General features: G+C 41.8%; 4 protein-coding genes across 4 annotated transcripts; 1 reads left to right on the forward strand and 3 right to left on the reverse strand.

Annotated features, from left to right (window-relative positions):
* Positions 1 to 210: 210 nt before the first annotated feature.
* Positions 211 to 1985, reverse strand: LOC142956331 (C-C motif chemokine 20-like). Its single transcript, XM_076097868.1, has 4 exons — positions 1892 to 1985; positions 1646 to 1766; positions 860 to 937; positions 211 to 722 (listed from the first exon to the last, which is right to left on the reverse strand). Exons 1-4 carry the CDS (start codon positions 1968 to 1970, stop codon positions 650 to 652), a joined length of 351 nt encoding a protein of 116 aa, XP_075953983.1. The 5' UTR covers positions 1971 to 1985; the 3' UTR covers positions 211 to 649.
* Positions 1986 to 9356: 7371 nt separating this feature from the next.
* LOC142956559 (ephrin type-A receptor 4-A-like) lies at positions 9357 to 33106 on the forward strand. The gene is made up of 19 exons (XM_076098205.1): positions 9357 to 9513; positions 10202 to 10269; positions 12554 to 12751; positions 13046 to 13156; positions 13570 to 13924; positions 22319 to 22474; positions 23185 to 23718; positions 25228 to 25352; positions 25497 to 25656; positions 25762 to 25873; positions 26685 to 26743; positions 26979 to 27092; positions 27180 to 27365; positions 27460 to 27521; positions 27702 to 27911; positions 28922 to 29098; positions 31179 to 31366; positions 31555 to 31740; positions 32089 to 33106. The coding sequence occupies exons 1-19, from the start codon at positions 9357 to 9359 to the stop codon at positions 32204 to 32206; spliced, it is 3276 nt and encodes a 1091-aa protein (XP_075954320.1). The 3' UTR covers positions 32207 to 33106.
* Positions 33107 to 41801: 8695 nt separating this feature from the next.
* On the reverse strand, positions 41802 to 54519 carry LOC142956756 (phosphatidylinositol 4-phosphate 5-kinase type-1 gamma-like). The gene is made up of 18 exons (XM_076098491.1): positions 54251 to 54519; positions 51454 to 51482; positions 51178 to 51267; positions 50889 to 51019; positions 50672 to 50789; positions 49240 to 49392; positions 48385 to 48684; positions 47912 to 48120; positions 47738 to 47821; positions 46580 to 46628; positions 46314 to 46398; positions 45976 to 46149; positions 45093 to 45249; positions 44901 to 44969; positions 44254 to 44812; positions 43444 to 43518; positions 42644 to 42730; positions 41802 to 42495 (listed from the first exon to the last, which is right to left on the reverse strand). The coding sequence occupies exons 1-18, from the start codon at positions 54342 to 54344 to the stop codon at positions 42493 to 42495; spliced, it is 2466 nt and encodes an 821-aa protein (XP_075954606.1). The 5' UTR covers positions 54345 to 54519; the 3' UTR covers positions 41802 to 42492.
* An 826-nt stretch (positions 54520 to 55345) lies between these two features.
* On the reverse strand, positions 55346 to 59343 carry LOC142956284 (phospholipid hydroperoxide glutathione peroxidase-like). Its single transcript, XM_076097802.1, has 7 exons — positions 59196 to 59343; positions 58235 to 58329; positions 57907 to 58051; positions 57660 to 57811; positions 56357 to 56381; positions 56167 to 56226; positions 55346 to 55906 (listed from the first exon to the last, which is right to left on the reverse strand). Exons 1-7 carry the CDS (start codon positions 59259 to 59261, stop codon positions 55874 to 55876), a joined length of 576 nt encoding a protein of 191 aa, XP_075953917.1. The 5' UTR covers positions 59262 to 59343; the 3' UTR covers positions 55346 to 55873.
* Between the last annotated feature and the right edge of the window lie 12746 nt (positions 59344 to 72089).

Raw genomic sequence — 72089 nt, forward strand, 5'->3', positions numbered from 1 at the left:
GCAGGCTACTCTGTCCAGCAAATATACCTTTTAATGGTGTTAAAGGACGTCTGTCATCCAGAGTCAGGTTATTAAATGCTACTTGATGGTTGAAAGCACTTTTGCTAAAATACTGTTCTTTTGCTAAAAAAAATAACAGTATATTAGCCGTAAAGTTACATGTGGGTGTTGTAGTTTAGTGAAATAAATGTGGGCAACAATGTTGGAGTATTATGAAATAAATGTATTTGTTTGTGGGAATAGCATGTTTTATAGCAGGCAATGACACAGCAAAGTCACAGAAGCATCATTTAAAAACAGCAATGTTAACATTTGCTAAGAGGCTAAGCACATAATCTACATCCATAGTCTCAAAGCTCTTCTTCTCAGGTTCCCCTTGGTTCATGATTACATGCACACTGCATATGTTTAGGCAAGTAAAAGTCATTAGCATTTTATTTTTTTTTTCTCAGAAATAATATTCCCAACATGACTGGATTATACAAGGTTCAATTTCTCTAAAACTTTCTCTCAAATAAGCATTTCTATAACAAATTATTTAATTCCAAAAGCCAAAACCTGATTTCTGCTAATAGAAGCTGTGGATAATAGAACATAGGTGCTGTTCGGGAAGGTTTCTATGGTACTGAAGAAAGATCCACGTCCGTCATTAAAGGACTTTTTTCACATCGGATGTTTCACCTGCAGCAGAGCCGGTCTTGGACATCTTCTTCAGTTTTGAACTGCGTAGAAATAAGAGCTCTTTACTCACAATGCTCCCAAAACAAAGGAAAGCCCCGGTTCACACACAAAGCTTGTCCTGATTTCAAGGTCCAAACTGAAACTAGTTGGTATTTAGAAGTGAGTAGGAGTCTCATACCTGAGTAGTTCCAGAATTCTCCTCACCCACTCATCTTTGCGTGTCGCACATATCTCATTCTTCTTAACAGTGTAGAAACTACAACAGTGAGAAACAACGTCAGACATAGAGAGCAGTACACTATGTTGTAATTCAGTGTATAGTATAGATATTATTTTTCATAATGGTGCACATTTGATAACTGAGTTCCAGTTCTGATTTGTTTTGAGAAAAGTTTTCTACAAAATGTTTTTTGGGTTTGTTAAATCCATCGGTATTAGATTTAGTCTTACAGTGACACAGTGCAGCTTTCCAGGATTAAAATTAAATTCAGTCATTGCTTTTTTTTCTTTCTTTACAATTATATCGGTATACAAAACTATTGAGGTTTGATACCGAGCTCTGTTGTGTAATTGGATTTTTTTCAATCTTAAAAGCCTAGACAGCTTGCATGCAAATCATTTATGAACATGATTTATGGAGATGTGGAGCAGATCAAACAGCTGCCTTTTTAGAGTCATGAAATCCACAGTAATTAGTTTTGACAGTAAAATATTGTGGTCGACTAGATCAATGGCTTATTTTCATGGCAATGAATTTTGCAGAAACAACATTAGTAATGCTTTCCAAAAAAAAACAATTACCAGTGTCTTTTGAATATTTGGGAATTAATCCAATCAATCCAATGAGTTGGTCTTCACCAACCCTCTCATAAAGGTTTGACGATGATATTCAAATGTCATTGTCAAACCCATTCAGATTGAGCCAGGCTTGGCGTTGTCATGGTTTAACAGGAGACAGTCTTACATGATCGCCTCGATGTGGCAGTTTTCCTCGGTGGTCTGTTCTCTGTAGCCCTTTATGCGCTGGAAGGGTACCGGCTTCCTATTGTATCTTGTACAACAGGCTTTGCCCGTACGGGACCCCACTGCGCACACACACATAAACACACGTCACATTATTAACTGATCAGTTAAGCATCGAGTCTCAATGTAATATCTACTGTATTTCAATCTGATTGACAAGCAGTGAAATGTGGCGAAATAAACTTACAGGCAGCTGGAGCTGGACCGAGCAAGGCCAGTACGAAGCAGAGGAGAACGGCTGTCACGATCACGCCTCTGGGAGCCATGCTGACGATGCAGAGAACCAGTGGAGAACTTACTGAGTACACAACCTCTGTACATATATATATACTTATAGTAGCACTCGTGTTTTTGTCACCTGTGCCTGCTAAATTGAGGACAGGAAGCCCACTATTGCATCATCGCAACCAAAGTGGCACACGTTGCACTTTGATCATACAAATTAAACCTCTACTACCATTATGCAACGCCCAGATTTGTTTATGTGGGCGCTATTGCACCGATGCATTAGATTCATGCAATTTCCCAGGGCTTCTATCTATATGTATGCGTTTTTTGGGGTTCATAATCGTGCTGTGAAGTTCTTCATATACGACACAGCAGATTCTTATCATCACACTTTCTTCCCTTCATTTAGTTTTCCGCAAAGCTACAGCATACTGCTGCATATTTAGCTCTCAGTGCATACGCCTGCATAATTGCGCTTAAATGGAATTTGCTACACAAAATATTGCCCTCGTCTTGCTTCATATAGTTTCCAGCGTTGACAAAAATGACTGTAGTATCCATTGTCATAATTTGACATTGTGGCTTAAAGCTGGAGCCAGGGTGTTTTACATAATTAGCAATCTTAAGATTGTTTTGTGGTGAGAACTGATGGAGAATGAGAGGCTTGTCAACCCCCCCCCCCCCCCCCCCCTTCGTTAGCTTGACCTATTTAGTGTGCAGAAAGCTGACAACTCCAAATCCATCTCTGCTGACCTAGATAGGCACAGCATCTTCACGTTGTAAACACTATAGCGTGCTGTACATCACAAAATCAACATCTACAAGCTTTAAATGACTGGTTGTAAAAAAAATCAACACCTCCTGCACAGCAAAATACCGTGAACGCTTCACGAATGCTGCACAGTCACCATGAGTTTACAGTACGGGATTGGGTCTGGGTATTTTGCCAGCCAATACATAAACACTCAAATTAAACTGTGGCAAGAATATTTTCTTTGTACGCTATTCAGACGACTGAAGGGAACATCTTCTTTTTTTTGTTTCTTGCCCTTTTCACAAGGAATTCAAGAGTGTGACGGCCGGCAACAGATTCGGGCCACTGCAGCTGGTGGGGATTCAGTGTGTCTTGCTCAAGGGCACTTCAGAAAAGCGGATGCTGGAAACCATGCTGCCAGTTGAGTACAAGTCTCACCCACATGTAGCTATGATTAATAAGTGTGTATATTTGTTTATTCTCTCCTGTGCCCACAGACATTAAGTATAATGACTCAACAGCAGAGTAACTTTTCTCCCTTAGAATCAATGAGTCTAATGAGAATCCATAAGAATCAATTAGACAGTCACAAAATGAGCTGTGTTGACAATTTACTTTGTGTATAACAATGTTGATGAAGCATGTCCTTCAATGGAAATAACCGTGATAAGGGAACACGTATTATTGTCTCTGTGCCGATAGAATTGTCGGATTCGATTTATTAATTCTATACAGTCACACTTCAGTATTGCTTTTGTCTGTTACAGGCATCTCGTCTGATCTCGTAAGCCCATTTAAGTGCTCTGAGCTTTCTAATTTCGTGACAGTTTCAGAGATCATGACTCATTATGTTCTCGTGATAACTTGTGCCCTCCTTGAAGCCTCCTCTGTCCTCCCACTTGCCAGTGAGGCCCACACATCTCAATTTAGCACATCACACACACACATACTCACGCCACGTTTGATGGTGTCCAGCAGCAGTTTGTGCTATACCGTCATCCATTGGGGGGCAGTGTTGTTTAGGTCAAGCGTGACATGACAAATGGATGTGAAGTGAATGTCACACACAACCTGAATATCTGTCATAACATCAGCAGGGGACTGCTAGTTATATGTGAAATGCAAGTCAGGCTTATTCTTTCCTAAACCGTAGAATACGTTCCAGCGCTGCTGCGCACTGATGTCATTCAGCAGCAGAGAAACAAACCAATACTATGCTGTCACAGTGCAGGACAATGTTTTCACAAGTTCAGTTGCAGTTTTTACATCGTGGCTTCTAATCCGTGCTCCTTCCGTGTGTTTGCGATCCGTTGCGACTGCTGATAAAGGAAAAGGTAACATGATAAACCGGACAATCGTCTGGTTTGACAGCTTAATCCTTGATAATCCTCCGTAAAACACGGCCTCTTATCGTCATCTTGAGTTTCCTCACTGAAAGACTTTTGATCAAACTATTAATCATTTTAAATAAGACAATCACAGGAAAGTAATTGGGAATAATTTGATGATAATCTGTTAGTGGTTCAAGCGTTTGTATTAAACATAATGCCAATAATTCAGTTTTAGCTTCTTTAATGTGAAGATTTCACTGCTTTCCTCTGTTTCACTCTCAGACTTCTGTGTAAACAATCAAAACAAACTATTTGCAAATGTCTCCTTGGGAAATAACTGGCTGACCAATGATGAACACAATGATTAGTTGCAGCCTTAAATCCTCAGTCTAAAAATAATTCATACCTAAAAAAGGCAGAGCACGTGTTACTAAAGTTACTAAATTTATTTATTTTCTGCAGACTTTCAATTAACAAAGATTTTGAAAAGAAGCAGTAAACCCTCACATCTGAGAAGCCATATCCAATGTTTTATTATCTTAACTTCGTAAATGACGGCGTAACACGCTGTAAACACACAACATTGATCATTATTAGCTTGATTGGCTAACATGTTAGCAAACTGTTGCCTATTAAACATCCTCATTAGCATTCATTCAAAGACCTCCGTAGAGCTGAGGGGGACTGACGAGTTCAGAGAGAAGTCGGTGTGTAACAACGAGCGACTCCTTTCAGATCAGCCATTATTTGACCTATAGGATAAAAACAATATTGAGTAGCGCAGCTTCAACAGTTACTGTCTTATCAAAATGGTCATTGGTTTATGTTCTGTTTACTTGTTTCCTCACTGCTTCACAAGAAACACTTTGCAACCACTTTTCATGCTTTGTCTCATCAAGCTGCCACTTGATGATCAAAGGCCAAAAAGCATTCTAATAGCCTTTTCTTATTACGCTGTGATTTTGGTTGATTTTAATTGCAACATTTTGACCAGTGCCTTTGCTTGAGGGTGGGTGCGAGACGGACTTTTTCTCCTCCTGGGCCCCTCTCCCTCTCTTTTTGGACTGGTGGACGGTGGGCAAGAAAAGAGGGAAGGGGAGGGAGGAGGAGGGAGGGTGAGGGTGAAGAGAGGGGGGTCACCATTGAGTTGTCCACCCACACAAGGCCCCCTCTGGTCACCTGCGTGGGTTTGGGCCAAAAGAAAGGCGAGGATGCGCGCACACACACACACACACACACACACACACACACACACACACACACACACAAAAAGAACAAAAACAACAGCTTTCTAACCCCAAATGTCAAATGTGGCAAAGGAGCTTGGAATAAAAGTGTTTTAAATTAGCGAGAAACTTCCTCAAAACAACAGAGAGGGGCATTGTCAGTATCCTTAAAAGCCCTTCACAACAGAGGAGAGTTTAGGCAGCGGGAAGATGAAAACACTCTTTAAGCACTTGGCTGTTGCATGATCTTCAAAAACATGCCGAGTTTATCATAATTAGCATTGTTCCAGAATGCCAAACCCGCGAGGCACGGAAAAACAATGCACACTTCAATATTTTATTGAGGAGCTATGTTGAATTACTTGATGTATAATTATGTGAGCCTGGCAGATTCTGTCCTTGCCGTCTCCTCCTACATCCCATCTGCCCTGTGTGTCCAGAGTGTGGGTGACTGAAGTAGCTGCGGGGGGGGGGGGGGGGGAGGAAGATGAGGAATTATTGTGGAAAATTATAAGAACACTTGTGATGTAACAGTCTGAATTGCACTTCTACTGTTCAAGCCGACACTGTAACATCCACGGCCTCCAAAAGAATGAGTAGTAGAAGACGAAAAAGAGGGGGAAATATAGACTTAAAGGACCTCTGTGACATTAGGAAGCGCTCAGAGGTATTTTAGTCTGGCAGAGCCAACTCTTGGCCAGGCGGACTCCGGAGAATACTGTGAGCCAGAAGAGATGAGAAGAACAGAGGGGAAGAGTGTATAGTGGTAGGAAGAGGAGTATTTTTAAGGGTGGTCTGTTATCTTCGGAGGCAAGGGGCGTGCGGTATCACAACCGGGTCACATCGCCGAGGGGGGAAATAGCACGGGCTTTCCGCCGAGACGGCAGATAAGGAGGAACAGAACAATGAGATCTCTCTCTCTCTGGCTCTCCAACACGCGCTCGCACGTCCACGAAGGCACACACTCAGAATCTGGTAACCACATCCACAGGAAGGACTCGCTGCAGCTTCGCTCTCGCACGTCCTCTCACAGATGCTTTAAAACCCTCAGACACGTTCAAAGATCACGTCTGAAGGGGGGGCGACCTGAGAGTGTGTTATTGCTCCGGTGACTGACAGACAAAACCAACATTATCATAGAATCTCTTCACTCTAAACTGTTTAACTGTCTTTCTTGTGCCTCTCTCTCTCTCTCTCTCTCTCTCTCTCTCTCTCTCTCTCTCTCTCTCTCTCTCTCTTTCAATCTCTCTCTCTCTCTCTCTCTCTCTCTCTCTCTCTCTCTTTCAATCTCTCCCGTAAAGGATCCCTCTGAAGATGAATACGCCAGCAGAACAGATGGATGGAGAGAACATCTCATCACTCTGACACCATGTTTATGCAATCACACACAAACACACACAAACACAAACAAACTCCATGTGCACACACACACACACACACACACACGTATACAAGCAGAAACAAGATGCTGATGGAGATTTCTTCAATCATCAAAGTGAGCGAATGATGCACGACACACACACGTTTGGTGTTTTGGTGTTTTTGATGAAACCTTCTGTTCGCTTCTTCCTTTGTTGATACCGAACACACGCATGCATAAACACAGACGCACGTCCCCTCGCACACACACATGAATTGAGTAATTCGAGCAGACTAGCAGCTGTTATGGAGCAAACCGAGTACCAACGGAACGCCTCTGACATGCTAATGACCCGACGAGTTCAACCGCACACACACTCACACCTCACAGATTTAGAAAATCTGACAATTATCTGTCATATAACCCAGAGAATATCAGCCAAGTGGAATGAATATGAAATGCTTTTAGCTCCCAGTACGATGTAAGCACTCTGTGTAGGACTGCAAGCCAAATGAAAACCTAACTCACTCCAGGAATATCTTCGTGAGGCTTTGAGGGAAGATCCTTTTTCAACACCCAACCGCCTGCCCCCCCCCCCCCTCCCTCCTCTACACCACCACCCACCCGCCCAATCAAATCCTCACTGGCGATGCGCTGCTCCTCATCTCTCTTCTCTGCTCCTTTTGTTCATCTCTCTCATCCACCCACACACAGTCCCTTTGGCTTTTCTCTTTACACTCTCGCACACATGCAAGCATTTACATTTGTCTTCTTCGTATGTACTTCACTTTATTTATTTCTGCCCTTTCCGTTCTCTTCATCACTATTAGACACTTTTTGTGGATAAATGCAGGTTCACATGTGCAAATATTTAGACTATATTTAGTGCTTTACAATACAGATGTGTGGGCAGCAGCCATCTGGGGCCCCAATTGGAACAAAAAGCGTGCGTGTGGATGTGTGATTGTGTGGGTTAGGGCTAAGGGCCAAACTTAAAGTAGGGGTTCGAGGCTGGGGCCCGTTGTGGAAACCCCCTTCAGAGAGCTGGGAATCTCAGGGGAGAGTGGGAAAAACATCCCGACGGTCATCAATCAAAACTTTGGTGACACAAATGACCAGAAACAAGAGACCGTTCTCCATCCATGTCACTGTGTCACCACCGCCCCACAGTCATGTCCCACCCACCTACGCCGCTGCCCCATAGGCTCTTGCCGTGCACCGCGCGATGTGATTCGTCCGTCAGTCCCCGAGCGAAATCGTGATCCCGTCTTGGCTAATTGGGTCTTTGTGATTGCGCAGTCTGTCGTGGCGCTGGGGGAGAATGAAACGTGAAAACCGCATTATGGTGGATGGGGTAAGAGTGGCAGGTCGAAGCGGGGAGATCGTTTTTTTTTGGCGTCTCAAAGCGCCAGATGCTCTTCCTGGGCCCATTATTACGCTTTACTGGAGATCGAGATGCTTTCGGCGTAGCAACTGTGAAGACACAAAGCGAGATGGAGACCGGCCTAGACGGAGACTCACACAAGCACATACATGCAAATGCAGGCACACACCCTTACACATGCACTCACATATAGTTCTCTGCTCAAAGCACTCTACTTGAAACACTTGCTATTCAGTGCTCTGTGTTGGTCGATTTCGACAAAGGTTATCAGAACTTAACTTTGCACACGCTGAACAAGGACAAAACAAAGAGAAGCACATCTCTGTTCCTCCTTTTGTGGTAGAATATACACACAACAGTAGAAATTAAGGAATGTACTTCTTCAAGCTGTGCCTCTGTCGATGGTAATTGTTCACCAGAGTCTTTGAGAGAGGGAGAGTGTAGGAGGACGGGTCGTGAGCTGGCTCTTGTTGCCACCACGCTTCTACACGAGGCCATAGTCCTGTGCCTTTTTGTTTATAACTGTCTTATTATTAAAGAATGATGCTGCTCTTTTTCTTCTTCATTGTATCCTGTTGGTGGGGGAATGATTGAAGCTGATATTTGCCCTAAAATATCCAAAAGCCTACTAGGACAGATCCCTGATCATCCATTGGGTTTCTCCTCTTTCCCCTAAGAAATCACCAACAGGTGGCGCTGCAGTCACACTCTTCATGCTCCTCGGGACAAAGAGCTTCCAACAAACCCCAGTTGTTATCAAGGCAACCAAATCAGTTGAGTTCTTTATCAGGAAATTGTGACACATTCATGTTTTGGTATTCATATGACTTTTTTTTGTGATGATGTGACCTTCCTGGCTGATGTGACCTTGCTGGCTGGCACCTTTCAGGGTTATCACTGCAACACCGACCGTGCAAAGGAGTTAACTGTATCCTCTGTTTACCTTAGATTAGTGTATTCAAAGTGGGGTCCTAACCGGCCCCTATACCTGCTGTTGTTCAGGAGATCACGAAGTGTCTCCCTGGAAAATTACGCAAACATGTCAGCATTATTTCATTTAAAGTGAATACAGTCAGCTAAGCAGAAATATGTGCTGTTACTCGGGCTCCCCTGTTTAAATACATAGAGCTACAGATAAGTCTACCAAATCATTTCAACAATTTCTAAAAATCCATTTCAGTGTGTCCTTGTCTTTTTATATGTTTTATTTGCGTAGACATTGGAGCACATTACTGTATGCCAGTTGGCTCATGTCACTTGAATTACCATTATGGGAAGCATCTGAGTGTAAGAGACCGCCCCAGTATCCGCTGCTGCATCCAACTCGCTTTCACACTTGGGTTCATTCACACACACTTTTCCCACCGGGATGGAGCCGCTTCAGCTCGCGCGCAGAGCCAACGGGCAACACACACGCTGTCACTCGGCACACATGGCTGCAAATGTATGGCGAACATTTTCCACGTTCATCTGGATATTACCACTAGTTTCAAGTTCGAGGACGAGGAATTATCCACCCAACGAAGGTGAGTGAGGAGGCAATCGTCTGAGCGCGTGTGTGACACATTCGGGTTGTCAGCTCTCCGCACGCGGGAGGAGACACCGCTGCGTGCGCGTCCTGGAATGGTTGTAGGAGCAGGGCGAATATATGCATGAAACTCGGAACGGACGAAAAGTTGGATTAGGGGACATTTTATTATTTTCTCCTGGTTTCTCGCGGACTTTTGCCTCCAAGTAGTTCAGCTGCATGTCATGTCTTCCCAGTATGGTCACGAACATCTTTCGTTCCTTGGATATTTTCGCATGATGTGGTCTAGTGTACAGATAAGTGTGAAACATTTAGGCCTTTATTCATTTATTCAACAGTTGAACCTTGAAACTCACACCTGGTCTGTATGCATAAATAAGATTTGAAACCATTACATCAATATTAGAATTTGAAATGATATTGATTTATCTGATATAATGTAATAAACACGGTAGTTGGAATTAAAATAGTTTAAAACATAGCAAATCAAGAGAAGTATAGACCACATGATAATATTTGCCCCGAGCTTCCTCCTTAGTACTTTATTTAGCGATGGTCGTGTGGTGTAAGTCTCCCAATTGCAAAACAAATTGAACTTATTTCTCACTGCTGGAGAATTTTGTTTTACTGCAGTGATGGAGGCTGTTTGCCCTGAAACCACTTGCATGTGTGCATGTGCATTTTAGTGACCCTGCTGGATACCAGGACAGTGCCAGGAGAGCTGAAATGGGCCGCCAGTCCTTCCGAGGGAGGGGTGAGTGGGAGCTTTTTTACAGATACACTGTTTTCAACCACACTCACTCTATCTCACTCGCACACACTTGGTCTGGAAACTAAATAATCATCCCACAGATTTTGAAATGTGCTGTTCACCAAGCCTAAGTGCTAATATGAGACTGCTGGCGTCGTGTTTGGCACACGAAAAGGCATAAACCAGCTTGGTGGTGGGTGTCATTTTTTAGGGATTTTTACTACCATGCAGTTGCCAGGATGAATCCTGCAGATATCTATTTTTTATTGCATCCTCTCATCTTTTTGTACTTTTTGTTATTGGTACATTGTGATCTGCCATCTATGTCCTTCCTCTTCCTCTCTCACTCCCTTTTGCTCAGTGTCTCTCTCACTTCTTTGTTGGTTTAAGAGTTATTGGTGAACTTGACACTTGTTTCTTCAGTCACCATGCTCTCATTCTCTCACATGCCGCTTGATTGACGGGGTCCTGGTCTGCACGCACTGAGCTTTTGATTACAGAACCCCCCCACCACCACCACCTTCCGCATCCCTCAGCTACACGCACACACAAAACACCATCTCTGTATGGTTGGGGCAAAGCTTTTTTTTTTCCTCTGACAGCTGTGATTTTTGTCTGCTGACAAAAGAACCTAGACAAGGAGGCATCATACCCCACGATAGTTTTTTTTTTTCCACAGCTCTCATCCTAATACACACATACATTGCAAAGACACATATAAACACTCAACAGCACACAAAGATATGACCACGTCTACACAGTCTTATAGTCATATACTGTAGGAGTGCACAGTTCCAGACTAAAGAACCGGACCGATGCTAGAATTGTGAGGGTGATAACGATGCCGATAATGTGAGAATAATACAAATCTGATATTGATATCATAAACCAATGTTCAAACATTGAACTCAATTGTCCAAAATGACAAAATGCTCAACAGTAAACCTCACTGGAAATGAAAAAATCTAAAGAAACAAATACAACAAAAAAAACGTAAATAATGAACTTGATTTATTATTCAAAGTTTAGGACAAATGGATACATTTTTTTTACTGCACTGCAGTTTCTGCCAACATATACACCAATATTAATTCATTAGTATATTTGTAATAAGCCAATATCGACCAATAAGATCAGCCCTGATGACATATCGATCAGGCTCAATTAGTCACACTCAAACACAGACCCCCTCCTCCCAACACACACACACACACACACATTCTGTCTTTCTCTGACTCGCCCTCTCTTTTTCTCTCTTTCGACACGGCACGTTTAGTGTGTATACAGCTCTCACCAGAGCAGATTATTATTCAGTGGCAATAAAAAGCCAATTTGGAGTTGAGAGGCTAAGCGGTCATTTGAAGGGTCACAGTACAAGGCAAATAGTCGGCTGTATTGAGATGGATGGTGCAGTGAAGGTTGAGCATGCTTCTCTTGTATGGAAATGTGCCTTTAAAATCCTTGGAGTCGCAACAAATCTGAACCACTGTCCACTGCAGAATGTTGATGCAAGAAGGAATATTTTCATATGTGCCCCAGCATCTGAAATTGATTTGAACCTGTTTTTCTGTATCTGTGAGGCCAAATATATCTTCACATGGCTAGAAAAACACGATAAGTTCTCCACAGGGAGCATGTTGTTATGGTCACTGCTTCTGTAACAGTATTTCTGTCTACTAAGGCTCAAGATTAGAGTTCAACATACATTATTCCATAGGTTTCAGTTCATGCCTGTGCAGCGTGAAAATCCCCCTTTAGAGACGTGCTGTAATAATCATTGTTAATATTTAGCCTTGTTGACTTTTTGTCAAAATTGCATCATTTGCAGCAGCCACCAGGGACTGTTTCTTTTAGCCTGCTTAGTTTTGAAAACCCTTACCTGTGTGTGTGCATTCAAGCACTTGTCAGAAACTCAACCTTTTATATACAAGCTGCCTCCACATTCACGTCCTCTTCACAACATCTGTATACAGTATCATGTATGCATGACAGCATCACTTAGCATAACTACTTGTCAGATAATCATTAAATGTGTTTATTGAATAAAAAAAGTTTTGACCTGCTCTTAAGTGCCTTTCCACACAACAATTTCACAACTTTACCAATTAATTTTCACTGTTTAATGATCCCTTTGATACAGCATCTGTTTTGATGATATTAATGGCACATGTTTTAAAGTGGTGGCCTTTAAAGTTAAGCACGAACAGTTTATCGTTAAGGAGCTTACATATGATCAAGACGCCCCTCACAAGTGTAATAATACATTTGCATGTGTGTTTGTTTGCAGTGGGAAGAAGTGAGTATAATGGATGAGAAGAACATCCCCATCAGAACATACCAGGTGTGCAATGTCTTGGAGCCCAACCAGAACAACTGGTTGAGGACTGATTGGATCCCTCGGTCCGGCGCTCAGCGGGTCTACGTTGAAGTCAAGTTCACCCTGAGAGACTGTAATAGCCTGCCAGGGGTCACCGGCACCTGCAAGGTACCACAAAACACACACGCATGATGATCATTGTATGGTTCGGGCGCAGTAGAAAATTAGATGACATCAAGGATTTTCCGTTAAATACTTTGACTCTTTAACTTGTTAACTTTTATGCTAATTAGTTAATGGACAGGCGGCTGCTAATGGGGCTTTATTATATATTACAGCTGCTGGTCATTCAAGCACAAACCCCCCTCTGACTCATTATCATATTAAGAGAAAGGATGAGCGCTGATGATGATAAATAGATGCCTCAGTCTCGCTTTTTTTTCTGTCCCTTTTGTCTTGTAGGAGACATTCAATCTCTACTACCACGAGTCTAACGAAGACAGAGAGAGCTACATCAAAGAGAGCAGCTTCATTAAGGTGGACACTGTGGCAGCAGACGAGAGCTTCACCCAGGTAACACTGAACAACTGAGTCAGGCTTCTTTATCTTCCCGCCTCCACTCACTTTAATTTGCTCTTATCTGGAAAATAAAAAACTCGGTGGCACTTAGCAGTAATTTTTTATTTGTTTTACAAGCACTTTTATCTTGGATGTCCATTCTGCCGTCCTAGAAATGCTGGCTGGGTGCTTTTGCCTCGTCCTCACAAGAATTACTTCTGATTTCGGCATTGTTGGCTTTGCAGCTTCTTTTACCTTTGCAGTCAATAGAAGTCAATCTGGATGAGAGCCAAATGCTGAAGATGTGAAGATCAGCCGCGGTTCAAATAGCAACTCCCACTTTAGATTGAACAAGCGAATTGAATTAATAAGGGCTGCCACAGTTTACTGCATTTCTGTTAACGCAGCTCCCTTCTCTTTACGTCCAGGTGGACGTTGGCGACCGCATCATGAAACTGAATACCGAGGTGCGAGACGTGAAAGTCGCGACCCGGAAGGGTTTCTACCTGGCCTTTCAGGATGTCGGCGCCTGCATCGCTTTGGTTTCCGTCAGAGTTTTCTACAAAACATGTCCGCTCACCGTTCGCAACCTGGCAACGTTTCCCGACACTGTTACCGGGGCCGATACGTCTTCGTTAGTGGAGGTCAGGGGGTCTTGTGTCAACCAATCGGACGAGAGAGAGGAGCCTAAAATGTACTGCGGTGCTGATGGAGAGTGGTTGGTTCCTATTGGTGGATGTCTCTGCAACCGGGGATATCAAGAGAAGGGCGGCACATGTAAAGGTAAGTGAAGCTGCGTGCACCAGAGCTGCTTGTCTGTTTTTGTGATGGTCTGACTGATCCATTTTGGATCTATAAGCTCTCCACTGCTCTTGTGTTGCTACTTCTAAGACCCATGTAACAATGATCAGTGCTCTAGTTAACAAGCTATCTGCTAACAATAGCAAACAATGACAGATTTGGTTTGTGTCGTAATTAAAACCTTCTTGATTATTTGATGGATTTCCAAAGATAATTTTTAGAATAGTTGTCCTCTTAAAGGGGCTATTACATGTTTGGAACACCGCAACAAATTAATCAGTGTTGGTGTTTTTTTCACCTTTTACAAAATGATAGTGAGTTGAATGAGACATTTCTTCAGGGCCGAAGTCGTTTGGAGATAGGTTGGCAAAAGACTATGTTACAGTTGGCAATCCACTTTGTTGCATTAAGAATTACACGTGTTTATTGCTAAAATTATCGACGTACTTTTTGAATGGTGAAACATTTTTCAACGGAATTGGCATTTGTATTTTTGGCAGGCGCAAACTCACGCCTTAAAGGAATAATTGTTTGGGAAATCCACTTATTTGGGTTCTTGCCGACTTAGATGAGATGACTAATATTGCTCATCATCTATTTCACTTTAAATATACGTTTGCCACTTTAATAACAGACTCAATTTAACATGCTCTTAATTTGTTTTTTTGTTATTCTACTTTTGCACTATGCTTAGTGTTATGCACCAATCACCAACCCAAATTCCTTGTATGTGCAAACGTACAAAAAAACGATTCTGATTCTGATATCTATCCATTTAATATGAAGATGGAGCCAGGAGATGGGTAACTTAGCTCGGCACAAAGACTGGAAACGGGGAAACAGCTAGTCTGGCTATGTCCCAAAATTACAAAATCTACCACCTACCAACACCTCAAAGCCCACAAAGACATGTTATATAACATGTTATATCTTATGGACACTCCACTGGTTGCCTGACAACATCACATTGAAAACAAGACTCTAGAAAGTTACTGCACCCATAAAACCACAATCATTGTTACACATTGTTATTGTATGGATTAAACAAAAAATGTGTAATGTGTTAATTAGTGAGCGTTAGGTTAAGGGTTAAGGCCGTTTCCAGTCGTTGTGCTAAGCTAACTGTCTTCTGACTGCAGCCTCTTTTCTCAGTCTTATATTAATATTATTAATGTTTTTTATCGTTCTAGCAAGAAAGCAAATAAGCGCATTTCTCAAAATGTTTTGTCAAAAAACTGGTACGAGTCTCTACTTTCAGCTTCTTTTGAAAAGTAACTCCTATTTAGCGGTTTAAATACACCGTTATGTCATACAAATACAATATCCTCAATATAATGAGTTAATCCCTTTGAATAAATCCAAGAAGTAAAGAGTTTTTAAAATAAATTTCCCTGCAAAGATAAGTGGAAGCTCTCAGGTCTCACTGTGAGGTGTGCTGACATAACAACAGCCATCTGGACTAAATTGTCATTCTATCACTTACAAATCTGGCCTGAACTTTACGGTAACTAATATGCAAGCTGTTCACACACCTCGCATCAACATACATGTGGCGTCGATGACGTGTAATGATTGAAAGTGACTTGTTGTGATAGTGAGGACAACTAAATGTGTGAGAAAGCTGGGCGAGCGGGGGACAACAGACTTTGTGGAGACACTTTTACAACATTGCTTCACTCCCCTTATTCAGTCTCATACACAACAGACACACAAGATGTTCTCTCTCACACACACGCAGATGCACAGAGACCAATAGAGACAAGGCAGAGGGACTCACTGATCTGCTGCCTCCGTTATATTTATGAAGCCTATCCCAGCAGGCTAATTGTATAACAAACAGACCCATAATTCAAAGAGAAAAGAAGAGATGCTGAGAGAGAGAAAGGCAAAAAGATGGACATAAAGAGAGCAATGCAGTCAGTGCCAGTTGGCGTTAAAGAGAGGGGGAAATAACGTGACATCTTCTCTTTGCAATAAGAAGAGCAGTAGCCAAAATTGTGTGTGACAAATGTTCTCTAAAACCTTTAGTCCCCTAGCCCCATTTGTTCTCTCTGAAAGAAGAGGAGGTTTGCGGGGTGGTCCCTGAAGGCTGAAAGATGTTCCTCCTCAACTAGATTTAGGAGAGACCCTTGACTGTTGAACCTCCAGCAGATGTGAAGTGCCATCTATCTATCTGCTGCTCTCTGCTCCGGCTCCCCACTCTCGCTGTCGCTGTCAGGTTGTTGGCCGGGCTCAGCTGCCTCAGTGGAAATCCATCAAAGTCTGGATGAATACCGAATGCTGCTCGGCGAAAAACTCTGACCCTGCAGTATTGGATAGACGACTGAACACCTCTTCCATTTTAAGTTCGAAATTCGCAGAGAGAAAGAGATGGGGGGGGGGGGCAGAGCGGGAAGGAGGGAGAAGGCATTGAGTTTTGAGAGGAGATTTGGATGATCTGCCTCTCCTCTCGTCTCTGATTCTGGGTCCTCTAGACTCACGTGCCTTCAGTCAGTAGAACAGACACAGGCACAGACAGACAGAAGCTGAGTGCATATAACCACTTACAGCTGGACAGAGACGCTTGTGATTATGGGGAGGTTCATACTGACCGATGCAGAGAAAAATAAATCATGTATATCCTCACTTTATGCACAAAATAGCTTAAAGCAACAGTTCAACATTTGGAACTCGTCATTTACTTTCATGAAAAGGATCGAAGACATCACAGCTCCATGGGTCGAGAAACAGTCCATAACCCCCCTTATAACAACAACTAGTTGTTTCTTCAATTTGTCTGAAACAAATTAGATATGATATGTTTATTAGTGAGTTATTGAGGTTCTTTTTACCTTTGAGCAAAGCCAGGCTAGCTGTCTCCCCTTGTTTCCAGTCGTTATGCTAAGCTAAGCTAACCTTCTCCTGGTTTCACATTTAACAGACAGTTATGCCAGTGGCATCATTCTTCTCATCTAATTCTCAGCAAAAGTGTACTTCCCAAAACATCAAACTATTCCTTTAATTTCATCCATGATATACCTCAAAGCATAGAAATACTCAAAAACAAGCCCAATTCAACCTGGTGTGCTTTGTAAGTTATCATACATCTTAGATTGTTATTTACAGCAAAAGTTGGCATTATTTATATAACATTTTGTCTTTATGCTAAGAGCCCTGGTGTAACAACCACAGTCTGCTTCTGTGTAGATAGTTTTACTCTCTGTCCTGTCCTTTTGCCTTTCTAATGCATTTTAGCATTCCCAAAAAGTCCTGTGGAATTGAACTGAAACAAGAGTAGGCTTAGCTAACGCTGTGAAATGTGAAAAGTTCATTTTCACTGTTGACACGGAGTAATGAGGATGGAGAGGATGAGAGGAGAAACTCTGGAGAGGAAGAAGGGATTAGAAGTTGAATGGGGCGAGAGGGGGATTGAAAGAAGGCCACTGACAGCAGAAGGCATCAATACAGGGCCGCCCCTCCCCCGCTGGGGGTTCGTCAGTAGGGGCAAAGGGGACCAGTAGAGAAACACAAGAGAAAGGGAACTCCCCCTCTATTCTAAACCCGTGGTTAAGACCGAGGTCATGACTGAGCCTGATGAAGACGTCAAAAACTCTGACTGACAGCCACACACACACACACACATACTCATACAGAGAGAGTTTAGCTACAGAGTGCAGGGTCATGACCGAGGTAGATGAAGACGTCAAAAGTTTGACAGCTGCGATCCGTCTGGGAGGATCGGAAACGAGGGAGGAGAGACGAGAGGAGAGAAACAACAGAGAGAATCTGAAATGTGAACGGGCGGAATGAAAGGGGAGCCTTCTGCTTTTTGTTTCACTGTCTCTGCACTGGCCTCCTTCTTCTGTCGTCTGACTCCGCTCACTGCCTGGGAGGGTTGGACTGTTGCTCTGTGTGTGTGTGTGTGTGTGTGTGTGTGTGTGTGTGTGTGTGTGTGTGTGTGTGTGTGTGTGTGTGTGTGTGTGTTCCCTGCATCCAGAGAGATTTCACGGTTGCGTTTCTTTCCAACGCACCTGCAGTGCCTCGTCAACAGCAGAAAGCATTTGCAACGAGAGGGATGAAAAGAGGGAGAAGAGAGCGACAGAGAGAAAGAAAGCCACACTCAGAGAGAGATGACAGAAAGAAAGAGTGAGCGGATGAGAGAAAGAGTGCGTAATCGCTGTATTCAGTCCCTCTAATTATTGCACCGCATTTCTGGACATTTCTGGTTATGTTGGATTGCTGATTTACTCTGTGTGTGTGTGTGTGTGTGTGTTTGTGCACCCGTGGATGTGTGTGGGTACTGTATCTCTGATTTTCTGCCTAACAAAGCCCTCCCTCCCATATACTCACAGTTTGGAGGGCTGCCCAGAAATGCCTGGAGTGTGGTGGGGCAAACAGAGAGGGAGGACTTCTGTGTGTGTGTCTGTGTGTGTGTGTGTGTGTGTGTGTGTGTGTGTGTGTGTGTGTGTGTGTGTGTGTGTGTTTGTGTGTACATATGTGTGTATGCAGGTGACAAAGCAGGCAAAGGAATGGCACAAGTGAATGTCTGAAGCAAACCAAACCCAGGTGGGGGGGGAATGGTTTGCATTCCACCATCACAATCAGAGTGTGTGTCTCTGTGTGCGTTCTATTGTCTCCTTCTCCCAGGTTCCCCCCAGGTTGTTCTTAATGAAGAGGGGGTTTGCCAGCTCCACCAGTCCGTCTGTAGCTCTCTGGCATCGGAAACAAGCCCCGCTCTCCCTCGCTGTCTCTCTGTCTTGCTCTCATTATCCCTCCTTTCTCTTCTCCAACTCCTCTCCCTGATCCACGGTCAGGGAGGAGGTGGGGGGGGGAGGTGCTACTGCTGGTGGCGGGGAGTGTTCTGTGTTTGATGGGGGGGGGGGGGGGTATTGTTGTAGAGCCCTTTTCACATGCTAATGCTCGCACTGTCGGCTTTGGCCAGGCACACACAAATCCATACACATTTCTCCTCAAACCTACCAGTTTATGTGAGTATTTAAATTTAGGCAAACTTAAAGCTGCGGCTTCCCCTGAGCACATTCCTGAGGTTTTAAACGCAGAGTGATTTGAGTAGCTGGTGCCCACGTTGAGATATGAGATGGATTTGATACCAAGCTGTGTCGGAATGTGAGTTTCTGGGGAGCGGGCTGTCCTCCCGATGAAGGATGAAGACATACAGTAGGGTAAAAGATAACAATCACATCTTATCTCCGGCATTTTCCCTGGGTTTTAATTAACAGGGCATGACCCCTGTGATTAATAGTGTCCCTCCTTCTCGCGTGACAGTCTATCAATCCCTCCATCCATCCATCAATCCGTCCCTCCCTCCATCCATCACGGAGACAGGTGTCACACTGGAGCGGTCGGGGGTACTTCCTCCATCTACACCCCTCTGCTGGGAAGGAACAAGGGATGATGACAGATAACACGGGGTCAAGGAGAATACACGTACACACCCACCACATACGGTGTGCCGACAAGGCTCTTAGTTGGATTTCATGTGAGCCGCATTTGCATTTTAGGTAGCAGATGAATGCATATGCAAATGCCGACAATGCTGATAGTAATCAAAGGGCACCTTCCCCTCCGCTTCCCTCCCTCCTCTTCACTCACTCTCTTTTTCTATCTCCACCTCTTTATATCTCGCGCCTTGTCAGTCTATTTCTCTCGCCGTCTGTCCCAGTCAACCTTCCCTCCATCCTTTACACTCTTGTCACTTTCTCGCACTCGCCACAAGCAGACAAAGAGCTGATTGCGGTACATTTGCTCTGCTGCTAACAGGCACAATGTGGACATGCTCATAGACATGCACACGTATCTATCCCTATCGCCTTATCTCATCGGTATGTGCGTTAGTCCAATTCCCCCCCAGTTTATTGGGCGAGCTCGGGCTCCGCACGTTCCTCGGTAGCGTAGGGTTAATGCCGGGTTAATGACACTCTCATGAGCTCTTATTCCAGGTCAGCAGCGCTCACCCCCCTCCTGCCGAAACCAGCGCTACAGAAGACACAAAAGGCCACACACAACAGGGAGAATAGAGACGTGTGAGGGTGCTGAAGGAAGTTTATGGCTTCAAATACTTCCTCCTTTCTTTCTCTTCCTCCTTCTGTCTGTCCTCTGTGTTGGAGACAAGGATAGAGGATTGGGTGGGACAGAGACAAAGGCGGTGTGCTACCCCCCCTGGCAGAGTCTTGTTTAGGTCTATAATCAACCCCTAAGTCCTTAGCAGGTCAAATACTTTTCTATGTCTTTCTCCCTGTCTAATTCCCTGCCTTTCCCATCCATGGCTTACTTACCCACGTTGATGATTAAAAAGAAAGGAATGTGCACAACAGCCGGAGAGTGATAATACTTTGTCTTATCTCACATTTGCTTATACCAGCTGACACATTATGATAAGTCATTCACCAGATGAAAGCCAGCTTTATCAGCTGTAAATGTGTTTATGAATGTACAGGTTGCGACTTTGTAGTTTCCAGCCGTGCGTGTTTCGCGTGCGGTCTCATTTGAATTGGTATCGAAATCGAGCCATAAACGCTGCTGGTGGACTTCAAAGCTTTCTCGAGATTTGGCACTTGGAGAGGAGAGGGGTACGCTGAGATGCAGCAGGAGTGAGCGAGTTATCAGAGATACAAAGACAGATAAGTAGAGGTCGAGGAGGAAGTGCGCAGGGAGCGAATGAGGGAGGTTGTGAAAAAATGTGAAAGGGAGGGCAACCGAGTGTGTGAAAGAGCAAATCTGTGGTGCTCACGCAGATGGGGCAGGATTGTCGGTGTGAGTAGATTACAGAGGAGACTTCCTCCCTCTCATCTCCTGATGAGAGTGTCATAAAGCACTCTGAGACACACACACACACACACAATCACATACACGCACACACATCATTCCCACATTCCTATCCACTCCCACTGGGATGTCTTCATCTCCCTTGGAAATGTGAAAGGGTTGGGGGGGGGGGGGAAGGAGAGAACTGGGAAAGATGGTGGGATCGAGGAAGTAGAGTGAATAGGCTGTGATGATGAAAAAGGAAGGTGTTGAAAAAATGATTGCAGTGGAAACAAATGAAGGATTTCCTACCGAATTTAAAGAGAGAGAAGTGTCTCCAACCAGCCACGCTTTGCCATCTCTTTTGCTTCACCAGTGGATGTCAAGCGGTATAATTAGGCACTCATTTATTGTATTGTTGCTCTGTCAATGCATGAATATCTTGGGATACAGAGAGAAGATGTCGCTCTCTCCTCCCCCCTCGGTCTCTCTCTCTCTCTTCCTCTGTTTCTCCTCCATATATTTAAATGTCAGTAATATTTGTGTTGGCGTTTCGGTTTTGATGTATTCAGTTCTGTGTTCAGTGTTTCTGGTTTCTGTGAGTGGGAGCTGATCAGCGAGTGTTCTTTAGGTGTTTCTTTCTTTGCTTATCAAAGATAGAAGACATCACAGTGTGCCCATCCCTTTCATGCTACAGTATATCTATCGCTCCCTCTAGATTTCGTTTTTAAAGTTGTGTTTCTATGGATCGAAATGAAGCCCATGTGTTGATTAACTTGTTGTGTGAACTGTTGAAGCTGTCAATACGGAAGACAACAGAGACTGTATCAAGGGTCAGGGGTCAGCTGACCTGCAGTCAGTGTTGACTGCTCTGCTTGCAGCACACATCAGGGCGGACTTCAATTTTGCTATGAACTGACTAATGACAGGAACGTTTTAAAGGTATCCTGTTGAGTGTTTCTCACCAAAACATGTTTGGGAAGACTATTGTTGTTGTTTATTTTGAAACCATCATTGCTTGATATTTTATCTTTATCTCTGGGTTGTGCACAATAGGGCTCCAACTAATGATTTATTTAAATTTTAATTAGTTTCTTGATTAATTGATTCACCCTTCGTTCTATAAAAAGTAGGACCAGCAAATGTCCCATGTTGACTTATTTAAAATTGCTTATTTTGTCCAACAAACATTCAGTTCACTTTCACAGACGACAAAGAAAAACATAAAATATCGACATTTTATGAGCTGCAACAGCAAAATGTGTTTGGCATTTTCACTTGAACAATGAATAAATCATCCAAATATATAAACTGCCGATAAACATGTCAGCTCAGCCTATGTGCATACGATAGCTTAGAATAAAATACATGTAAAGTACAAGTAAAACTGGGGAACTTTTCATCAAAGCACCACTAGTGGTCAACGGCCCCCGCAGGGCACCTTTAAACAAGTACCGTGTTCTGTTCAAGGTAACATGCGAGCTCATCTACCCACTGTACTTGTTTCGTGTCTTGCATAACGTTTGCATCAATGTGACCTGTTGTTATTGACATTTTCTGATGCTGGTGTACTTGGCTAAGCATTGTTATTAATACAGAGTCTTAAATCTGTCTTTGTCTGTCCCTCTGCAGCATGTTCTGTTGGTTTTTACAAGGCCAAGTCTTCAGATGCAGGATGCTCTAAGTGTCCCCCACATAGCCACTCACTCAGAGACGGGGCGACCGTCTGCGACTGCCACTCTGTATTCTACCGCGCTGACAGCGACCCTCCCTCCATGGCCTGCACCCGTAAGAACACACACACACACACACACACAAACAAATATTAGTAAGACTATACATAAGTGAAAACAAAGACAATATGTGTGAGCATTGCTTGCAAAGAAAAGCAAGAAAGCACAGTCATTGTCTCCCACAGCTCTATCTCTACCAAACAGAGGGAAACACAAACTTGTCTGAATGCCACCCCTGTTTCATGATCCCATTACTCATGACTCAGCCACCATCTACATCCTGTCTGGAAGTAAAGGCCTTGAGAAGTGAATAAATGTCCTCTCACTCTGACTTTCTCTCTCTGTCACTCTCTCCAAGTCTCTGAGTAGGTCCTGTGTTACAGACTTGGAGAACTTGGTCTGTGTGTCATAAACTTAATTATGCCTATATACAGCACATGGTTTCCTTGGCCTGGGAAAAATGAAAACATACACACGCACACACACACACACACACACACACACACTCTGTCCCTCAGACATAAGACACACAAAAAAGGAATACCACAGAAGAAAACACCAACCCATCAAAAACATCTCTGAACAGTATGGTTACAGTCTGATGCCAGATGTCTACAATCCAACTCGTGCCAACAGTTTGCAGCACACACACACACACACACACACACACACACACACACCCCTATACACCCCGTATACTCTCTCCCCATTTATGTGCAGATAGAATGTAAACTTGGTTGGTTTTGTTCATTGTGTCCTCCTCAGAGCCACCGTCAGCCCCACAGCAGCTCATCTCTGTGGTGAACGAGACCTCGGTGGTCTTGGAGTGGGCCCCCCCTCGCCGGCTGGGAGGACGAAGTGACACCAGCTACAGTCTTGAGTGTCTCATTTGTCAAACAGCGAGCCACGGTCACAGTAGTGGTAAAGCTCTCCCCAGGAATCACAGCATCTCTCAGCTTGAGGCTCAGCACAGTGGCCAGGGGATGCAGTCAGACCAGGGGATTGTGGGATCTGAAGTCCAGTCAGGGAGAGGCGTCTACCAGAGCAGACCAGTACCTGGAGACTACCCGAGACTCGGCTCAGGCTCCATCTCCAGCTCTCAGCGCTGCCTGCCCTGTAGCTCCGATGTGCTCTTCTCTCCCGACCAAACCGGCCTGAAGACCACCAGGGTGGTGGTGAGCGAGCTCAGGGCCCACACGCACTACACCTTCATCGTCCATGCACGCAACGGGGTCTCCCAGGCCAGCGGTGCAGGGGCAACCCAGAGTGTGTCTGTCACTGTCACCACCAACCAAGCTGGTGAGTGTGATAAATCTGTTCGTCAGACTGTTGCAGCATCACAAAATGTGCTTATAGATGTTGTCCGTAAGTGGGTCAGCACAATACAAACTGCTGTTCACTGCATGTTGGCCCACAGGGAAGCAAAGCCCCATGGGTAATGTTTGAAACTGTGGAAGCATGTTATGAACAACCTCTGTATGAAGCTACATACTTGCATGCTAAAACTACTATCCACCCTAAACACTGCTGAAAACAGCTATTGGTGATGTATTCTTTCATTCAAAATGATTGAAGAAATACATTTTGAAGACGTATTTCTTTAACGCTTTCCAAATATATTTTCAGTGCAGCTTGTGCTTCGGCCATGTCTTTCTTTCTGACCTAAAATACATTTTGAGATAATGAATAAATAATAAATTAAACATTTCAAATACATTTAATGAAGAAAAACGGACTAAATTAGATTTAAAAAGCAGTCCTGCATTTCAACATATTTGCTATAATTTGCATTACATTTGAATAACACCTAAAAGGCATGGCCACATTGTAATACTGTATAAAAATACCATATATAGCAAATGTACTACTTCTCTACTAATAACAGCATCAACACTAATGAACCGACAAGATGTTTTTCTTGCTTCTTCTCAACTGACAACTCTTGCTCTTACTATCACTGTCATAGTTGCCATAGTTATTACTCTGTCCTCCTACATCTAACAACAGCTGAATTAATTATAGGGCTGTTTTTAAGAGAATGTCAGAAAGCATTGTGGGAAATGTAAATCACTGACTTAAATACAAATAGGAAGAGCGTGTTGAGGGGAAAGTAGATTCGAGGGAAAAGTAAATGACAACACCCCATCGCAAAATAGTCGACCCATAACAGCATTAGCGTGAGGGTGGGGTTTTCCTGGTCAGCTCTTGACCACAGAAGTGTGTGAAAAATCGCCCAGATTTTATGGCGTGTTTCATCTAAGTTGTGATGATGTCAGCCGTTGTGTGGCGCTCCTCGCACATGCTCTCCATTAGTTTTCAGTGTGTGCTTTTTTTTTTTAAACTGTCATTGCTTTAAGTCTTTGCGATGGCATTCAGAAAACAGCACACCTGCTTAGTTCCGGGTGCCCCGGGGAAATAACTTCGCTGTGTGTGCACAGCATGAGAACTGACTGGGACTTGTCAAGTCCAACCTGCACCACCATATGGCCCTATATCATACGAGCAGCCACAAAAGAGGACAAACGACATGAAGGAAGGGGAAATGGAAGGATTTAAGAGGAGAGAAAGTGCAGAATGAGGCTTGTCTCTGCGGAATAGGAAGGAATGAGATTTAGGTAATTTCTCAGCTGCACTGGTTCAATGGGATTGCTGACAAACCGGCACCGAACGTATCTTTTTAACTGTATTCAAGGCTGTGAAACTATTAGAGATGCTATCTTATTAGCAGCATCATAGCATATACAGTGTGTCATTCTACAAAGTTATCCTATTTTCACCTCATCATGCCCATCTTTCTCTCCCTCCCAGCTCCCTCTCCGGTGTCGGCCATCTTAGCCACCGACGTCACAAGGCACAGTTTGTCGTTGTCGTGGCAACAGCCGGATCGACCCAACGGGGTTATCCTGGAATACGAGGTCAAGTTCTATGAAAAGGTGAGGCGCCGGCAGGTTAATGCGGCTCAGGCGGCTGTCTGGAATGCCAATATGCTGGCACGCTGTTTTTATTTCACTGATGTTGACGATGGATTTGCAGTCAAGCATTGAAAAGAGCCCCCTCGTCTTGTCCCGTCTAATCAGGATCAGAAAGAGAGGTCCTACCGCATAATGAGGACCTTCTCTCGGAGCGTCGATGTCACAGGTCTCAACCCACTCACTGTGTACGTGTTTCATGTGCGCGCTCGCACGGCTGCTGGATACGGAGAGTTCAGCCCCCCGTTTGAATTCGCCACCAATTCAGGTATTCTGACAGTAATGTGTAGGAGTTTGAGAGGAGGCACCAAAGTTTAGTGTGACGAAGTTTGCAACTTTCTGGTTGATGACCTTTTGTGTCCTTCCCTGTTAGATCCCTTCCCCCTGATTGGAGAAGGAGTTAACTCAGCCTTCCTGCTGCTGTCTGTCAGTGGGGTTGGAATTTTACTGCTGATATCTGCAGCTGTCTTCATCATTAGCCGCAGGTATACACGCACACACACACACAGACACAAGCACATACAGGCATCCATACGGGCATGCGTGCACACCTATAGGTTGGTTAGAAGTTTCCCATCAATGCATCACTGACGTCAACATGAGTGCTGTCTCTACCTTAACCACTGCTTTTGACCAAATTACCACAACGCTCACAACTCCCCTGCTATTGTGTGGCTAAATAACGTGTGTGTGTGTGTGTGTGTGTGTGTGTGTGTTACCTGGAGCTTTTAAAGGGGATTATAGTGGAGACAGTGATAATCCCTTTGTCCCTGACTTGTCATTACTGTCTCTTCAGCAGCACAGCTTCTGTGTCAGCTTCCGCTGACGTGCACACTCACACACGCACAAGCATGCGCAAGTGCCCACAAACACACACACACACACCTGCTCACCCACAAAGGTGTTTTTGACAGTTTCTTTGTTTAATGGAAAACACCTTTTATCTTGCGCTACCTGAGGCATCGCCCCTCCTCCCTCTCTCCCTTGAATGCTTTCATCTACTCGCTCTGTGTCTTTCCTGCAGCCCGTTGCTCTCTGTTCTCATTGTCATTGCTGTTTCTCTCGTAGCAAATCCGGAAAAACCCAATGAATGCACAGCGCTACTGGAGAAAAAATAGTGTGTGTGTAAAAAAACAATTGGACACTTTTGCTCTTCTATCAGTTCTCTTAACTGTAAAAAATCACAACAAAAACATGTGACAAGTGAAAAGAATTGTTACAGGAATTCTTTGACAGACTTAAGTGTCTTCTCTATGATTGTGTGTTAAATGTTTATCACTTCTATTGTCTCATCAGGAGGAGCAAGTACAGTAAAACAAAGCAGGACTCAGAGGAGGAGAAACATCTTAACCCAGGTATTTCAAACGCACATATACTCTAATGTTAAAAAAAAACAATAAAAAAAACTGAGAGACAGATGGATGCTCTTTTTTTCTTAGATCCACCTGCACACATCTCAGACACATACTGCCAAAGACATTTACATAACATATGCACCAGAAGTTATACAACTCATATTTCATACCCTCCTCTGCATCCCTCCTCCTCCTCCCTCGTTTCCTCTCCTCTCCCGCATCTCCTTTATGGCAGGAGTTAAAATCTACGTGGACCCGTTCACCTATGAAGATCCCGATCAGGCTATCCACGAGTTTGCCAAGGAGATTGATGTTAGCAGTATTCACATTGAGAGGGTCATTGGCATGGGTGAGCCTGGCATTAGAGCTCGCACACAGACACATACACACACGTGCTCCCTTGGTGCTGACACTGCTGTTTGCTCTATGTGTTTAGGAGAGTTCGGGGAGGTTTGCAGTGGTCGGCTGCGTGTTCAGGGAAAGAGGGAGATCTACGTGGCCATCAAGAGTCTGAAGGCGGGATACTCTGACAAACAGAGGAGGGACTTCCTCTCTGAGGCCTCCATCATGGGCCAGTTTGACCATCCGAACATCATCAGGCTGGAGGGTGTGGTGACAAGATGTGAGTTGTTGACAGAACCTGTGAACTCTTAGTATTAGTAGTATTTGGGTTATGTGCCTGTTGTGTTTCAATATTTCTAAACTTACCTGTTTAGGCAAACCATTGATGATCATCACAGAATACATGGAAAATGGATCCCTGGATGCTTTTCTTCGGGTACATGCGTTTGATTATACAGTTTCATTGTCATGAATTTAGCTTTTAGTAGCATTTCTTTCCCCACTGGACTGAAAATGTACCAATTACCAGATAAAATGCACTCATTCATGACTGCCCATCTTGTGGTCGTGGCCCGTGTTAACCTGTTCTCTTGTCTCTATAATTCTAATTTTCCAGAAACACGACGGCCAGTTCACGGTGATCCAGCTGGTCGGCATGCTGCGCGGCATCGCCTCAGGCATGAAGTACCTGTCAGACATGAGCTACGTTCACCGAGACCTGGCAGCTCGAAACATCCTGGTCAACAGCAACCTGGTGTGTAAGGTGTCTGACTTTGGCCTGAGTCGAGTTCTGGAGGACGACCCGGAGGCTGCCTACATTACAAGGGTAAGACACACACAGAAGTAACGTATGCAGGCAAACTGGATGTGAACATATACATACTATCTGATGACAGCCTATGTGTATGGATTGTTAAACGCTGCCTTTGTAAACATATGTATTATAGACGATAGATGCATCAATCAAAGAATAAATCTTGAAACGAAACTTTTCGGAACATAAAACTTGTCTTTTTTGTCCACTGAAACTTTCTCCATGGACTAGGAACCTTTAGAGGAACCCTTTCTAACGACCAGGGTCTGAATTACATTCAGGGGACGTTTTGCCCCCCAAAAAGGCCCTAGTCAGGGGGTAGCACTTTCTGAAAGTACAATAACGTTTGGCGTGTGGTTTGCAAAGACGACTGTCGCTGATTGGTCAAACACACACACAGCGCCGCTGCTTCAAAGCGCGTTCCGCTTCTTTCATAAAACGAGTACTCTGGTATCGATTTATTTTATTTGTTTGATGCCATTAAAAGTAAAGTTTGGCTTTGCTCTTGAGAGAGAGTTTACGCGAGCAGGCTGAGAGGGCGAGAGGTAGAAGAGAGGGACAGAGCAGCAGTGCTATGAATGAGGGGGGAAAGAATTCTGATTGCCTCACGGCGGTTACATTCTAAAGCACAAATAGATGACCATCAAACACTCCACAGATGATTTACAGACACTCTCAGTTGCATTTTATTCATTACATCCAGTGTGCATCAGTAAATACTCGACAGCAGTAACAGGTTTTTTTAGATGAAAAGGATGGGCACACTGAACAGAAAGCTGCAGAGTGTATTTACCCCTGTGACCATCAGCACCCCTCGTCCCATGTGCTTTTTCATATGTCAATATACTTATTTGCCTAATCTTCCCAGGTCTTTAGCCCATTATGGAAACACTGAAAATAGTGGGCAGAAGGAACTTTTTAGTTCCTTTAAAAGTAGTCTCAGAACTTAAATTACCAGGAACTTCTTGGTGTAAACATGGCTATTATTCACTAAAACAAAATTACTTTTACTGCTGTTTTAGGAGGCCACTGGGACCTATCTGTCCCCTGGAGGGAAGATCCCCATCAGATGGACGGCTCCAGAGGCCATCGCCTACAGGAAGTTCACCACGGCCAGCGATGTGTGGAGTTACGGTATCGTCATGTGGGAGGTGGTTTCTTACGGAGAGAGACCCTACTGGGACATGAACAACCAGGATGTGAGTCATTTTTATATCTACGAGTAGCCAAAAGACAAAAGAGTGAGATGAATCACGAAACACTTTGCATATTTAAAGCTAAATGTCAGATCAAAATACCGTTCACCTCCATTGTTATCATGTAATGCATTCAAGGAATGAAGGCTTTGCCTCCAGAACAGGGATTACTCTCAAATATTCAAAGAGGATTCAGTTTTTATTTCAACTTGTTTTCATTGTTCTGGCCATAAATCCTGTTGGTAATGAGAACACTCCACTCGCCAGCTTTATTGTTCACTTCTGGGGAATCTTAAACAGTAATTTGGAAATTAAAACAAAAGTCACTTCACCCAAAATGTTCTTCGTGAAACTGTGTGTACGGTAGGTCAAAGTCTGACCACAAAGTAGCCCTTTAAGGTCTAATGAATGTTTACGGTTTCAGTAATAACTCAAAGATTCATCTTCATTATAATTTCCAAATATGTGGTTTATATAATATGGTAAAAGTGGGGATTTGCTTAAAAGCTGTCTGTGTGATTGCACTTGAGGTTGCCCCCCCCCCCCGCACTCTGTCGTAAAGCTAGATTTTAGCAATATAGTTGGTGAGTACAATGTCATCACAACTGAAAGGGAAGATGACAAAAAAGTCTAAAAAACTGTCCACCAACATTACAATCAATTACAATTTTCCTTAAACATAATTTGTGAATTTAAATGAGCTCAATTGAAATAGATAAACACATGGAAAAGGCACCACTTCTTCAGGATATCTTAGGAGAGGACTTCTGGGGGGAAATGATCTGTCCTCTATGTGAGGCACTGAATGCTGACCCAGAGGCTTTGACCTCTGCACCATTTTAAAAATTGAAAATTTTGCCTTCATCTGCAGAGGGGGCAGTAAGCCACGTTTTAGTTCTTCAGTCACAAGATATTTCGTTGAAGATAATATTTAGTCTTAATTAAAATTGACTAGAAAATGCTGCTTAGTGTTATCCTTCAGCCAAGCACACATTATATATATATATATATATATATATATATATATATATATATATATATATATATATATATATATAAATGTAGTGGTGATTCAGTTATTCTGAACGGTTTTTATATCTGAGACAAAAATCCTATTTCAGCTCAAATTTGCAATCACTTTGCTATCAAAGCTTGTTAAGTTTGAGTAGGTCAAAGACGCAGTCTGGCATATGGAAATCTTCAGACATGATTGATTTCATCTGCCGCTCAGTTGTAGTCTTAGAAAACTTTCCTCATAAGCCGTTCTCTAGACATTCTATCCGTCTTATTTACTTTCTTTTTTTGTGTGCAAATTAGTACACGCTGAGATGCTCGTCTGTCTTTAATTGGCTTATTTGTTTTAGTGAAACACGGGGTAAAAAACAACGAGATATAACTTTAAAAATCATATTTTTTAATATAACTACATAGCTTTCACACAATTCCTTGTTTCATACTGAGGCATTTTTGAATATGAAGTATTTTCACAGTCAAAATGTTGGCTGAGCAGCACTCAAAGCTGCAGCAGTGACGGACTCACAGCTCATGGAGGCAATTACACATATGGCAATGGTCCAAAATGAAGACAAAATATAGGCTAAAAAAAATGCTAACTCGCTAACTCCATGTCAACGATATATTTCCTGTTTACATCTCCCAAAGCCCCCAAACTATAGACTATCAGACTTGGGAAACCCCTCATGAAAAGTATTGTCCCACAATATAATGTACACAGGAAATAGTGGTGCTGCTCACAGCTGGAAAAAGTTTAAATAAATTTGATGGTGAGACAGCTCTGGAAATATTTTGGAAGACAACAGAAAAGCAATAAATCTTCGGCAAAAATGTCTGCTTTCTTTTTGTCAAATTGAACTGGCAGTGGCTTTTCAAAGTGGCAGTTTAATTGAAGTCTGTTGGCGCATATATTTAATGATTTCCTGCCCAAAGCCATAATAACTTATTGTATACAATACACACAAGTCTTTTTCTTGTTTTATGTTGTTTCAGTTTGGCATTAGGCAACCTTTTTAACTGGATCCAAGTTTTGGGAACTTGAAAAAACTCTGACCTGACCTTCCTGTAGGTGATTAAAGCGATAGAAGAGGGCTACCGTCTGCCTGCTCCCATGGACTGTCCTGTGGTGCTGCACCAGCTGATGTTGGATTGCTGGGAGAGAGAGCGAGCAGAGAGACCCACCTTCAGCCAGATACTCAACATGCTGGATAAACTCATCCGTAACCCTGGTACTCTGCGCCGGACCGGAGGGGACAGGTACACACTGTACATGTAAATCACAGAAAAATACATACAATACATACATATCCATTTCATGTTAATTCAGCATCCACACTGTCCTCACACCTACACCCGTTCACCCAGGTGATTACTTGCACACAGCGCTCCTTCAATTATTTCAGTACTTTGCCACCGCCAACCTCTCCCTCTCTGTGTTTTCACAGACACACAGCCACTATGTTGGAGTCAGGTGTGGGTTCAGAGGTGTGTGTGTCAATCCTGCCAGAGGTGTGCGTGCCAGTGTGGTCGGTATGCGAGTGGCTGCGGTCCGTCGGGTTGGAGAGGTACAGAGACACTCTGGCAGCAGCAGGATATACCAGCCTCGAGAGCCTCCTGGCTCTCACACACCAGTAAGTGCACCTTCATGCGAAAATGGACTTCGGCATTCGTTCATCACTTTTCTTACTGCAAAAATACGAGCTGCATGAACAGAATCATCTTTTGCTCAACGATCATGCTCAAGTCAAAGCAAGAGACAGACAATTAAAGGATAAGTCTAGTGTTTTTTCATCATTTCATTTTATATGTATGTATAAGTGAATTTATCCAACTAAATGGTATTGTTTGTCTTTAGATTATTCAAAGAAGTCTAATGTCATCTGAAATCGATGAAAAACCTAAAACATACCTTATCCTTTGAATACTGCATATTGTGGATTTGTGTGTTTGAACATGTATTTTTGTCCCTGCACCCACAGGGAGATGGACAGACTTGGAATAATCACACCGTCACACCAGGACCTAGTAATTGCTAGTGTGCAGCAAGAAATGTTGTCTCAAATGCAGCATATGCAACACACAATGGTTCCAGTCTGAGCTGGAGATGGATACAAGCCTTTTTTGAGAAGAATTTCATTTACCTCATCCATGCACTTTAGAGAAACGTTTCACCAGTGGAACTACAAGGAGTGGCTTAAAGTACAAGAGAACATGAGAAAAGCAGCACTTTTGTGAACTTCCGTCCTGTGGAGTTTTCTGAAAACCACGATCTGGACGCGGCCACAGATGGCATTAAGCTACAGAGAGCTTAGACTGAAGCCTCATCCTCTTATCCAGTTCTATTTCTCACTATATTATTATTATCTGTTTTGTGAAGGCTGACGTGTTAAGGCTGTGCATAAGCAGAATGGCTTCCAACCTTTCTTTTGCTGCTTTGGGCTTGACTTGAATAAATTGTATTTTGTGTTTACTCGTATGTCTGTGTGTGTGTGTGTGTGTGTGTGTGTGTGTGTGTGGGTGTGTGTGGGTGTGTGTGTGCATGCGTGCGTGTGTGTGTTTGTGTGTGTGCAGCGTGAATGCACACAACATGGAATCTCCGTTGTCAAGACGTCAGCTATCTTTGAATATTCTGAATATGCAAAGTTACCCAATAGAGAGAGCGGGAGGAGCCGGACAGAATGTATCATTACGAGCTCTTACTGGTTTCATACTGGAAGATCATACTAACACACTGTATGATTTGCTTGTGTTTTTTCATTGTTCATTTGAAAGATTTTTACTTGTATGAATTTCTGTTGAATTCAACATTTAGAATAGAATGACATCCCTCTGTGTCAATCGTACATGTCTTTTGTTTAATGCTAAGAGTTAGCTACATGAAGCGTTTTGTTTATTTATGGTCTTTTTTATATAGTTTGTACATTGTAAAATAGAAACACTGAGGAAATATTGTAATGACTGTCATATTGCATTGCAATAAATCCCCAAACCCATCCATTTATGTACGTTTTGATGTTGTTCAAACAACGCTTTTGCATTCTAATGTATATAATGTACAGCATGCATTGTAATGTAGACAGAACATCAAATGAAGCCGTGAGCTCTTTATGAGTTTGGCAGAAGAAAGTGTGGAAGTTGAGAGTTAGTCAGAGGTTTCTGTAACAAGGAAAAATCCAGAAGAACGCCCAGTTGAAATGCTTCTGGTGTCATCACGCACAGTGTTGGGTGTGTGTGTGTGTGTGTGTGTGTGAAAGAGAGGAAGGAGACAGAAAAAAGAGTAGTGGAGGGAAACTGAAGCTTGAATTAAAAGGACTGAAAATCAAGAGTGGGCTGTCACCACGAGCGTCTGTTTGGCATCGTGTTTTTTATAGGCTAAATTGGGCTGAGTTTGCAGTGCAAACTTGTCGAATCATCAACATCTGTTTCCCTCTACGCTACCACACACACACACACACACACACACATATGTATGTGTACATATCCACACCAGGGAATTGATTGGAGGAACCCTTTGATAGATAAGATAAAGGATGAAAAGATAGGATCCTGATTCTGTGGAAAATGTCAGGGTTTTTCTAGCCTAATGAGAGTTTCCTGCACACACACACACACACACACGTGAACACATTGACACACGCAAACATACCACCCCCCGCCTTACTCCCAGTACATCCAAATCACGCACAGCAAACAAAATACTGATGGTGGTTAATGAGGCAGATGCCTCTGAGTAGGAGACAGAAAGAGGAAGAGTCGGGCTCGGCTCGGGGCAATGAAACAACCAGCTTCTGTCAAATAATGAGACACTGACAACACATTTAGCAGGTAGCTTTTTGTGGTAATGCATCACATGCTGAGCTCTACTCCAAATTGAGACAATGGCATCTGTTCATGTAGGAAATGACTGCACACTGTAGATAAACTCTTTTTCAGACCTGGCTCTATTGATGTCCACCACTTTGGTCCAGACTGAAATGTCTGTGCGGCTTTTGCATGGATTAAAAGTCACTACAGACATACATGGTTGGATGAATCAACTTTGGTGAACCTCTGACCTTTCCTCTACAGCCATCATCAAGTCACAAATGTAATTAGTCCATTACTTTGGTTTATGCACCAAATACCTGCAACACTGATTTAATTCCTATCATACTGAGTTGTTCTTTGTGTTAAGTGCTAAGTAGAGCATGCTACCACACAAAATATATACTGTGACTATCCTAAACGTTGCAGCTGCTAAACATCCTCGTGGAAGCGTTGTCATTGTGTCAGGTTAGCATGGCGACCTAGCTTAAAGCATTGCTGGGCCTAAGTGCAGTCTCACTCGCATGGCTGCAGACGCTTGAACCATCTTTTCCACTTGCGTTCACTGCCACAGAGCACGGCCTGTAGCTGCTCCAAATTGTTATGAAAGGGATTGATAATAGGGATAAAAAGGACACCGTTTAGGGCTGAATCCTCATTGACTGATGGTAGAGTGAGCAGTAGTAATTTTAACCCTAAAAGACACTCTTGTTATAATGAGGAGGGCAGATCAAATTGAATATTTCTGTCTCCGTATCTCAGTGGGAGGCGATTGTGGGTTTTTGTCCCCAGATTAGGGCGGGTATAGAGCTGGCTAATCCTGCCCGCTCCTCCATGTGGGAGTGGCAGTGGGGTGTCTTTGCTGCGCGGCCAGCCGTAATCTAATGGGTGTGAGATTGGGCTTTATACACGGGCCCGCTGACTCACACACAGCCGGAGACACACAACACAAAGTCTAGATTTGTTCCAGGATTAAAGGCATCACCTCAATGACTGACATAATGCCACGGGCATTCCCACGGTAACCCCATGAGGCTGTCTGTATTTGAGTGTCTGTGTGTGTTCGGCTTTGTGTGTGTGTGTGTGTGTGTGTGTGTGTGTGTGTTAGGCTGTGTGTTCCAGTGTATGTGGGTATAGCTGCGTTTCTGGATGCTGATGATGAGAAATACATTGAGAAAAGAAGCAGAAAGATCACAGGAAGATGAGAAGGCACACACACACACACACACACACACACACACACACACACACAGACAAACCTCACAGACCCACTAGAGAAGCAGCTGCCCAAGTTGGCAGGCCATGTCCCTCTCATTATGCTGGCCAGTCACTCGTGTCCTCGCTCCCTCTCGCCTGCTGCTGCTGCTGGACAGGTAGCATCTGACACACATTAGCCTGCTATTAATGACTTCTGCTGCAGCCATTATCACACATTTAGGGAGAAACATCCTCAGGGTGCCATTTTTGCAGCCGCATGGATTGTGTGTCCAAAATCATCCAATTTTCCAAAAGTTTTGCAAGCAAAGCAATGTTGTGTCTTCAGGGTTGCACTCCCCATACGCTTCGATCATTCCCTTCTTTCTTCTCTTGTTTGCCTTTTGCCTGTGATGGCACCTCAGGTTAAGTCCAGGATGTCTGCGAGTTGCACTCAGAAGCAATTCTCAAGGAATGTGGAGTGTTGCTGACGGACTTCCCACATCAGAGTCATTGTTTACCCGTGATCCCAAAGGGAATACCGCTGTGATTAACATTAATCCTACAAGTCTCTGCACAAACAACACAAATACCATCTCCAAATACCCACTCTAACAACAACAGCAGGTGTTCCAGAGCTTTCCTCTCTTCCTCACAATCTAGTTCAGTGTCTGTCCAGGTGTCTGTCCAGGTTTAGGGTTAAGTAAGTCCATAGAACAATATTGCTTACGGCCATTGTCAATCAGCTGATTTTCCCCGCATTCTTCTCTTTCTTTAAAATCTTGCTGTGATCACAGCGTCAGAAGGACAGAGGATCACAAAGGGTCAAGCATTTGTTCTTCAAGTCATGGAAATTTGTGATTGCATAAGCATCTGTTAAAAATGAGTTGGAGGGAAACTTAACATTTAAGTCAAAATGTCATATCTAGTCTAGTGATCTGAAAGATCAGTAGTTTTTGCTAAATGCCATGGTATGGAGCACAAATAAGATATACAATACAATGATAACAAAAAAATGTCTCTCAGCAGGAATGAAGTGCAGCATACTTGGATAAAGGTAGAAAAGAACAGAAGCACAGAAATAGTTGCCTGCTGAGACTATGGGAACAAGATTGATGAGAGCTAAGGGCGGTAAAACCAAAACAATGAACTGAAAGACGCTAAAAGACTTCATAGCTGAGGGAAACTGTAGTCGGGTAGTAATTCTCTGTAGATTCATCACCAAGGGAATTGCTCATACAATAGTAATGATAAATGCAGCTAAAAACAAAGATCTGACAAGACAAACCAACTTAACATGTAAAATCTTCTGTGACAATTAAACTACATAGAATAGCAGAAGCCAATAATAGGCACTGATAAATCATTGCAAGTTAGTATTGAGGAAGATAATTAACTAAAACTCCTCTAAAGGGAACTGGGTTCCCTCAACATGAGCATCAAGCCAACTCCACTGAATCAGACAGGGACGTATACCAGAGAGAGCAGACGTAATCGTGTGCAAGTACCAGCAAGAGGGAATCATCCTCTCAACAGCTTCAGTAGTATTTGTTTTAAGATCAGGTGGATGAGGGAATGAATCTTAGACTCAGTACAAGCAGAGCCCGGGGGAAACACGTCCTTATGCATGTGCTTCTGTGTGTTTAGTGCTTTCGTCCATGTCATCTCAATTTCAATATTTCGGTGAAACCTCTACAGCTCTGCAAGCCCCTATAGGTTTGATAAACCTCCACACAAGCACCAAGGCTGCGTTTATTTTCTATTCCATCATAAAGGACGTGGGGTCAGTGAAAGCCCCACGAGCAACAGAGGCCGATTGAAAAGAGATCGGTGGAGAGAAAAAAGGACGGCACACCAGCAGGGAAAGTTTTGCCCTTCATCAGCCCTCCATTCCTCTATCCCTCCTATCTCATTAAGGATGGATAGATGATCAATAAGAGAGAAGCAGTAGAAGGGGATTAGGATTAGAAATCGATGGCTTTGTTTTCTTCAGCCTGCCAAAGATAAACACTGCCTTAAGACACTGACAACGCTACACAGAGGCTTTTATGGCTTTCCATGTGTGTGTGAGAGGGCACGGCGTTCCCTCTGTGTGGACAGATAGACATCTGCTTGCAGCTTCTCATGCTGAGTTAAAAAGCGACACGTCGATTCCGAGATTGGGAGAAGGGAGGTGGGCTCTGATCCAATTTAGTGGTAGTATATTTAGTATATGTAAGTAGTAAGAGTATAGACTGAGACTCTGTTGATATGTTGTAGATGTTTCGCTTTATATACAGGTTTGACGTGTGTGTGGGAGACAGAGCTTCGCTATCACAGATCAGAGGTTGACTGCTTGTTCACATCAAGTCACAGTTTTCTCGGAGAATAGCTGGAGAGGATTGTGCAGAGGTAGTGTCATAATAAACCAGCTGAAAAGGAAAGTGAATCTCCTAAAACCTGAGTGGAATGTAAGAAGTGAGGCAGGGCATTCTGGGTAGGTGAGGCTATACAACCTCCCACGCAGAGATTCAAAAACATACCCCCTGCTTTGATCTCTCTCTCTGCTCTCGCTGCTCTCTCTAACACCATCTCCTCTTCCCTGGCTCTTCTTCACACGCACACACACGCACACACACACGCACGCACGCACACACACACACACACACACAGACAGACACACACACTTGCCTGTTTGTTGTGGCTTTCGCCCCTCTGTCCTTTGAAAGAACAAAGGCATTTGTTTATGTGTCCTGCAGATGAAAGCTCAGCTTTGCAACGGGCCATCTCAGATGTACAGATGCTGCCGCTCCATGATTTATCTTACCATAAAGTGGAAGCAAAAATAGAAATGACCATAAAGTCATAGTTCTGAAGTTCTCATTTTAAAAGATTTCACGAACTGAATGCTTTTTGGTTTGTGTTCCCTGACAACCACGATGGTACTTTTCAAAGTCACAGGTTTATGCCTCTCAGCATGTTCTTAGCAGAAAGCTGGGGGAGGAGCAGAAACATAAAAAGACATTCATACCTCATATCGTCTTCAATCCATCTGACATGCATGATTTTGGACTGTGGGAGGGAACCAGAGCAGCCTCAGGTGGACGCTAGGAGGACATGCAACCACCTAGAAAGGACCATGTCGATCGGATGCCAACATGAAACCTCGACTTCAAACCTTGCTACTTCAAGCCCGCAATGGTTTAACCAACGTCACACTGGCAATAAGTGCTGCAAGGGAGTGTTTTGGTATTGTTTAAATGCCCACTTATATAAAATCCCATCCTTCACAGAGATTGGCAGTTGTGCAGACTGTTATTTACAGTAACTTGAACTTTTTTCCCATTCACATTTTATGACGAACTCTACTATGACTTTTTTTTATGATATCCTTCACTATGACCTTATTTTCTATATAATCTATGGCATACCAAATTATTACTTTTTATTGCATTTTTTTATGGCATTCTATACTATTTCTTTTATTGAAAATGTATTTATAGAACACTATACTATACCTTTTTTACTTTTTACTTTTTTTTACTTTTACTTGTTTTTTTCAACATGCTATACTATGACTTTTTTATGACTTTTTACAAACTTGCTATACTTTGACTTTTCCGTGACTTTTTTGGATATGCTATACTATGACTTTTTTAAAAATACTAAACTATGACTTTTTATGAGTTTTTTCAACATGCTATACTTTATTAACTTTCCATGACTTTTTTTCGACATACTATATACTATGACTTTCTGCAATTCTTTTTCTAAATCCTACCCTATGAGACTTTACAACTGTTTTTGACATACTATACTATGAGCTTTTATGACTTTTCGACATGCAATACTATGACTTTTTTATGGCTTTTTTTTACATGCTGTACTATGACTTTTTGATTATGTTTTTTGACACGACTTTGACATGTTATACCATGACTTTTCTCTGACTTTTTTCAACTATACTATGACTTTTTATGCAATGCTATTTTATGACTATTTTTATGACTTGTTTGGACATTCTCTACAGTGACTTTTTTGTGACTTTTCTATATATGACTCATGAAATACTGTACTATGATATTTTTAAGACATTTTTATGGAATACTATATTATGACTTTTTGACGACTTTTTTACTGCATACTATACAATGACATTTTTATGAAAGTTTTTTAAATACTTTACTATGAATCTTTTTGTTCATTCCTTTATGAATTTTCATGAATTCTTCGTGGCACACAATGCTATGACATTTCATGGTATACTCTCGACTTTATCATACTATACTATGACTGTTTTCAGGACATACCATCATAAAACATATTTACAATTATTTTATGATATAGTATACTATAACATTTTATCTGACATACTACAGTACAACATTTAATGGCATGCTATACTATGACATTTTCAAGACATACGATATTTTTATATTTTGTCTTTATTCACATATGACGTTTTATTGCATACTATACTATGACATTTTTTAATTACAGATTGTAATCCATTACAGATTTGTTGTAGATTTTAATTCTGTGGTGTCATAACTTAACTTATTGCTTACCTTAATCTTTACTTGGTAAATCACTTAACAAAAAAGTAATTTCTAAAACTTTGCTGACCTCTGACTTAGAGAAAAAGGCTGATATTTCATACTTTTGTTATTGTAAACCGAATTCATGAAAATACAACAATGTGTCAGTCCATCTCTCATACTTGTTATTCTTTTTTACCTTTCCCAGCCTGAAGCCCTTCAGGTAAAAAAAATAGCAAAGCCGAAATAATTACCATAAACATCTGGCCACTCTGGTTTTTGAAAATGTTACTCAAAAGTTGAGTTGACAGTGCATTTTTTGGGACTATTTCCAGCTGATGATTTATACGTATTTAGTGCTTTAGTGAGTATCCCCTACACTAAACTACACTGCCTGTTCATCGTAATAAAGTAATAGTACAACAGTTTGGCTCATTGATGTGCGTTTTCAGTAGTTTCTGGACAACTATGGGATTAATAAGATACTGTATTTCAAGTTTGAATGCAATTTGCAAATAAGAAACATATTAGAATATATCTAGACACATTCTTTAACAATTCTTTACCTTCGTCGATCACTGGCACTTTTGGACTGGGGAAGGAATAAAACACCTGGCTGAATATCAGGGAGGATATTGAGTAGGCAAGAGAAGGAGCAAAAAGTGTTTTCACCGGTAGAAGGACAAAAAGAGGGTGAGGGAAACAATTTAATTCCAGGACAATTGGTCATGTGGGTGCTGATCCTTGTCCATCGCACATTCCATCATGGCCCGACATGGCTGACTTGTCACCCTGAGTGACATTCGCAACACTGGCTTACACATAAAGCACACACATACACAGAGCAATGCATGTGTACCCGCACACAATTGCAATATATATATATATATATATATATATATATATATATATATGTGTGTGTGGTTAAAGCCATATTGATCTTTGTCTGTTTTATATAGTGTATTTTTAGCAGCAAAGCCTCTGCAGATAAATAAAATGCCAGCACCACTATAGCAATCACAATTTCATATCATTACGTTTGCGAGTGTTTAAATGTCACTGTGATGTGGGGGTTTTGAAGTATGAAGCTTTAAATATAAGCTTTCATTTTAGGTCTAATAAAAAGATGTATGGCATATGGCAGCTCAAGTACTGGCATATGCCTTTGTGTAATTTCATTTTACAGTGCAACTAAGTCTTACATTTTCAAGTAGCTCAAGACTACAGTATGCATGACTGTATGAGATTCCACACAAGATGTGGCAGCATTAAGGACTACACTTTCTTTCTGAGACATTGTAGGGCCATCTAGTGGACTATATGCACATAACATTAGAGAGTCAAAATAGATATATATATATATTTTTACACGATATCATTTTTATTTTATTTTACAGTGATCAGCTACAAACACTGTTGCCTACAAACAGGCAGGTTAACATCAGCGGACTCAAATAACACAGTCATATGTTACAGCAGTGCTTATCGACACAGTCAGGAAGTCTAATTATGTCAGTCTTGTTGATCCCCATGTATGGAAGAAGGGAGGTACTGTCTGTGGCAACAGACAGTATCGATTTATTTTCTGACCAAACTGTATAAAATCTGAGTTTATTTCAGTTCAGCTCAGTTTGTTTAATTCGGCCATTGATGGCCAGTCATAGAAGACTGGGTTAGGGTTAGGGTTAGATAACCCTAACCCTAACCCTAACCCAGTCATAGAAGACTATTTGCATATTTTCACACAGCCAACATGCTCGTAGCTGGTTCAGACTTTCATGGCCTATTACAACAAATGGAAGGACAGCTTTTGACAATTTGACAAATAGGCAGGACAGAATGTCTCCCAATCACACATCAATAAGCATGCAAACACAATGCACGCACTGAGACATAAGGGCACGTACGAACTGACATGCATGTGCTTAAGCACACACAGTTTATCTATCATTTACAAAAGTTTAGATTTTTTTTCCCTTTATTTGCGGTTGATCTTTTGGTTCTAAATCCTGAAAAGGTGTGAATACATGGTCTATATATTTTGTAACTGTTCTTCAAATATTTGGTATTCACCCACAATAAAATACTCTGTATGTTTATATTTTTTCGTTATTTTCAAATAATTAGAAGTGACCAAAATATTAAAAACAGTTATGAAAATGAGTTTGTCAATAAGGCATTTTGAACACAACCATTCATTGTCAGATCGAAGATTCTTAAGTGGACCACCACACACACTGTGCACACACAGCACATAACACATGAACTGTGTTTGAGTGTTTCAAACAATAATTAATGACAAAATAACCAGACAAATACAATTTCAGCCACATGTCCATTGATAAAGTGCTAAACTAAAATGATATACAGCTTTGACATGCCCCTAGTGAAAAATAAATGCATGAATAAACTCTGAAGTAGTTAATCAAAAAGAGAAATCAATAATACATATATCCAAATTGCATAGCCAAAGCTGGCACAGTGCAGCGTGACTCATGAAACCTCCACAGCAGGCAGCAGGGCTGCAACAATACCTGTCTTAACAGCCCCCATTCACAGTGTCAATCAGCACATTTTACCATGTGATTCAACTTTATTTCTCTGCTTGATATCAGTCAGATTGTCCAGCAGTTGATTTTTTTTTCACAACATTTTATGTATGTATGTTTGTTTGAATGTATGCATGATTGTATTGTTGTTTACTTAATTCCTTTAGTCTCTGTTGGCAAAGCAAGCTCCCACATGCAGCCTGGGCAACTATAGCATTAATTCTCATAGTGTCCTGGTGGCTTTGTTATTAGAACCTCACAGCTTCTGTATATGGGGACAGCCTCTGGCTCCACCCACCACTGCTGTCTCCACTGTGAGTTACTGAGAGAGCAGAGAGACAAGTAAAGAGGGAGAGAAAAAGAGAATGAGTAGGAGGAATGCTGAGAGGAGAACAGCAAAAAATACAGTTAATTCACTTCATTTCTGTTCTGTGAGTTGACGATGAATAATTAATGGCCTGTACACCTACTGTCTCACTCTCCCCGTCTGAGCCCCTTCTGGACTCCGAGCTGTAGTGCAGAGGAGAGTACACCCAGCCCCGGTCCTCCTGAGTCTGCTGTTATGGAACACAGGCAGCAGAGGGCAGCAGCAGAAGAAGAGAGGAGACAAGAGGAGAGGAATGAGAGGAGAGCAGGGGACAGAATAATCAATAAAGATATTCCCCACTCACTGAATGGTTTAGAGCAGCCCGGTACAATTTAGCATTTTGGGGGCACCAAGATGCACACAGAGTGCTCACGGTCAGCTCATGATTACTGTTTAAAAAGACAATTTGCTAAGTAAAATCTACAGGGTCTCAGTTAAGGGATGATATAATCTGGATATTCTGGTTTACTTCAAAGACCCCAAAATCACATTTTCCCAATCAGTGTCTTATCATGACAGATGGGATCCTCGATAGACACACAACTTTCTGTCAAAGTCAGAACGGTTTTGGTTATTACACATAAGAAGTTAAATTAATATATCAATAATTGAAACCATGTTTTCAGGGGCTTTAAAATGTAAAAAAGAATTCAGCTTAAAGCACAAAGCCAATACAAGCTAGCTACAGTTAAGTAACTGCAGGTCAAAGTTCCTCAAATAATTAAATTGCTGTTGCAAAACGATGCATGCTCCATTGAAATGCATGTAATGGCCCTTCAGAAGCTGGAGTTATTAATATGCAATGTCTTTTTTTGCAATCTTTGACACTAAATAAAGTTATGCTATGGAGCAATGCCATGGTGCGTGGAACAAATGACTCTAACTACTTTGGTGGTGACTTACATTATAACTCAAGCTAGAGTTTAGCTTACGACGGCCAAGAACAGGGGAGTACACCCAGTATCTGCCATCTGCATACTGATGGATGGATGGACACACACACATGAAAATGAACACACAAATGCATATAGTGTGTGTGCACAGGAAGAATGAAGAAAAATGAATGAATTGTTAGACAGAGGAGGAGAACTATGAGCAAAGATGTGAGAAGAGAGAAGCAGTTATGATCGAGGAGAGAGAGAGAGAAAAGAAAGTGGAAAATGGAGAATGAATGCTATGATGTAAAACACATTTAAACAGAGAGAGAGGATTATGGAGGGCTGAGCATGACACTGACATGATGCATGGATGCAGAATATAGATCTAAAAACATCATGCTGTGCAGGAAAGACAAACCTATAGAGTTGTATTCAAAAGCATGAACTATGACCAGTGGCAGCCTCGTGCTTTGGATAAAAGCGTTTTGGACAGCAAGAGCAGCCCCATAGTACGTGCACGCTGCAACACACACACCCTCCCTTCCTCCCCCCCTCACCATCATAACTCTATCACGCTGTCCTGACTGAGCCACTGCGAGAGACCCAGTAGATCAAAGAAAAACAGGAGAAGGGAAATTACCTTTACTCTCTGGGAAGAGGACTGTCAACAAAACCAAACCAAAGAGAGCTTTCTCCAATTTACTGACCAGTGTCATAAGTAAAAATGCAACTTTCAGTTCATTCTTTTTTGTTTTACTACTTGACACTTTTTTTAAAATATCATCTGAAAAAATTAAAAAACACAAAGCACTGACATTAGCTAATGGGGACTTACAAAGTAGATGTCAGACACCTGCACCTCTCCATCCAAAGAGTTGTGGCTGCTGGACACAGACAGCTGATTGCACGGTGTTTGCAGCGCCTGCTGAGGCACCTGGGGGCTTGGAGGGTGGGAGGAGGGAGGGGTCGAGGGGAGATGGTGAGAGGGGCTCTGGGTGGAGGAGTGAGAAGACGCAGGGCAGATGGGAGAAAACGCTGAGCCAGGTGGGAGGGTGGAGGTGTTTGGAGCCGAAGTGAGACGTTTGGATTGGGCAGCTGAATGAGAGATTGGAGAAGAAAGAGTGGATGACTGAGCAGCGGCGGGAGAGGTGAGTGGTTTGGTGGATGGACAGATGGATGAAGCAAGTGTGGAGGACGACTGGCTAGCTGGTGGAGCGGCGGAGGAGGAAGACACAAAGGAAGAAGGAAGGGTGGAGGAGGAATATGCTGAGGCTGGACTAAGAGAGGGAGGAGGGGTGGATGAGGCAGTGGCATGGAGCTGGTGATCAGGTGACAGATGGCTGGGAGAGGTCATCTCTGTCATCTGTGTGAGCTCAGTGCTCTTTGGGATTTTACTGTACGAAACAGAAAGAGCAATGTTAAAATACTGTTACACAGGCTGCTATGAACGTTGTACTGTGGTATTGTTTTATGCACGTGTACCTGAGCTCCACCTCCACTGTAATTGTGTCCTGCTTCTCCCCATGAATCTCAACTACCTCTCTCTGTACCCTGAAAGTACACATGACAATAAAGGGTGTGAAATCAGCAGGGACAGCGCACACAGTACTTTTTCCCCCCACAAAATATCGTCATTATAGATGCATCATTGCATATTCATACGATTATTCTCACCTGGCCACACTTGGGGAAAGCATTTGTCTCCGGTAGCGTGGGTGCTCTGGCGTATCGAAGGGGGTTGTGGGTAAGGAGTTGTTAGAGGAGAGAGTGGTGGCTATAGAAGCTGTGGTGGCATCTTCAAAGGAAGGAGGAGTGCAGGGTGGCTCTCTCCCTGAGAGGCATAATCAACCAAGATGATCATTAAATATGAGAAAGGAAAATATACTATGAAATGAATGAACTGAATTGATTGTATGTGTGCTTGTACCACAAAGTCCTTTAAACCTTCATTGAAGTGCACTGCCATCTAATTGTATACTGCACTCAAAGCCGTACATGTGACCAGGACTTTTATATTCAGTCGGACATTTACAAGGCTGTGGATTGCTTGCATGAGCTGTATTCACATGGTCACATTCTGTTCATTTCTTACCTCCTTTAGGAGTGTTGATGTGGGCAGCAAATAATGCATGCTCCGACACCTAACATTTCACTTTTCTATAGAATCTATCAACACATATCTAGTCTTGATTTGTTAAGGGTTTGACCTTTACTTTGATTCTGTTGTTACTACACTGCTGCTGCACCTGCATTTCTCCACAGGGATCATTAAAGGCTCGCCTGATTTAATTTAAAGAGGAAATGGAGCTCAGAGGCAGACAACTGAAAGCTTTTTTGTGCCAAGTTCAGAAAGACACAACGTAACAAGGGAAAACCGGCACTCACACGTTCACTGTTTATTTTATACAGTGCTTTTCCTCACTAGCTTTGATGAGGGCAGAGGGCTGTCAATCTGATACTGGGTTTAGATGTTTGGTAAGCATCCTTTAATGAACCCTGTGTTTACCGTGTCTGTTTATTATCCTAGACAAGTAAAAGTTGACTAGAAGCTAACTACCATTGTCCTCCAGCATGGGGAAGCTGCGATCTCCTCGTAGGTTCTCCAAGTTGTCCAGGTTTTCCTGCCTCTCATCACTCAGGGAGGGACGCTTCTCACTCGAACCCGTTCCTGCACTGGACTTGGACATGGAGAGAGCCCCTCGTCCTCTCTTAGATGGAGACGACCGCAATGCTGTAAAAGCAAGGGATCGTTTACAATTTGCTCTCATTCCAAAAAGTAAAGCATTCCTGTAATTAATACAGAGGAAAACTAAATATGTATGCCTTATTGGCATTGTTGTCATCAAACATAACCCACTACAGGAGTCTATGGCTCCTGCACATTTGTAAACTCACAGCTGCTCTTCTTGAAGACGATGGTGTTACAGAATTTGTAGAACCTCTCAGCATAGAAACTAGGTCTGTGAACTGACACTGTGTCCTGTGGGGCAATAAAAAAAGACTTAGTTTTAATTATTCATACATAATGCCATCAATGTGCTAAACGTATTACATAAAAGACACAGTGACAAAATAAGGTAAAGAAATACCATTTGGTGAGGTTTGTCTTGCTTGGATACAGACTATTACATTACAGTAAGAGTTATGTGAAAGCTACACACCCCGTCATGGATGAGGGACTTCCAAGAGTGCTCCAGTTTCTTGATCATTCTGTCAGACAAGACAATTGAATTATTTAGTTAAACTCAGTCCGTGACTTACTGTGGTTATACCTGGCAGCTCTGAATCAGAGGCTACAGCCCCACTCACGATGTGTGCATTAAAAAGATCTGTTTTAAAAGACTGGGTTTTATGCTAGGCACCACACACATTTCTTACGTCAACACTTAAAGTAAGTAATTGTATTTTGCTGCACGAGGTAACACAATGGTGATTGAGCCACTGATGAAAGTATTGCAATATTTATATATTTGTAGTATTACGAACTAGGTGTCTGTGGCGACATTCCCTCCTTTGCGCAACATTTGTTGGTATGGAGTTTTGTATGCAGCCAAAGACTCTAGACTGCTAAACTCAAAGCACAATTCTTTGTTTTCAATCAAATAACAATTCTAAATCAACCAAGACTGAAATCTTAGGGATTACCACTTTACTAGCTGTTATGTGTCTCCTCCATTAGTATTAGATTAAAGAACAGTCTGACAAGTCTGGGATTGGTTTTTCCCTTATGATCTCACTCCATCTTTTAATATTCCTTGCAGACACATAATGCCTGGATTACTGTCTAAAACTAATCATTTCCTGACTTTGAAGCCAGAGAACAATCCTCATTTTAAGGTGTCCTGAAAAACCCGATGAAGGGCGGACTGATTACGAGAGCAACCGTACACAGTACATCAGACTGAGGAGGCAGTAGAGGTTCAGGGTGAAGACATCTGACACTGTGGGAAACTCTGAAAGCTTTCTTTATGCTGGAAAAGAAGCATCACTTTTCAGTTCTGAGTTTTTAAACAACCTTGTAAATATCACGCATGTGACATTAGAAACAATTCATGTAGACTTCAGTGTGGCTTTGAGCTTTAAGTCATAATGCGGTAACAACATAGACACTACAAAGAAGATGTGTAAACAACACGTCAGCTGTTTTTAAATTGTTGTTCCGACCTGCAGGGGCGTTCACAGGAATTATTCCCAGTTGGAAACTATCTTGCAATAGAAAGTAAAGCGTAATGCGTGTACAAACAAAGCAACTACTCCCACCCCTGCATATATTTACATGGCACCTTTAACTTCTGATGTTTTTTTGTTTTCATGCCTACCTGTAGGACTGCAGGATGTCAATGATTCCAATGAAGAGCAGGAGACGCTCTCCTTTACTACCCACCGCTGGAATACCACCCATACTACAGGCAGATAGGAGAACATTAACACCGTTTGTAAATGTAATGTGATGATAAGGGCAAACAGGTCAAAGATTATAAATGGTGACTAACGTGTCGTCGTGGTCCAGTGTGTCCCTGCATGTGGAGCCTCCCTGTATAGACTCCATGGCAGTGGAATACAAGGCTTTCTGAGCTGCACGCCTCTTTTCGTCCCCACCTCCTGGAGGTGAACCCTGAGACTGGTGCTCTCGCTCGGCTTGTGTTTTGTTGTGGACCCCCAGCAGCAAACTGTAGTCCATAATCTTAAAACTTTCCAGAACCTGACATGAAACATACACATGATATTCCAAAATTACATATTATATTTTTCAAGCTTCAAATGTTACTTACATTTTTTTTTAACCCATGCATAGTAATACAAAATGTACTTTCTCTCCCCTCTCTTCATCTATTCTTCAACTACTGAGCAAACAGTTAAATAGTTAATGTGTAGTTCGCTGTGCTGCTTGGTTAAAATAAAATGCCCAGTGTTAATCTACTTTTACAAAGTACTACTCATCAATCTCCCGCTCTTCTTTTCTCACCAGACAGTCTCTCTGCAGAGTTTTGACTAGAGCGCTGTGTGTGTCCTGGTCCAGAGTGAGGCCTTCAGGAACGTCATTCAGAAAGTCCAGGTCTTTAAAAGTGGGTTTGGACTTTTCTCTTTCCTTCTTGGACGCTCGCCTCTTGTATGTGGAGCCCTTTAGATCAAACTTGAGGTGCATGCGTACAGAGCGTGGTAAAATATTGTTCATCACAACAACTCTGATGTTCTTGCCCCCGCACTGGACGCAGTAGAGGCCAAAAAACTTTGGCAGCAAAGTACGGGGGTTCTGGTTCAAGTTCTGGAGACGTGGGTTCATGCAGCAGACATAGGGGAAGAGACAGGGAGAATTAAATTAATAAGGCATTTAGTTTCTTGTGTTGCAGCCTCAGGACCATGCACCTGGAGGACAGCGTGATCCTTCCACAAGCCTCAGCCAACTCTTGTGTGTGTCCACTGGTTGCATGCTTAACCTATTAAGGAGTACTTAGCCCAGGTCTCGGTCAGGTACAACCTCTGCCCTTATATCTATTACAAAGTCATCTGCTGGCGTCACTGCTGACCGGGGACAACAACAGGGGGTAGGATAAAGAGGATTAAGATAAGACTAGAAGTTTCAGTTGCTGCGTAGCTCTTAAGCATTTCCACATGTACACAAACAGCCCACACACCAAAATCTCAGCATAGACACACTATTACACACTCTGTTTAGCACACAAATGTGTCTATACTACATGTTGAATTGTACACACACAGTATGTAATATATCATTATAACACGCATGTTGAAAATGGGAAACAATTTGGAAACGGCGACTGAATTGATTCTGATGAGGGAGGGGCTCGGCTTGACTTACCATATAGTACCCCGGAAGGAGTTTCTGAAGAAACTCTGCCTCTTTGTGCTGAACAGTTTTGATGATGAACTCGTCATCGCGGGTCACATAGAATATGGAGCCACTAGCTCCTGGGTTTGTCAGCTCGATCAGTGGCTCATTACATATAGAATACTAAGAAGAGCACAGACACAGAGGAAGAGAGATTTAAATCACTACCCGTGGAGACACGGACACTACCCCACTCTCTGAAAGAAAGTGTCTCTACACACAACTGTCATAAAAGCAGACTTTATCAATTTCTAAGCTTACGCTGCCTGTTTTAAAGGAACCGTTGTCCTTTTGGTAAAGGTCTTTGAAAATGTAATTTCATGTCAGATGTTTGATTAATGAGAGTTTGTAATTTCATCCTCGCTTTAACACTTCATGCGTACTGCAGGGCTGCGTAGCACTGTTAATGTTGGATCCAATAGAGCTTCCAAATAGTCAAACCAAAAGACTAATACATCCACCCACTCACATGGCATTGCTCAACTGCAGCAAAAAAGGAACTTTGTTTCACAGGGCAAGTGTCTAAAGTACAAAAAGGCGTGATGGGTGTGAGTGCAAACAATTACACATCTAGGAGTGTTAACTGTACATTATGACTTTTCACACCTTACTGCAGTATTAGTATCTACAGTGGAGTTACTCATTTAACTGTGGAAATGTTACTTTCACCCACTTCTTGCTCATGCTGCATAGCATTGCACTAGCAAGAATTGTGTTAAAACTGAAGCAATAATAATCAACCCAGTTCTAAAGAAGCTGGTGAGAATCTGGAGACTTGAGTTGAGAAGTAAGAGAAAGTGTCCATTGCTTATAGTTAATTTAACAAAGCAATTTCACTTTCTGAGACTTAGTCAAATCCATGCAATTATACTGGTACTCCACCAGCAACACATGCAAACACAAACTACTCTGTCTGCTGCTGCTACTTTTTGTTTAAAAAAAAGAAAGCTTTAATCTGCTAATCTCCCTCTGGCACAGGTAACGTGCAGCTAATGTGTGTGTAAATACTGAATGTGTGCACTCTTGCATGCAAAATAAGTGAGTGTGTGTATTTTATTCCAATAAACATGCAATGCACAACAGAAAATATGAAATATTATTAGATCTTTCTTTTTGTGTTCATAGACAAGGACATTGTAATAGAAATTACTGTTGGAATTATATAATACCCACCTACACTGCGTCGGTATGGCTCTATTCCAACTATCTAATATCACGAACTGGCCAGTGGACCAGTTCAATAATAGAACCATTGGGAAGGCAAATAATTCTGTATGACGTGTAAATATTAACTTCACTGCTGATGCTCTTTATAACAGAAAACATTTCAGTTACACAGCTCATTAAGACATTAAAATACGGACAATGCAGCATCAGTCATCAGAAAAAAAAAATATCTCACCAGGTAGTCATCTGGTCGGATCCCAAACAGCTCTCGGAAGTAGCGGAAGGCCACAGGGGCGTAGGTCTTAAACCTAAAGTCTGGGTAGTGGTGGGCTGGAGTGAGGTTACTGCCTTCACTGTATGGAGCAAAATGGGGCAGACAGGACGAATTAAAGGTTTATTAGATACTTGCCACACACTCGCCCTCACATAAACACACGCTCATACAAACGCACCCGGGGAAGAAGATGCTTTCCACCACGTAAAAGTCCTGCATCAACACATCTCTCTCGGGCTTGGAGCTGAGGTTGCCTACAGTGTATCCAATACCCAGCTGGATGGACCCTTGCAAGGCAGAGGAGGTAGTCTGGAGGCAGAGAACAGAGAAAAGAATAACAGAGTAGTGTTGCCTTCAGGTGTGGGTGGAACGTAGTTGATGAAATCGTGACGCCAAGCGAACCAACAAAAAGTATTTAAGGCCAAAGATCAAGAAAAACAAGGAGACAGATGAAGAGGAGGGGCGACCTTCTTATATGTTGTCTCTCCAGAGGCATCTACCCTCCTATGGCCAATCTTTTTCTCATTGGCAAGGCCGACTCCGAATGGGGACGGCATCTGTTACAAAGGAGAGAAAAGAGGAATGCAAATGTGTACGTGTTATAGGTTCCGCATTTATTGTGCACAATCACAGGTGAAGGATTGAACAATGCAGCAAACCAATGCAGATGACAGAAGGGAAAGAGAAGAAAGCAACAGAGACAGGCGAGACAGACGGGTGTGTAGCGTGAAGTAGCCTCTCACCTCTGTTATCTGCGCCTTCTTGGCTGAATCTGTGGACAGAGACAGAGACAGAATGAGCAGGAGACATAGTTTGAGAAATGTCCACATCAGTGCAAAATATTTTGCCTGATTAAGCAAATAATAATTCACTTTGGCATCAGACTCCACTGGGTTTTATGATTGTTATCCAAATAGATTTAGGGCATCATAAGGAGTACATGACATAGAGCACAATAAACTCAACATTAGGGCATACGTTGTTTTTATTTATGTCACTTTTTTCAGGGGGATTACCCTCCAGCATCAGGACTAACAGGAGCTGTAGTAAATACCTTCAAGTGCACAGAAAAGTGGACATTTTCAACATATAATATTCCATAGCAAAAGGAACAAGCTTGGTGGGATTATTTTATTAACAACCAGATCCACATCCCTCAGCTCAGGCTACTCGTTTTGTTATATTGTTTATTTAAAAAGAGAAATGCACAATACATTTATTGCACCGGATACAGCTAAAAGAGAATTTGGCAACTTTTCAATCAAATTGAACTTAATTAACCTTGTTCCAAATCAGTTGGCGGTCAACTCACCAGCAGAGGAGTTCAGTGCCAACAGGTAACCAATTGTTTTCTAATCCAGAAAGACATGCAGCAAAATTCCTGGCAAACCCAAAACCACCACGGCAGAGAGCGGCCAGTGTTTTCTATCCATGGATCAGTGAGAAGGTACAATCTCTATTGGATTGACTTCCTCCCTAATCTGAGTTCTGTCATTGGCTAAAATCTCCAGATCACATTGTCGGCCAATCACACATGAGGATTAGGAAGACTCTTTCCCACTTACATGAAGGACGAGACTGGTTCCCTGTATGTATGTAATGTGACTGTGTATGAAAGACGCAGCAGAGAGAGCAGGAAGGAAGGAAGTGAATGGGAAAAGAGACAGTTCATAGTACTTCAAATACAAACTAAATGGTTTACAGCATCGAGCTAAATTGCAGGTCATGTGAGGTTGAAGATTAAGGAAGTGCAGCTGACAGAGCCCGGATAATGAATCTTTAAGCCATGTTAAAGTACAGCACCCACTGTAGCAGAGTTTGCCATCACTAAAGCACGGCAGAGCACAATAGTAGTGTCATACATAACATAATGAATTGTTGTTTTAGGTCAGTACGTGCAAACAAAATGAAAGAATCATAAAACGTGAATTCTTAAAAATCCAAACTAACATGCAACAGATTTTATAAAATGTATAAAAGTTAGGTGATCACCAACGTCATCAGAATTCATCCCCTGGGCACCATGAATGTATGTTCTAAATTTCAGTAGTTGTTTCTTAACAAACTTAAGAAAAGGGTATACAAATTGGACTGGACAAAAATAACAAATTCATGCAACTGCACAAACAAAACTAAGTGTGTCCCCATAACTTCATTCATTGTCTTGTTTCCTGTGGCCCCCGTCACGCCGTGACAACACAGGAGCAGCTGGCCACACCTGTAACCTGCAGATTAACATTGCATCAAAGCCTGTCAGGCAGAACAATGAGAAGGAGTATCCTGGGGCAGGCGCACACACACACACAAAGAGTCTCTGTGGGATTAGGGTCAGGCCAGAATAATGTGCCACTGAGCTGCATGCAAAACAACAGGACAAGCACACTGCAGCATTTCTGATGACTATGTGCAAAACAGGCTACCTGTAAGATGGCTTGTTATGGACATGTTAGTGTTAAACTGCATTCACTGAAAGCTCATTTAGATGTTTTTGCAATGAAACACTATGTGTGTGTGTGTGTGTGTGTGTGTCATAAAGAGGAATCGATCTCTCTTATCAACTGAGAACGCGGTGGCCTGTTGCTGTGACATTAATGTGACACTATACACAGGAGTAGATTCCTGCCTCGAGGCTCTCTGCACACAAGTATAAACTGGTGGATTTAATATTAATCATGCGTGCACAAACATCCAACGCAACTGCGCACACATGCATGGACATGCAAAGACAACATGTTGGACCTGATAAACTGATCAGGATCACGTCTGCTTTCCTTCATCAACATTTGCACAGAAATATCATAAACCTGTCATGCAATGTTGTGTCGTATTTTCAGCCATGACATCCACAGCGATGCTGTAAATTGATACCCACAAGGGATTAGTGCGTGGTTTATGTTATAACTCCATATCAGATTATGTAAAGCACCCTTCAGATTTAGCTAGGAAGAGGAGGCAAGGGATGTGGAATGAATTATGAAGACAGACAAGAGGGTGAGGAGAAGAGACACTGTGTGCCGATGTCATACAAAAGGTATATAGCTACTGGTGATGCCACACACGAATGACTACTATGTGTGTTTATAAATAGCTCCACACTCATTCAGGTACGATCTAACATTTATCCAGCAGCTGGTCTCGAGGTCTGATGGCACCATGTGTAGTGTACACATCCATAATGTGCACCTTGTGTGTGTGCCAGCCTGCAGTGAGCCACTGACACCATGGGCCGTTCACAACAGAGCAGCGGCGACTTGAATCTTGACACCGTTATCTAACCAAGCAATTTATTATTCATTTCCACATCTTATGTTCCTCTAGGGACAATTTTTTCTGGATCTGCTTCCGTGGCAAAAAAAAAAATATTTATTCTCTGTACAGTGAAACAGTGACAAATCTATTATCAGATGTGATTCATTGACAGGATGCTGCCCACCTATGCCCAACTTCTACCACCAGTGCACCTGCTCTCGCCGGTCGGTGGACCACCAAAATGACGGGGCTATTTGACCGACAAGGACGCTAAATGAGAGACATACGAACCGGTGTCCCCCAGGTCGAGCTGCAGACAGAGGCTGGCGGCAGCTTCCTCGCTCGTCCTCCCGTCATCCCCGGTTTCCGCAGTCCTCCCGTCCATCTCCCGGACTGTTCCCGACGATATCCTTCCTCAGTGAGTGCAAGATGAGGCTTCGAAACAATGCAGAAATCCTGTCATTTCACCCTCTTCAGTGTTCACTGCTACAATTACATAATTTTCCACGATGCATGTCGCCGAGTATTGTGGTAAACGCAGGGGAGCCAGCGATGCTGATCATCGCTGCCGCTACTGAGCGTCAACGTTCTCACGCAACGGCTGATGCGTGAGCCGCTACAGCATCATCTTCCCAAAACCGACAATAGTAACGTTAGTTGGCTACAAGATCCCCTCCGGAAGGAGGGAAGAAAATGTTGACATTTTCAATTGTAGGTACATTTAATAAGGCTCTGCTTTTAATGGAGACGACCACCAGCAGGGAATCTTATTCTCCAAAAAAATTAGAATATATGGGGGGGGGGGGGGGTTGACAATAAAATACTCACTGCAAAGTTTATGAGATGCTTTTGTCAAGTTGTTTTGGTAAACTTCCTATTAATTGAATCCTATTAATTACTAGCATAACCATTTTTTTTCAGTGCACACATAAGAAAAAGTTGAAATTTGTGAACAGGCGAGTTTACCATGAAAATACAGAGTTTCCAATAATACATGAATAACTTATTAATATTTACTTTTGTTCTGATGCATCAGGTATTTTGAGGAAATATCTGTTTCCCCTACAATTACAGTTATATCAAGGAAACTTTCTGGGAATTTAGTAAGATACTTGTATAACAGACCCATAAAATAAAGTCGTAGGACTGTACATTATATAAAAAATTGTGTATTTAGACAATTCTACATGTCAACCCAAAAAAATGCAATGAGGCGATTTACTTGTATTTGGCACAATAAAGCTTTACTAAGGACGGAAACAAGAGGAAGCATTACTACCAACACTAATTAAAACCTGGTTTACATTTTGCATTCGCTTTAAACTATCTAAACAAATTGTTTCCCCCACACACACTTATTAAGTAACCATTCTTGAAGCCAGCAGGTGAGCAAATTCATGATTTTAATAGGTGCATGTAAATTGACAAGTTAATGTCCTGGACAGCATTTATTTTCCAATTTCATCACATGACAAGTCATGACCTACAGATACAATAATGGAACCTTCGATAAGTTAAGTGCAAATAATATTATCAGTAGCTTTTCAGAAATCTAATAAATATATGGCATCTTATGTCCTTACATTAAATGGACATTGACACATGAACAAACGTGTCACTTAACATTAAGAAAGGACTACATGGTATTTGTAGTGGAAAGAGGAATGGCTGAGTCTGCAGTAAGATGTGAGGAGTCTCTAGTTTGCATAACTAATGAATGTCCTCTCATATGGTCTAATGGGTCTGGCATCGGTGTGTTCTGGGAGTTAGTTGCACGCTGGGGATCATCAGGCCTGCCCTTCCCAATGTTGGGTTTACAGACAGGCCGTCACTGGTCCAGACACACACACACACACCAATACCCTTAAGTCCATGGGAGAGGTCAGGAGTCAAACAAACACATAGGAGACAGTATTACAGGTACGTAGGCAGGTCCTTCTCCACCACCTGCAAAGAGAAATAAGTCAAAATGTTACCACTGCAGCACCATGGACAGATACTGTTCACTATAAATCTGAATTACATATGGATTATTAATTACCAGTTCCCCTACCCTTATAATCCATAAACTTTGAAGCACAATGCAACAAACTGTGTGAATAAACTCCAATAGGCTGAGATTAATAAAGCTCTAATTAAATGAAAGTATAACTATTGTGAGCACCACCATCATGAGAAAGTCGATGCATTCACAGCATGCAACTTACGCTGGGATCATCCGTTGGCCCGTACCTCTTCACCACTTGTCCTTCTCTATTAATCAGAAACTGTTGAGGAAGAAGGCATTACAATATTAGCTTTTTATTTATCATATTTTTACTGTATTTGTCATGCAGTTGAGGCAAATTTTGACAGAAGATGCTTCTTAGAAAGGGACAGTGCCCACTAGAAAATTACCTTTGTGAAGTTCCATTTGATGCTACTGTAGAGAGGGAAACAAATATTGCATTACAAACTGTGGTTTCATGGAGCACAGCCTCAATTCAAGTTGGTTACAATGGTGACCAGTTTATAGATTAACTTCACAAGCTACTCCTGCAGCCGCATGATCCGTCACCGCTGTATGCTCAGTATACGACTCATATTTTCACCGAAATATGGTGAATTGAACTTCTTCTCGCTCAGTCCCCAAGCAGGTGTGTGTGTGTGTTGATGTTTGTGCCACAAAAAAAACAACACCTTTTAAGCCTAAATGGCGTGAATGTTTTATATTCTATACTTCCGACATACGGTATCAAGACGAAAAGAGATGACGACGAATGCTGTTTGTTCAGACTTAGCTTATTAAGGGGACTTTATTTACAACACAATTGGTTTTGGTATAGTAGCATGTAAGTACTGGACTGATTTAAATGCCCTTTTCAACACTAGCTCACAGTTCAATGCTGTAATCAGATGACCATGAGAGAATCATCTCTTCAACTTTACCCCACACAAAGCAAGTGAGACACGAAAGAGGAAGAAAGTAGTGCGATGAAGTAATAGAAACTGAACAGGACGTGTATGACAGTGTTCCCATTTCAGGGCAAATGGAGAAATTGAAACACTAAATTATTGTGAAAAATAAATATTTAAAATCACCCGTGTGCTTACGTAGTACCAACCAATAATGTCATGACACCCATCCATCCATCAACGTTTTGACAAAGTGTGCTACACACACACACACTTCCTTTAGTAGCTACATTACAAGCTACATTCCAAGCCCGCCCATATTTCCTCGATCAAATGTGAAGGAATGTATTTAAATCCCCCTTGTAACTGTACACCACTGATATTCTGTTTCACAGGGAAACACACAAAATACAGAATCTAAAGACGTGACGCAAGTCCTCACACACCGAGATGAAATTGAGGAGAAAATGATAACAGGAATTATGGCCATAACTATCAATTATAGACCAAGGCTGTAATCTTTGTATCTTCAGCTGTGTTGCATTTGCAGCAGGATAACATGAATATAGACACACAGCGCACACTTTTTAAACACAGAAGTGTAACTTCTCACACACACACAACTGTATATGTTACACTGACGGAGCGCATCAAATGGGAACTAACACATAATGGTCATTATTAACAATAATGTGCTGAAAACAAACTCATTCATGATGAACAGGGTCTAAGCTGTTATTCTAATCACCTCTCAGTGTTGGATGCATGTCACACTAAAGAGAACAGAAAAATAGAAGAAACTTACTTTCCCAAGAGTCCCTTGCCTTTGGGCTGTGCCTTCATCCACTTCCACAGAGGGTGAGCCGTGTCTCCATTCACATCAATCTTATGGAAGAGGTCAAACTCAGCGTTGTAACCTTTGGCAAATTCCTTAATCTCTGCATCAGTCCCTGGCTCCTTGATCACACCAAAACAAAAAGAGTCAAGTTAGAACATTTGAAATTTAAAGTTATGAATATAAATCTGTGTTGTCATCAGTTTAGCCTCGTTACCTGTCCTCCAAACTGGTTGCATGGGAAGCCCATGATGCGTAAACCTTGCTCAGCGTAGGAGGCGTGCATTCTCGCTAGCTGAGTGTAGTTTACCTTGGTCTTTCCTCATTTAGAGGCGACATTTACAATGATGCACACATTCCCTCTGGTCGGGAAAAACAAGAGGTTAAACTGGGAAAACAATTCTGGAGACGACTGCGGATTTGTGAAGTCTAAACATGGCAACTGCAAACAAATATTCCACTCTATACTGCTGTTCTTGATTTAATATAACAGCCTTTAATTATACCACAAGGATGCATGGAACTATAATGTATACATGTTTTACCTGTATTTCTCAAGAGACACCTCATTGCCATCAATGTCAGTGGCGTTGAACTCGTAGATTGACTTGGCACTCTGCCAGTCCATCGCCTGAGCACACTGCATAGAGAAGGGAACAAAATGAACGGTATGTAGGTGAGAGTGTGTGGTTGAGTAAGACGGCGGAAGATAAAGGTTTGTCGGCGCTAAAGTCCATGAAGGCAAAACCAAAGGGCAAAAAGCTCAGGCCTGAGAAATACACAAGAAGACTTCAAGGAAACAAGCCAAGACAAGTAATTTAGTGTCGTGAATAATGTCCCCACCCTTGTATTGGCATATACAACAGGTTTAACAGGTTTAACATTAAAACCTGCATGTTAATAACCTACATGCACGACTATCTTAATCAAGAGTAGGAAAGACAGCACTCTAAAAACGTAAAGCTGACGTAGGGCAATAGCTACGTTTACATCTCTGCATTAAAACGTGGGAAATGAAAAGATAACACATAAAATGAGCTTCTCTTGATCTGATGTTAATTTAAATCAACTGACTTGAAGACTAACGAGGACTATGAGCAACTTGAACGGCATCTTTATCTCTTCCCGTTTTCAGAGCTAACGCTGCAGCACGGCCAGCTAGCTAGAACAGCCACGCTTTCATAATTGAAAAAAAACAACGAGATATTTGTGTTGAACTGAGACCAGCTGGAGGGGTAAACCGTTAGCTACATCTGTTCGTGAGCCTTAAACTGACATCCAAAGGCAGGCTTTACGCCTCGGGATTTTGTCTTTAACGCGAAGCTAGTGTCAGTGGCTTGGTCACCATCGGACGCATATGACCGTTACACCACATTTAAAGATAGAAACGCTTTACCCGACCTACATGTTGTTGTTCGTCATACAGGCAGAAGCAGATAGATTTATTTATTTTACCGCGGCACACATTAAGAGATAGACATATATTATCGTGCTCTACACACTTACCATACTTCTCTGTAGTCCTCTGCCCCCTAACAGACCTAACAACACTATGGGTCTGCACAGCCACATTGCAGCGACAGTGATAACCCCTATCACGTGATATGTAACCACGCCCACTGACTGACTTTTATTGACAGCCAACGTTGACAGCTTTTGGGGTTAACTAGTTCGCAAACAGTTGCTTATTTACACATCCAGAAGTTACAGAACAACAATATATTTAATTTCGATTCATGCTTCTGTCCTAATGATTGCAGTTCAACAGTTGTCTCTTTTAGCTCTGTTGAAGGTCTCCTCAACTCCTGAGGAAAATATATGCCCTTTTTTCTCTTTAAAAAAAAGAAGATGTTTTAAGCAACAGGACAATGAGAGGACACTGACAGAATGACTTTCTAGCAGCCTGAGTGTGATGTTCGTGCTCACCCACTCACTGGGGAGCAATCATGTGATATAATTACTTGGGGAAATATGATATTTTGCCTAAACATGTTCGTGCAATAGATAAAGAGGCAGCTCCCTTGGACACTTTAGATAGCAACAGAGAGCGGGCGTGTACACACTCATATGTGACTCATCTGATCTATCATACTCTTCACAAACCATGCAGATAAAAGTGTGTGCCAATGAAGATTTAAGGTTTAAGTGACACTGCGTGTTTTTATTTCCAATAAACACAAATATTTACATCGAATAATGTGGGAAATGTATTCATATTGAAGGTAACCCTCACCAAAAATCCTTGAGATTTGGAGCCCAGAGGAAAGGGAGTGTAGGGCTGACTTAAACAGACCTGGTGGAGGAAGAGAAACTTCAAGGAAGGGACGCACAGTGAGACCGTATTGAACGTGTTTACTCTCTCTATCTACCAGGAATTGGGTAAATTAAATATATGAAAAATACAGGAAGAGTACTGTCAACATTTGTTGCTGCATACCCTTGTGGGTCAGTGCATTTCTTTATACAGTACATAAACAGTTTAGAATAAGTTACTCACCGGGAATACACATGCAAGAATGATGCTTGGTTTTAACTTTTTATATTCATCTTAATTTCTGTCTAAAGGTTGAAAATACTGTAAAGTACTGATGTGTCCAAGTTAGGAAACTATCAATTCACTGTAGTTTTACTGTATCCCCATCCCCATCTGTTTGAAATCATCAAAGCTGTAGTTTTATTCTTTTTCCAACAGAGGGCACTATCTAACTATAGAAAAGATTGACGTCTTTGTGTACAGCATTAAAGTAATTTTGCGATAGAGATTGAGGTTTTAGAAAGATGCATGATGTAGAGAGTTGATTTTTGAAAAGAGGATGATGGATCTGGAGTTTGTCTGTATGAGAGCCATACCAAGTTAAACAAGTCTGGCGATTTGGATGTGCTATTCGTATATACACAAATTTATTCAAATTCACAGTTTCTTTTTTTCTTTTTACTGCACATAAATTAGGCCAATGACTAATTTACTTTCTCAGCCTTGTCCTGTGACGTTGCTTTGAAATAGACTCCAGGGATGTGACGTCAGACATGGTGCCACAATTAAAGTCCTTATGAAACAGCATTTTGCTCCTTTAATTGAATGTGTTCCCTGCTGAAACTGAATATTGGAATGGGACCTAACACACAAAGGAATCATTCAAAAGTGTAAAACCAACAGGTTATCAGTTGGCATACTTCAGTAAGGCAAGTTTATTGACAACATTTTCATGTATTTATAAAGTGCAAAGTATCAGATCATGTCAAGGAAACTATAAAGTCCATGGACTTATAAAAGAGGCTTTTAATGGGGTTTGACAAAACAGAGAAATGGCCACAGGTTTCCTCCTGACACATCCAGTTCACAGCCCCTAATTAAACATCTCACGTACAGCCAATTAAACTCAAATGAAAGGGGTTCTATCGTAAAAGACATCCGTACAATCAATGCGGTGTGGGTGTGTTTTGTGTGTTGTGTGTTTTGTGTTTTGTGGAGGAGTAAGAGGTGCACACTGTAATTAGTTGTCCTCCCTCCACTGTCAAAGCATATGTATAATAAATAATACCGTAGATTGTTGTTGTGCATATGTTTTTTCCCACTTTGCTCTACTGAAATCTTACTTAATTCATTTCATTTTACTTACCCCATATGAACTGTGTAGATCAACTCTTTTTGATTCTACTACATTGTGAAACCCTGAAATAATGTTAAATGTGTGTGCAGACTCAATTTATTTAACACTTTAACAGCTGTTAATAAATATGCAAACATCACTTCATGCACACCAGAAGCATGTGTAAGGAAAATCAAAATTAGGACATATATGTACTGGGCGACTGTGGCATGTCGATGTGTCCTTGAGCGAGACACTTAACCCCAAAATTGCTCCCGCAGCTGTGCCTACGGTGTAGAAATGTGATAGAATTTAAATTGTAAGTCGCTTTTGATAAAAGCGACTGCTAAAAAAATGCCTGTAATGTACTAACTATTATTATATATTTAGACAAAAAAAAAAAAAGCTGAGAGTTTTCATGATTTTGTTAGAGTATGGTTGATATGAAAGTCTGCATACAGGACATGGTTACATCTGTATTACCATCTGTATTACTGATACATTACTGAACATTTATCCTGCTGCAATGGATGTTGGGACCTGTTCCGAACAGCAGAGAGCAGCTTTATTGTTTATTGTTTTTCCTTTTTTTTCATCAAAGAGTTATGCTGGGTCATACACCAGAGAGCCAGCTAACCCGCCCTAAATGATGAGGAATTGTATTTGTGGACAAGCGGGCTCTAATGAATAGGAACAGATGGAAAACACAGAAAACCGAACAACTTTCATATTAAAAGAAAAAAAAACAGTTGCCTAGGAACAACCTCTGCTAAACCTGACTCCTCGACCCCCCACACACACACACACACACACACACACACACCCCACAACATACACGCACGTATGGAGATATGCGCACCATGGGAGATAAGATCGGATGCTTCAAGGAAAGTTAGGGTTATTTCTCACTGTTACTAAGCAACAAGTTGGCTGTCTTCTAAGCCTTCGCCATTTCTCTGTCGGCTCCGCTGGAGATTAATAGTCAGAGGCAGAAATTAAGTTGACCACAAAACTTCAGCAATTTCTCAAAAGTTTTCTTTATAAGCAGAGTTAAAATTGGCATCACCTGGGTTGGCCCACTGGCAGGTAAAATAAGATTGTTTCATTGCAGGACAATATGCTCTGTGACGTACTCTACGTTCTGCTGATTATGTTCTGTTGATTATGTTAGAGTAGCACTTCATTCGAAGTGCAGATCACTTGTATACAGATACATTTTTATTAAATATTTTAATTAAATGTTCAGGTTTTTACTGTAGTTGTTGAAAGTGACGTAGAATCAATGTTATATTTTAGATGTTATATTTTACCTGCAGTGTTGGTTATAACAGATGTGCTAAATGAGGAAGCCTATGCCTGCTATCGTAGCCCGGCACCTTGAGAGGCATATGGATGGTTTACATATTACTCACACAACAAAATCAAATCAGGATCATGCTGAAGAAACAAAAGGAGTGTAATGAAAACAGATGGCAACCTATATTTGCATTGGCAGAGAATCTTTTACATTTAACCCTCACTCTCTGAGGGGCATGGTTGGCAAGGCAACAGATTCTGCAGTCTGTTTCCCATGACTGCATCTCAATAGTCCAGATCACCCTTCTTATCCCTCTATCTTCCTTGAGTAACATGAGTAAGACCAGGCAGGCGCTCCGTGTGTTCAAAGCCTCAGTGTTATGCTGACAGGCAATTGGCAGCTCACGACATCCCTACACCCATACAACGTATCCCTCAAACCCATCCCCAAGATCAAATTAAGACGAATACGTTTTAGCTGCTGCCTGACCTGCTTGTTACCATTTGAGCCTTAAATAAATCAAACTTTATATTTGAGCTTAGTTAGACAACTTTAAACATTACATTTCCAAAGATGTTGTTTCCTAAACACTTATCTAAAATCATCACCGCACCCTCTTACATAACTAATGTTTAGATGTGTAGTTACCTCGCTTTAGTCATTTCCAATTTTTCAGTTAAACCGAAGGATTAAGTATTCCTTCATGAGTTGAGAAAATTACTTCTTAAGCTACATAATTCATTTAAAAACCCATCGGATTGTCTGAAAAACATTGTTAAGCTACAAACAGGGCTGTTTCGCTCAGCTCATGAAAAGTTGATGTTTTTGCTGATGCCTGGTTTTCACAAGACTGCAAGTATATAAGTCTATCACACTGCAATTATAACCCGAATGTATAGAAGTCTTGCAGAAATGAGAAAGTGGTGGATGTAACACATCTACCATCTACACAGTGAACGAACAGGGTGGAAAATGTACAAACTGTAGAACCGCCAGGACTTTTCCCGGAGTAATTATTGGACCAGACGGGTCAGTAGCTAGAGAAAGACCTCGTTTATCGAGGACAAAAACCTCAAATACTTTCTCAGGATTTACTTGGTTACGATGGTAGGTCTCTGTGTCAGTGCAGAACTTTATAAATCTGTGCTGCATTCAGACACAGCATGCCTGGAGTTGGCACAAACACAGTAAAAAAGAAGAAAAAAAACTACTATAAGCATCAGACAAAAGATTTTGAGGTCTGAAAAGAGAACTGAACTCTTCATCTGTAACTGAAAGTGCTGGATGTCTGCAGGAAAGCTGGCACAGCTCATTAACCATCTAACATGATCGTGAGTAGTAGCTGGTGTTGAGAGCAGCAGGGACAGGGACTCTTGAGTAAGAGGTCAAATATAAATTGAAGTACTATGAGAAAAATCATTGGCAGGATCTTGTTCAAGACTTGACTGGGATTGCATTTTGTTGTCCAACAGGATTTGAAAGCGAGCACAGCCGACTCGATACAGAAATGGTTTCCTTTGTCCATCACAGTGAACATCAAGTCTGCATCAATATGTTTCAGAGTTCTATTGCCACTGTGTTACAATGCAGCTTTTAAAGATATTAAAATCCTGCAGCGTGTTTTGTCACGGCGATAATCTAACTTTGAGAAAGGTTAATGCCAACTTGATGTTCTTGGTATTGTTGTACTTAAAATCCTAAAATCAGTGGTATGATCATTTAAATGACAACTTGCTTTCTGGCTGGGAGAGAAAAGCAATACCATTCTTATGTCTCTGATAACTGTGGAGCTGGAACGTTAGAGGTGCTGGTATAGGCGTATTATTTTGCTTTAAATAAAGTTATGCTTGCTCGTTCCACTCTTTTATGCTGAGCTAGGCTAATCACCTCCTGCCTCTGTAGCTCCATCGTAAGTGCACAGACATGAGAGTCGTATCGATCCTCTCACCTAACTCTCAACAAGAAGCTTATTTTCCAAAATGTCAAACTGTTCATTTGAATCCTATGAAAACAAAGGATCAGTTATGAGGAGCTGTAGACTTCGACAAGGTTTGAAAAGTGTGTGTGGATAAACAAGGTACATCTCAAAGCAATAATGACTTGTTAGAATATTAGTTCATTTGCAAATACTTCTGAATAAAAGATTCTTCATCATGGCGTTTGTTGTGACAAACATCTTGAGTGATGTATTTTAATTTGAGAATGTCAAGCAGTGAAGTCAAGCGGCTGGAGTACTTCTGGAGGCCCTCTGCTCAAACCTGAGCGACAGTTATGGCATTTCTGGAGGCCAGGCAAAACCGGATAACATTTCACAATAACTATAGTCACTTTTCTGCTGTTATTCAATGAAAAACAGCCGTTGGACAGGACAGTGAAATCTCAGATGTATGCCTTTTTAAGAAGATGTGTGATCCTGTGGATGTTTTTGACAAAATTTCAAGCAGGCAAGTAATTGCACTGCTGTGGAGCGAGCCAAATGAGCTGAGCTTGATTCTCATAACTACCTTTGACAAAAGTGAACGGGGGCTGGTATTTTTAGATCTCACCTGATCGGCAGATCACTCTGCGGGCTCCACTATTCACTTTCACAAAATGTCCAGAACAAGCTGCAGCAGAATAGTAGCTCCACCATAGCTTGTTACAGAAAATTGACTTCAAAGGACAGGGGGCTGTATGTCTTTTCCAGAAGTCAATGAAATGATGAATGTGGCTACTCACAAAGGTGTTTGTTGTGTGAGCAGATACAGTATTACTGGTTCAAAGTCATGACAGATAAACAATGACAAAGGTGCCTCAGTTGGAAATGTGCTTGTTATGATTCATGTAATTTTAGCACTATTAAGACGTGTAATGTGCTGCTGGTTATCGCTGCACTGCACCTCCTCTCTAGATGTGCTTTCAAAAGGGGGATGAGTGCATCACCAATATCACAAGGGGGCTAGCATGAGACCTCTGATCACCTGCTGCCTCACAGCAAGACTGACGCCTGCAGCTGTCTTTGAAAGAGGCCTTTTCGCTTTCATGTCAGTATTTAACTTTTCTTTTGCTTCCCTTATTATTGCCCCGTCGTTTTTTTCATCTCTTCCACTTTTCTTTCTTCACCCCCCCCCCCCCCCCCCCCCCGCGCTTTCTGTGTTTGTGGTCCACACCCTGCTGTGTATCCAGTCTTTCCCTCAAGCTAATTAGTTTCTCTGTAATGGTTCCTCATTCTCACCTGCACACACAACACGTGCACACACAAAAATGCTTAATTAGCCGTTGTGCAAGGAACTGCCTCAACGTCCATGATTTGCCTGAAAGTACTCTCAGTAAATTCCACCTCAACTCACCCTCTTTGCAATCTTCTAAGACCTTTATAGACATTCCTACAGGAATTAACTTGGTAAATATCAAAGCGACCCTTGAGACATTTTCAGCACATAACCACCTGTGCCTTATCATTTTGTGGCTTAGAGGTCATTAAGCTTCTTTATGTTGAAAAGATGTCCATGTGCTCACTCTGATAGAAAGTGGAAAGCAAGAAACTTGAAACAGTGCGTATAGTCTGCCCATATATTGCACCGCATGCAGTGGTCGAGGATGCATAATTATGAAGGAAGCTCACTAAAAAAAATGATTTGCTGTGCATTGACAAAATGAAATGTTGGTTTTGTATTCAAATAATACTAAATATAATAATAATACAATATTGAGAAACACATTTTTTTAGGTTTGTGTTTTATTCTTGACATATTTAAAGATAAATGCACATCTCGTGAGTAAAACGTATCTGTTCTTTTCCCCCTTTGCTGTTGCAGCATCATTGTTATCACAAAGAGGCATTGAAGCCCATTTCTTTGAAGTTCACACAGAATCATAATTCTCCATTTCAGGGATCACAATGAGCCATTATATATAATGTTATCCTCGTACCTTTATTGTGATAACGCTAAAGATGTTTCTTCGACTTTTCATCAGCTTAGACGGAAATGAGGACTGCTGTGGAAGCTATTAGACCCATACACCATGAGACATGAGTAATTGCACACCCCTGTGGCTACGAAGCATAAACAAGTAAGGAGGCTGATATTTCCATGCTATAAATAAAATGTGATTGAAGGGATAATTGTTTGGCAGTGAGTTTCATCACAGTGAACAAATACAAGTACATACTTTAATATAGGGCTTCCACTTTATTGTCAAGACCTCGAAATGTTTGGAGAACAGTGCTAATCAAACATTTGAGTTTTGCGCCCCTCTTTTCTTTCTGTAAGTGTCCACAATTTGCATTAGACAATGAACTAGTGCTGACAGATGGAGCTCTTTGACAGGTGGAGATGTTAGGTATGAACCGATACAGTAGATATATAGTGGATGCAAATGTGATCTTCCTCTCTTCCCCCTTCAGTTTCAGTTCAGTAGGCTCTATACGGGCGTGACATTTCCTTGTTGCTTTAGCAACAGAGAGAGAAAAAGGAGTCCCCCACCCTTCATCTCGGGGGTTAGACAATATTTCCCCCTTTTGATTATGTTATCTGTACATGAAGGCATGTGTATATACTTGTATATGTATGATCATGTGTATTTTATCAAGCATCTTTTTTTTTGTCATGAGGACTGAGGGAGTTATGTGGGTGGCTTTCAACATTGAAGTCCATCCTTTATTGGCTCATGACACCGATCGTTTGCATAACAACAAGAATGACACAGTAACAGGTCCTTTGAATCACACTGTTGAATTGCCAAGCTTTCTTACATGCTTTAAAACTGCAATTAAGCATTTCATTATATACTGTATGTTGGATTCATATTAAAGCACATTGGATTTGTATTGACATCCAAGTTTGTTGGCACCTGCATCCAGCTATAGCTGGAGGCTGGTGAGTCTCCAACTGTAGTTTGTGGGAGTGTTAACAATATAAATAAACCCGTGCTAAGCGTGGCCTGTTATTGTCTCACCAACTTAGGTCCTCCTCCATTTCAAACAAGCTCACCACTCTGCCATTGTTAAACACCTTTGGGTGGGACAAGAAATATAATAAAGTTTATATGAAAGACTGTTCAAAAAAGTGTGTACGGTTGTTTTTAAGTCACACAAATAATCGTTCTACAATGGTGCTCCATGTAGGCCCACCGTACAACAAAGAACAAATTTCATGTGAATGAGTCACTGCGTACAACAAGCCAATAATACAATCAACGCTTTTCACCTCTGTTGGGTCTTCATGCATAAGAGAGGTGTCACATTTCTCACCATTACATCACACACACTGTAACAAGACGACCACTCTCTTTTGACGCGGCACGTCAAGACAGTTCAGAAGGTATTTTAACATGCAGGCTTCTTCACATCAGACATGATATAATGTCTCTCAATGGTGAGAGGACAATTCAAGAATTGACCAATTGACCCTTTACTTACTGTTGCTACGCCTGTCTGTCAAATGTTCCCTTCTCGCTCTGCACATAACACGTTATGTAGTTAATGTTGAAAGAGTCATCCCTTCAGATTGGCAGTAATTATCTGTCTGTGCCAGATTTGATCAGTTCTAGCTGTATGCTGCTAATTAGGCTAATATTAACTCCATTAACTGGTTGAGAACACTGTCTCCATCTGACTTTTCAATGTTTCCGACTGACTTGTTGTAAAATGAGAATCCTGTAAAAGGGGTTTTGAATTTGCATTTGACGGCTAGAGCATGATGTAGTGCAGAGACCCCGAGACTGAAGCTGTCCCAAGAAGTTAGCATCAGAAGACATGGAAATACAGAAACAGAGGTGTTCTTGTTCTGCAGCGAAGAGAGTTCATCCTTGAATTAGGCTTAAATATGGAAAAATGTGAGACTGTTATTTCATTGTTAATTCATTTAAATTGCCACTGCCGTCATTGTGAATAGTATGTGGGGATTGCAACATTTTCATGAATAAAAAAGTAACAGATCAAAATTATGAAATGCTGGGAATTAAAACTCAGGTTATGAATAACTTGTTACCATATTATCTTAACCAAATGACATCCATGGTCATGACTTTCTTATTATAGATTTTAAGAGAATCTGTGGAGAGTCTCCAGTCCTGCGGTTATACCTTTTACCTTTCACTCGACAATAAATACCAGCAATCATTCCCACTTTCACGGTGAAGCAGGCCAATGAGTCATTCGCATGTTGCCTTTATAAAAGGCCGACAAAACATCGGGCATATTGACTCAAGAGAGAGATAAAGGAGCCCAAAGGTTCGTCGTTTCATTTAATTCATCCTATTACCAGAATACTTCACTCCCGCCATTTCCTTCTTCTCCCCTCCGGCTTTGTGTTGACACTGAGCAACCAATTCAGAGGCAGCAGGATGTTTTTTTCCTGCAGCAGAGAGAGAATTAAAAATAGGCAATATCCACGACAAAGTCTTTTCCTGACAAAAACAAACAGCCAAAAAAACATTGTAACCACAGACGGCATGTCATCGAGTTACAATCCGACCATTTTTAGTTGTCTCATATGTTCAAACTAAATTCAGTGTGATGACTTTCATGTAATCTTCGAACTATCTGACGTCTTTTAGGTACTCATCGGTTAATAGTTTCATAAAGTATTGACATCTGTTGATTATGGAACTAATCGATTTTTTTCCTGAGCCAATCATCGTCTGCCGTGATTGATTCATCGATTGATTTGTATTGGTGATGAACCCGGGCTGTTGTGTTGATCTTCTTGTCAAAAATGTACAGTGTACCATTTGGTCGTCACTTCTTTCCTCTCTGTCTGTCGCAGAGACACTGTTCACTGCCAACATATTGTGTAAGGACTCATCAGTTTTGACAGATTTGACTGTCACCCACTTGTCAAAATGTCACGCAAAGACAAAACACACACACACACACACACACACAGGCGCGAGTATCCAAAGAGGCAGAGTAACTGAAAGATGGAAAGCTGCACAAATCAAATGAAATTATTTTTGACATTTAATGAAAGTACACGACAACTGAGTGACAGTAGAGGAAAATCTACAAGATTGTAGTAACTATTTTAAAAGATATATTGTTTTTAGCCTATGGGTTGGTGTTTCTTGTAATTTGACGGACTAACATACATTTATCTGACCCTGCATTTTGTTTTGTTGATGCTCGCAGTTTTACTTCAATGCCAGCACTGATAAATGCCAAGCTTGGCTTAAGCTACAACTGATAGATATATAATTTCACCTCTAACTGTGACGGTATAACCTGTTTGAGTGTTATTATTACGTCCTCATATTGATGATGAGGCTGTTATAGACATCATTTAACAATGCACACATCTTACTTTAAACCTGCACTGACACACATCAGAGCATCAGTTGTTATTCTTTTATCCGGTGGATGGAGTTGAAATATCACAGGTCTATTGCACAGGACCTCTGGAATGCCATTCAGCATGTGGCATACTTGATTGCCCCATATGTGTGATCTCATATAAGCTGTAGGCATATGAGGTTTTATAAATAGAGTGTGCTCATGTGTTATTTCCTGCACAGTGGGGGAGAGTTTAATGTCTGTTTGTGAGCAGGTTTGTGTTGTGACTGAATGATGGTGATAAGAGCTGATTGGTTTTTTGATGATCTTACTTTGTGTTGATCATGACTGGTTGCAGCCAGTTTAAAGGGGGAAACTGTATGTATGACGTCCCGCACACACATAGGCTGTACACTCAGAGTTCCTGCGCTATAGGCTTTATATGAAGGGATGTTTGTCTCCTACTTATGTAGGTTCTGTATATATTCACCCACGTACTTTCATCAATATTTCCACTTTGTTACTTTCAGTGAATATCTGAAGCCATGCAAGGTAATTCTGAATATTTTTGAAAGTTTGTGTAAGTCACAGTTTGTGTCTTAAATAACCGTTATATTGTCAGAATTTGAACTTCAGGAAGGTTCTGTTTATGTGCTTTTTCACATTGAATGTGCAATTTCATTAAAATTAGGGCAGAAGCTGTTGCTGCAAGCTGTGCCTTCAGAGGATTTGAATGATTAGAACTGAGCTGGGAACATCTGCTTTATGTGTTAACTGTGCTCAGAGTGTTCAGAGCGATACATTAAAGTAAATTACTAACTCCTTTCTGTGTGTTTCTGTTGTTCTTATTCCCTTCTCCTGTAGGCAACTGTTTTACAGATGGTACAGGTCCAGTCTTCCCTTTGTAAATACTCCATCTTGTATCGTCTTCACCCCCTCTCCATCTGTCTCCTCTTTTTTTTCTGTTTGTCGTGTTTACTTCTGCTATGTACACTCATGGCTTCTGGTCTGATGGTCTGATGGTCTGTATATGTGTTAATCCTCTAACTAATGTATCATCATAACTCCGAAGCAACGCGGGATCCAATCTCTCATTAGCTGTGTGTGCTCGGTATTTGTTTACCTTGGTGCCTGGCGGCCCATGACCAGCTGGGTCGGTTGTCTCCGAGCCATAAAGAGGATATCGGTGTGGCAGCAGAATGAACCGTCACACTGTTATTAAACAGTTACTAAACAGTCTCTTCTCACTGAGACACTTACAAGCAACATCCTCCTCATGTGCAGCAAGTGATATCAGCAGAAACAAAGAAAGGCGCATTTCATTTTAATGTTCAGTTAGAAATAAAATGCTTTCAAATATATTTTTTTGGTTATGTGATTAGAGTTGTAGCCATCTATAGTCAACTATAAATAGAGGATGAATCACAATGCATAAAACAGCTCATATTTAAGGCATAATTTATTTATTTTGTGCAGTGCAGTCTGGATATATTGTGCGTTCGGTAATATCCATCAGAATATTCTTCACATGTATTGTACTGCAGCAATGGTTACGGTTTGGATTTTTTCCAAACTCAACCTAATCCTCCTGTATGAACACGACTCAACTCACTCCCATCCTCTCATCAAAGCTTTAGTCGAGGCCACGACTCAGACAGACAGATTTAGACTTCATGATGGGCTATTATCTACTATCTGTTCTAAAAAAAGCAATCAAAAGGAAATTTAAAGTTTTGAAAAAAGCGTGTGGCACATATTTAGCATTTCAATCCTATAACATTGTTGGGCTCAAGATGGACAGATAAGTTGATCCATAAAAAAATACAGAACCAAACATATTGTCTTTTTTATTTCATGCATTCTTCTTCCTTTTCAGAACCTGGCACCAACATTACCCACAACGCAACGCAACGCAACGCAACAGCAACTGGTGATCACTGGTTCAGGTGTGTTATGCTAGTAGCAGCTAATGTAGCCTCAACCTGCTTACCTCAAGCAAGTCAGCAGAGGTCTGGTCAGCTCACTTCTTTCTAACTCCACACCCAATGGTAATGTTCTAAAATACATATAGCAGCAGTAATACCTTTACATTTATTTAAAGTTTTCAGTTTCTCAGAGAAGAATTCAACCACCAATATTGGCTACCGAACTCAAATGGTTCTTTCGCTCCTATCACACCTCTGGCACATATACTGTGCAAAAAATCAGCTAATGTTAAGAGATGGAGCTGCTATTTTCTCTGTGTGATGGGATCAATTTGT

The sequence above is a fragment of the Anarhichas minor genome, unplaced genomic scaffold (genome assembly GCF_050575085.1).
Source record: "Anarhichas minor isolate MPS153535 unplaced genomic scaffold, ASM5057508v1 ptg000024l, whole genome shotgun sequence".
Lineage (NCBI taxonomy): Eukaryota > Metazoa > Chordata > Actinopteri > Perciformes > Anarhichadidae > Anarhichas > Anarhichas minor.

Coding starts and splice junctions, on each gene's coding strand:
- LOC142956331 (XM_076097868.1), bottom strand. CDS start 1,970: ATGGCTCCCAGAGGCGTGATCGTGACAGCCGTTCTCCTCTGCTTCGTA. Junction 938..1,645: donor TGCCACATCGAGGCGATCAT/GTAAGACTGTCT, acceptor TCACTGTTGTAG/TTTCTACACTGTTAAGAAGA. Junction 723..859: donor AGAATTCTGGAACTACTCAG/GTATGAGACTCC, acceptor ATTTCTACGCAG/TTCAAAACTGAAGAAGATGT.
- LOC142956559 (XM_076098205.1), top strand. CDS start 9,357: ATGGAGCCGCTTCAGCTCGCGCGCAGAGCCAACGGGCAACACACACGC. Junction 27,366..27,459: donor GGAGGGTGTGGTGACAAGAT/GTGAGTTGTTGA, acceptor TTACCTGTTTAG/GCAAACCATTGATGATCATC. Junction 31,367..31,554: donor CGCCGGACCGGAGGGGACAG/GTACACACTGTA, acceptor GTGTTTTCACAG/ACACACAGCCACTATGTTGG.
- LOC142956756 (XM_076098491.1), bottom strand. CDS start 54,344: ATGGACGGGAGGACTGCGGAAACCGGGGATGACGGGAGGACGAGCGAG. Junction 48,685..49,239: donor TCCTTCCGGGGTACTATATG/GTAAGTCAAGCC, acceptor CCACGTCTCCAG/AACTTGAACCAGAACCCCCG. Junction 44,813..44,900: donor ACAGTGGAGGTGGAGCTCAG/GTACACGTGCAT, acceptor TGTTTCGTACAG/TAAAATCCCAAAGAGCACTG.